Below are 72,089 nucleotides of genomic sequence, written 5' to 3'. Positions count from 1 at the left end.
GATAATTCATCCTATGAAAGGATTAATCACATTTCCGTCCTTCATATTTAACAAATTTAACAAAGAATTTGAATAGCATCTTTCTGTTTAGAGCATTAATGGTAATTTTAGGGAAAGCTACGAAAATTTTCAGATTTTATTAAATGTCAGAGATATTGGCTCTGCATATCAGTTCCTTCTTGAGACACCTGTTATTTTAAGGATAATAGATAGTGTATCTGTACTTACAAAAGGTTTTGTAATAGTGCAGTTTGTCTAGTTTGCTTCTATACGCATAAACTTGTGAAATTGATTTATCATAAAGACAGCAACAAGTTACAAACAGCAGTTAATATACAAGCATATATATATATATATAAGGGTAAAAACTATTAAAATAATAATTTATACCAGTGGTTAGCATGCGTAAGTCCGTAGACATAAATATTTTCATAACATATATACGTGTACAATCAAAGTACTCTAAATAAGAATGTTTTTCGTGGTTTGAAGATTTGACTATCTGTTTTATCATGTAAGAGGACCACCTAGTGGTCTTCTCTTCGTGTATAAATTTTTATGCACTCATAAGATATTCATGTCTACGGACTTTTTTTGCGCATGCTTATCATTGGTATAAATTTTACCCTTATATTATAATAATTTTTACCCTTATATTTATATATTTAAGTATTTAATTCTTGGGTCATATAATTCACTGTTGAATTTATTCACTGCTGTAATATTCTGGCTCCGCACGTTGATTGTGGACATTTTGATTTGAATTCTTAATCTGTTAAGATGAAGCTAAAAACGCACGTATTTTTTCATTTTTGTTTTCGGTACGTATTCTAGTTTCATGATTATTTATCTTCAGCGATTCTACTGAATATCCACGGATAGTTGATTAATCAATTAATTAATTAATTGATTGATTTAATCATTAACGGTGAAACTTCGGAGTATAGAATTAATTGATATTTTAATTTTCTCAATTTGTCCTCCTCGCTTACAATCTAAATGCTCTAAATAAGAATGCTTTTCGTGGTTTGGGGTTTTGACTGCCCATTTTTAGCATGTAAGAAGACCACTTGGCGGTCTTCTTTCCGTGCATAAATTTTTATACACACATGCATATATGTACATAGACAAATATACGTATACATACATATACGCCAACAGACTATCTTATACGCACACACTCATGTTAGCATTCTCATATCTATAACTAACATAACACTATTGAATGATATGGATACATTGAGAACAGCGGCAGGGAGGGAGAGGAAAATAAATCCGAAGGAGCTTCACGAAGCTGTTACTTCAAATGTATTATGCGTATGTGAATAGATAATTCAGATAAATTATAAATAGAATGAAATACAATAAAATTAAATTAAACTAAATTAAATAAACAAAGATTATGTGAAGGATAGGGATTAAAAGAAAAAGTATATTGTAAAATGATGCAAATAAAATATTGAAAAATACGAATTAAAATCAAATACGGAATTAGAATATAACTAGATTATAATATGAAGTCCAGATCAATGCATAAAAACTATTCGTAAAGTATCTATTGAATATATAGATACCTGACTATCTGTGAAAAAAAGTAGTACTACATAGTAGGAATATTCAGTGCGAGAGAACAATAGGTGGATAGCTGTATTTAGTGAAGGTATCCCCTATATGTCGAGAAAGTAAAAAGTTTTTCGTTTTCTTTTCAAAAATCTCTTGTGTACAAATAAATCCTTTTGTCAGTTGCAGTAATGAATTGTTTTCGAGATTATTCTTGATTCTTTAAAATTTAGATTGCTAAAAAGTTATCTTCCTGCTGACCGCTTATATTTACGGAGATGAATAGGTCACCCACCCGATCAATACCTTCGTTAATGAAGCTTATTGTTAATTAAGTCTAGAATAAATATTATTAGGTTTATAATTTCCGCATACGTTACTAAACAAATCCTACCGAGAGACAAGAAATTCATGAAAATACTTACGATATATGTATATATATATATATGTATATATATATATATATATATAACGTAACATCGATACTTTTCCATTCCATAAAGACAACATAGGAATGAAGTGCATAAAATAGATCTTCTTGATGTATAGGAGAAAGTGATTCTAGTAAGATACAATTTTTCTTATCTTTTAAGTTCGAATGTAAAAGATAAAACGAACAAAGCAAAAGGAAAAGAAAGATGGGGGAATATAGAAGGGAAGAGTAGAGAAAAAAGAAAGAAAGAAAGACAAAGAAAGAAGGAAAGAAAGAAAGAAAGAAGAGGCCGAAGGACTGTGCAAGTATATAGTGATTTATAACGCTTGGCAATCTAACTTACTGTGAAAAAACAAAAAAAAGCATGCATGCATATACAGAGAGAGAAAGAGAGAGAAATACAAGTATACATATATATGTATGTATATATAAACATGCATATATATATATATATTGTGCATATATATATATAAACTTGCATATGGATGTATATATTTATGTATTTATACATGTACGTATGTATATATGTATGCATGCTGGAGACCATGCATGAAAGGGAGAGAGGGGAAAAGAAGGGAAGGAGAGAGAAAAGTAAATAAATGAATGCCTAAGAAGCAAAGCGAAATAGATTCATATATTTATACGCAAGCGTCGAGGACAGGAAAAGAGAGAGAAGACAGAGTCACTGTGAGGTGTAGAAGATAGAGGAATGACGTAAATGGAAGCATAATTATTGACAGAGCAGAGAGAACAATTGATCTGTACTTAAATATAATACAATAAAATAATGTACCAAACTGAATAAAACAAAACAGATTCGTCTGGTGTTTTCATACAAAGTACTTTTGGATAATGCAAGTTAGGAAGATGAACTCTGAATATCCAAAGAGTATTTAAAGCACTTCAAGGAACTTCCAATCTTTTGAAGAATCTCACAGAAAGTCTTCTTCAGTGGGAATATTATATTCTGGTAAGGGCTCTTAAAGATGAATTGGTCGTAGAATTTAAAAAGTCGAAAGGAGACATCAATATAAAAATGCTTTTAGATGTACACAAGCGCACAATCTCAATCATTTGTAGTATTGATTGCAAGGATGGCCACTGTTTACCATAACGTACATGGTACCTTTATATTGCGGTCTCCAGATGGGCTGCGAGAGATGTGTTGCTTTCCACTAGGTGTTGAAATAATGTATCGTATATACATGTTTTTTAAAGTTACCTTCTGTAAAGTCTTAATAAAACTGTACACTAATGTCTAACAACTTCTTTTTAGCACAAAGTACAATCTCCTTGTTGAAAGAGAAGTTACCATGAGGTTACTATGAATCAAGAGTGGCACAGTTACATTGGAGTTAATTATGTAACAGAAGGCTGTTATAATTCATTCAGTTGGTACTTGAAATAAAACTTATGAGATTGTTTGTACCTTTAAATACTTATTGCTCAATATCTAGTGATACCTGTAGGAAAATATAGTTGTATAGTTCTTATCAAAATTCTTAATAAATTAGCTGCCACACACATGTTGAACAAGTATTATGCAATAAATTACTTCACTTGCACAGTTTTTGCGGTACTTTGAGGCGTTGTCTATAGGGACGTATTGCATTTTCTCACTCATGCCACTCTCTTTAAGTCATCCCGTGAAATGTTATATATGTGACAAATTTTATTATAGACTAATTTCTTAAAGATTACAGAAGGTTATCTTAAGAACATGTTACTATGCCAAACAATTTGATTTTGTTTCCTATAACGATAATACTTATTTACGGTTAAGCCTAACGTTATATATAAAGCGTAGTTACATTGATATTACTACTAATTGTAATTCTAAAAATAAAATCTTTTTAACAATATTAAATGATATTTCTTAAATCAAAATAAATGACATTTTAGCTGCCCTCCATTTTCCGTTAATTATACAACGTCAAAATGAATCTTACTTTGCCTGATTACTCGTAGTCAAGAGAACTCCGAATCTCAACGGAATGAATCATCTTTGGAAAGCAATGTTGTAGGAACACGTATTGTGAATGTACTAACCGATCACTGCACACACAGCAATGGTTGTGAATCAATCATAAAAATTAATGTAGTTAATATAATAGTGGATCATAAATGGAAGCTACTTTACAATCCAATGCTATGAAATATTATTATTTGTTCTGAGATAGCACTGAACACCCACAGGGAGCAGTATCGTGATATTTATTGGATTTATGATGGGATAACGGAAGGGTGACAACAAAAAAGGGCCAAGTGGATATACGTCTTGATTATTTTTCACCCTGCCCTTAAAAATATACGCTCTTTCCAGCATACCAGCTAACTTGTTACTCCGCCTTCTATTCCAAATTATTCACCTTTCTTCTCTGTTTCAGTTCACCTGTGTTCAGCAACCGGCTTATACAAGACTTGTTCTTTCTTATCCTCAGTACATTCCTCTTAAAGAAAACCGATTTACCTTCTCGACACTACGTTTTCATGGAGAAACTTTGTATATATATAAATTTGCTAAAGATTTATTAATTGAAATAAACTGAGTTCTATTCATACACAATCTGGTTATAAACTAATGGCAATTAAGTTTCGAATATAATAGTAAAAATAAGAGCAAAGACCCACTTCAGTCATGAATGACCATGGGATTGTACCTAGAAAGTTCCCCTCCGAGGCACAAATCTGAGCATAGTTATCTATGGAACACCAGCAGTCGCCCATGCACATCAGCCTTCCCTCTCCACGCCACCGATGTTGTCTAAGGGAGGGCAAAGGTCGATAAAGCTTGGTACCAGTGGCGCCGCAACACATATCTACAGCAGAGTGGACTGGAGCAACGTGAAATAAACATTTTGCACACGAACACAACACAGAGCCCGGTTCGGGAATCGAACTCACTACCTCATGATTGTGACCCCCGATGCTCTAACCACTGAGCACCTATATATAGTAGTATATATTCAGAGATAAATATTGTAATGTTAAAATATCCTAAAGTTTGTATGTTATCTTTTGAGTGTCACTTATCCAAGAATTGTAGGTTCAGTACGGTAGCACAGAAAAATGTGACAATTAACGCAATATGCAACATAACTTGTGTTGCCTCGCAAAATTTTGGTATTTTAGCCGGAAGGCATATTGCAGCTTTGTATCATAGCTTCAGTAGAAAACAATACTTTAAAGAGGCGTGAACTAGAATTCATAAAGATGTTGGATACTGGTTCTTCAGTGAGCAAAGTTTATAAAGGGTATGTTGCTAAATAGCAAACAGTTTCAGATATTCACGAGGCTACAGACAAGCCTATTGAATTTTTTGTTTGAAATAGAAAGGGTGATGTATCATCAGTTTTTGATGCCAAGTAGCGGATGAGAATTTCAAAAGATACAACGTTTATTCATTCATAATCTTATGATAATAACACTCGGACTATATTCTTCGTTATTATATTCTTCGTGCTGCCAAACAGGTTAGGTACAGAGGCATAGCGAATTTCAAAGTTAGTGATCGGTGGATATGGTTATTTAGATCTCTCCACAGAATGAGTAATGAAATTAACCAGGGAATAAAACTAAGTTGAGTCAATAGATACTAATAATTACTCAAACTTTTAAACTGAAACCGTCTCACCTGATCGTAAAGGAACATTTATCAGTGTTGTGTTGCCTGAACGTTGACGTTAAGCACCTTTTAAAGTTAATGAGAGATTGTGGCAGAATGGTCAGCTCATTCACAAGTTTCAAAATACATAATGCATTATTATACACTTGTGCATTATTATTAGTATTCCAAAAATGATGCATCATTAAGGTTATATTTGACATTTCATTCCTGCAGAAAATAAATAACAAGAAAATGCCATTATAATTTCTGCTAACACTAACTTCAGAAGACTCACCTTGTCGCGCAGTTGTTTACTTGTTTCTCAGTAATGATTGTTTAAATGCAATCCATGTTCTTGCCATTCCTTCAGGCTTAGTCAGTGGACTGAGACATCTGTGAATTCTGCAAGGTATTATACTAACGTAAATATTTGAGCGAAGTTCTAGTAATGATAGAAGAGGATGATCTTAGTGAAGACATGCAAATACAAAGGACTCTCAGTAACGCCGTCAAGTTTGCCATATTCAATTTCGCAGCATTCTGAAAGATATACTGAAAACTATACCACTTTAATCAAAAGTTGGAAGAGAAAAAGAAAACATTTACGTGATATGGAGATAGAATACGATTTTGAAGAATTCAAAGCAAAGGACTTCTCATCGAATACTTCAGTTGATGGGTGAAAACATGTCACGCAAAAGTCATAGTGGACAAAGGTTAGATCGTGACAGCAAAGATAACAAGGAAGATAAATATGAACAATTAACCCAAGAGGTCCAAACTGTGTTAAGCAGTTTCCCTTTGATAACTAATTTCGTATATTGACTTCTCAACAAATACTGACGAAAAAAAATAAATAAATCTCAATTCCTCCTTTAAATCAAGTCTTCTCAACTCTGCTACAGCCGTTAGATTTGATAATGATATTGATGCTTTACCCACTTTAGACACAATTCCTCCTAATACAAGTGAAGAGCAGTAACAGAGCAGTGCCTCGCTCTATTATCTCATACTGCAAAATTATGGTCTATTCTTTGAGAACTACTTCCGCCATATCAGTCTCACCCGTCATCTCTCACCGGTAAATGGAATATATATATAGTCTCAACTTTTGAATTTTTACAGACTGTAACGCTAAATAATATCAAATATGTTTTATATACTATTTTCTATTATTTGGTTACTCTTTAAAATGTGCTGTGTATATATTGTCAACATAGTATGCAACATATACTGTATTAACCCATATCATTGGTTAACTCGGACCCTCGGCTGCATCGAAGGTTCACTGTACGTATGAGTGTGTAAGTGTTTGTATGTATGCGTGTGTGATTCTATACACGTCACAACGATAGAAAAATATAATCAAGGTCCAGATGTATGTATTTAAACACACACACATACATACATGCATACATACATACATACACAAATATATAAGTAGATCAATAAATTATGTACAGATAAACATCGACACAAATATACATGTGTGTGTGCGTGCGTGCGCGCGTGTGTGTGTATACACACACACACATATATATATGTATATACATGTATGTATGCATATATGTATACATATGTGTGTGTGTGTTGAGTAACAGATAGTCAGACGGTTGTTCGATAAACAGAGGAGCATTCAAACTGATTGGCAAATATAGGCAGATATTTGCCAGCACAGCGCGTCATAAACGTTAATCATGACACCTAAGTTACTATAAGCCCCATTAAGTACATCTCATCCAATTTGGCACTTTTCCACATTTAATGACTTGTCCAGTAGGAAACTATTCCAGATAAATATGGGGAAATCTGTGTTCCAAAACTGTTCTTCTGATATATATATTCGTGATTTTGTTGGATTAAAACTGATTCACTCGACCATGTCTTATGCTTGAGCATTAAAATCGTATTGCAGCAACCACTCATAAACATGTTACGATTACGTATACAACATATATATATGTGTGTGTGTGGGTACATATGTATAAACCTGTAGTTACACTCCAGCTCTCTCTCTCTCTCACACACACACACACACACATACACACACACACACACATACTCTCTATCTCAATGTCTCTCTCATATACGCTTATGTACAAGTTCATTTACAGGATACTGAATCTTCTTTCGGTCGCTAAACTCCATAGTGTTACCCTTATTACAGAACCCAACACACACACACACACATACACACACACACACACACACACACATACACACACACATACAAACACACATACACACACACATACCCCCCACACGCATACACACACACACATACACGAACACATGCACACGTGTATAAATGTGTATATATATATATATATATATATATATATTATCTTTTATCTTTTTCTTGTTTCAGTCCTTAGACGGCGGCCAAGCTGGGGCACCGCCTTGAAGAATTTTTAGTCGAATATATCGACTCCAGTACTTAGTTTTCATAAGCCTGGTGCTCATTCTACCAGACTATTTTACCGAATTGCTATGTTACGGGGACGTTAACACACTAGCACCGGTTGTCAAGCGTTGGTGGAGGAACGAAAACAAGCACAAAGACACAGACACATAGTTATACATATACGTATATACGACGGGCTTCTTTCAGTTTCTATTTACCAAATCCACTCACAAGGCTTTGGTCGGCCCGAGGCTATTGTAGAAGACAGTTTCCCCAGGCGTCATGTGGTTGCGAAGCAAGCTTCTTACCACACAGCCACGCCTGCGCCTATATGCATGCTTGTGTGTAGCCTGTGTATGTGTGTGTGAAAGAGTTTGATTGAATGTGCTATGACTACGTCAGATTGAGAAAGTACTAAATATATTTGTACAGTAACAATTCTTGTGCGACTATCAAAAAGTTCAATGTCCCACACTAACTAAGGGTTTTATCCTGGGCTAGAATTCTCGGACTGTGCGGTTATTTTATGGAGAAAATTTCATTTATTTGTCTCAGAAATGCGAGGAACGTGTATTGTTTGATTGGTTTCTATGATGATTTTATGGTAGGGGTTTTGCATGGCTTATTCCGAGGATATTTTGAGTGTGTGTGTGTGTGTGTGTGTAAGATTAGGTGTTTTGGTGAGGTAGGCAAAAGTTAACTGTGCGTTTTTTGTCATTCGAAAAAGTTAATGAACATTGATAAGTTTAATGAGAGGAATTGTGAATGTCATACTGTGGCAATACAGTAGGTATGACCGTTTTTGAAAATGGATTCAAAAACTTACATTTTAAAGATCCAGATTAGAAATATTGATTCCTGGGAGTAGCTGAATAAATTTCGAATATATTGGGTTGGTGTATAATTATTGCGGCTTTTTTTCAACAAATTTCATTCAACAAAAACAATAACAGTATTTAACAAAAACATCTTTAAATGACTGTCTGACCGTCTGTTAAGCAAATGGGAAGCAGTAATTGAAGTAGATGGTGAATATGCTTCGGAATAATCATTTAAAGATGTTTTTGTTACATGTTGTTATTGATTTTGTTGAATAAAATTTATTGAAAAAAAGCCGCCATAATTAGGCACCAACCCAATTTATTAGCAATATCTATTAGCTGAGTAACGCGGCGACTAGCAGAATCGTTAGCACGCTGGGCAAAATGTGTAGCGGCATTTCATTCGTCCTTACGTTCTGATTTCAAATTCCACCGAGGTGGACTTGCCTTTCATTCTTTCGAGGGTATATACAGAGGTTTAAATATAAAAAAAAGTCATGCATATGCACAGCGACCGAAATACATATGCACAAGAATGCTGATATAGAAACGTACATTTATACATATATGAATGCCTATGTACATATATCTACGTATGTATAAAAAATACACATATAGAACTTTATATCTGTATACCCCTCCATGAAATATGTTATCTCAGTAACTGGCCTAGTGACAATGTTTGTATATTAAGAATGATACATAGCTGGCTATTTTAGTTAAATATAGCCTCATTTATGTCTAACGGATTTTAAATCACCCTGACGGCTTTCGCAACATTTATAAATGCTTTGTTCACTTTTTCCCATATCAGAGACGACGACTTCTCGTCCGAGCATGTAGCTCACTGCAAGTACGTGCCATTGAAAAGATCCCAAAAGGCTAAAAGATATCTAGTGCTCTCGCTGGAAGTTACTGAGACAAAATTTCGTATGTCTTTGTGTTTTTAATACAGGAAGTGCATAAGTGATGTTATCTCATGTCAAATACTTCAGTAACTGGCTTATCGACAGTGTGTATACATTAACCATGACACGTAGATGGATATATATATATATATATATATATATATATATATATATATATATATATACGCGCATAAACACACACAAACACACACACACATATAACTTATAGGTACGCTATGCAGTGATATTTAAAATAAATCTTTCTTCATTTAAAAGTTTGTATTACCAGAGTGAAGGTAAGACAATAGTGTTAAATATAAATGTACACCCAAATACCAAAACACATAAATAAAGGAAAATGCTACAAACGAAATTGAAGAAAAATCTTTAATTAGTTTAACAGACACTTTTTAGAAACCACCCCCAATAAATATATTCTTTCATAATCGAAACTATATACCAAACAAAGCAAAAGTCACTCAACGGGCAAATACCAGCTACATTATTAGAAATTTCATAAATATATATGTTCATAGTTAGTTCTAGTGCTAAAGCTACTCTCACACACACACACACACACACACACACACACACACACACACACACACACACAAACAAAAAAACAAGCTATTCAGATTCCATAATCTTGACCAAAATAACAATATTTGCAAACAAAATACGATACCAATCAACACAAACTTGACCAAAACTGTCTGAATTTGATTAAAAGGTACATTCATTTCGCAAACCTAAGTAAAAGCGCGATCTCTCGCCAACAAATATGAGAAAAATAATATTCACTTCACATAAGGTATCTGAATCAGAAAGGAACGACCAATCAGCAAATGCAAAATGCCAATCAATGGACTGAGAAAAGCAAGAGACTACACTCATGCCGATTAATATGAATATACCATGAAAACGAGAAGTAATAATTTCACCTGAAAATCGCTGTGGTGCGAAGCTCATGCCACGCGATAAACATTCAATATCAGCAATATCAGTAATATCATTCACAATTCAACGTTCGTACCTCTCTCCTCTCTTTTTCTTTCTCTCTCTGTCTTTCTCTCTCTGTCTTTCTCTCTCTTTATATCAATCCTATCTTGTTTTTTGTCCGCCACTACGTTCCTCCATGGCAAGATTTAATTTGTGTATACAAATTTAATTTGCGGTCCATGGGAAGAGCCGTTTTAACGATGCGTCCTGCCCAGCTCTTCGAAACGCCGGTGTTAAAACGGGGGTTGCTGATGCAGTAGAATGTTCTCTATGTGGCTTGTGTGTTTTCTCGACTACGTTTTGTTTGCAATGTCCTGTAACCAGATATGCACCTATGCATACAGGTGGATGTCGGTACGCACATACCTGTACGTATATATGCATATACTCATTTACTATTTATTTTTACATGACTGAACGCAGCGTCTCCAATTCGTAAGTAGTTTTCGTAAACTTATATTTTCCGACGCTACTCTATCCCTTTCTCTTCCTCTATCATTTTCCCCCTCTCGTTCTTCCGCTTTACTACTACGTATCTCGCTTTACCCCTCTCGTTCTTCCTCTGTTACTTCTACGTATCTCTTTTTTCCCCCTCGTACTTCCTCTCTTTCTCTTTTCCTCTCGTTGCTCACCTATTCTTCTACTTCCTCCCTTTGTTTCTCCCTCTACCACTCTCTCTCTTCCCCTTACACCGGCATGGTCACATGCTTCCGGTCAATAATCCTTTTCTTCCTTGGCTATCGCCGAGCAAACACGCGAACTACTTCGTCCCTTTCAAGTTCGTGCCTCACAGCGTTCATGCACACATAATTTTTCTCGTCTGGCCGTAAAGCCTTTTCTGTTTGTTTTCCTGTCTTGTTTTTTGTCCGCCACTACATTCCTCCATGGCAAGATTTAATTTGTGTATACAAATTTAATTTGCGGTCCATGGGAAGAGCCGTTTTAACGATGCGTCCTGCCCAGCTCTTCGAAACGCCGGTGTTAAAACGGTGGTTGCTGATGAAGTAGAATGTTCTCTATGTGGCTTGTGTGTTTTCTCGTCTACGTTTTGTTTGCAATGTCCTGTACCCAGATATGCACCTATACATACAGGTGGATGTCGGTACGCACATACCTGTACGTATATATGCATATACTCATTTACTATTTGTTTATATATATATATATATATATATATATATATATATATATATATATATACATGTATATATATATATATATATATATACATGTATATATATATATATATATATATATATATATACATGAATTTTCTACTAATGCAATGTCACTCTATTATATGCATTCACAAACACAAGCGCACTCATTACCAATTATGATGGACTGAAATGAATAGACACTTGCATATAGAGACGTTGTTATAAATATCTATATATACATATTGATCTTGACTGGATACAGCCTTGCTCCCAGCAATGCATCACTGGAAAAGAAAAAAAACGCTGTTGTAAAGGAACAACTAACTTCTTAAATATCACGTGTAGAAAAAAGTCAAAGAGTAACTTCTATGAACAAATTCCTGAGTCCCCATACAGCCTCTATTGTTGCAACCAAATTTATAAACGAGCTCAAAATACAGAAATTAAAATAAAACAAAAAATTAAAACAATTTACGGAAATTAGCATTGATAACTGGTTCAAATTTAGGCACAGGGCTAGTAGTTTTAGTGTTAGAAGATTTGATTACATAGATTTATCGATCTCGAAAAGAATGAAAAGCATAATTTGGTGGGATTTGAATTCAGAATTTAAAAAGCCGAAACAAATGCAGTTGCGAATTTTTCTGCCATTCTATCTTACCAATTCTCACAATATGTACTTGACTAGTACATATTGTACTAATTCTGAAAGAACGGATGGTAAGTTTAACCACAACAAAATTTAACCACAGTTCGTAAAGGGCGATGACTTAATGCCACAAGTATCTTATTACAACTCGACCAATACATTTAGAATTAACATCTCACGTATATGTTTGTGTGTGTGTAGCAAAACGCATTTCTTTGCGAAAATGATATTAGCAAAGATCCAAGTGATTATGGAAGCATTTTTAACTGTCACAATCTCGATCATCTGCTGAATCAAGGATGGGGCACCGTTAGATGGTCTTTTTCTGCTTATGATTACATGGGCATATATAATAATCAACGAAGGTACTGTGACATCTACTAAGATATCCTTCATTGCAAGTACCGGCCGTTACTTATATACATGCATGTGTGTGTGTGTGTGTGTATGAGTGGGTATTGTTTGCTGATATCATATTCATAATTTTATCTATGTGCTTCGAGGCATAGCTTTCCTAAAAAAGTATGTGTGTATATACTTATACATAAATACATATGTATGTATGTATTTTCAATTTACAACGACAGAAAGGAAACAAATTATAACGGCATAAACAGAGGTAGCTTTAAAGTTGTTTCTTGAAGCATAAATACACTTTCAAGAATGAAGAAAAGAGAAATAAAAGGCACTCGCTACAGAAAGGAAGTAAGGCAGTACCAAAATAGCACAGTAGCGAAATAGCTAATAATTACTCGCAAAAATGATAAAAAAAGACAAAACGGAAATAACATAAAATTGTCGTGAAACAAATTCTACAAGAGATGCTGCAAAAGCTAAATATAACTTGATTGATTAACCAAGTGTAAACGAATAGGACCAAACAAGTTTACAATGCATCAATTTTTCAATACTGAACGCCAACAATAATATCAACGGTATGTTAAAAAATCTCGTCTTTGACATGCCATCTGACGAATGTAGATGCAGCTCAAAAGTATATATATATATATATATATATATATATATATGCATTATATGGATGTTTGATCATCGGTTTCGACAATGAGGATTCAGTTGTTTAATCGTTTAACCGACCACATGCTGACTTCTCTTTTATGTGTCCCATCTACACCATTTGGGTGACTTAATTTCACATCAGAGTTCATTTATCTGTTGGCTGGCCTAGATTTCAATAACTGATTAGTTTTAACTGCATATGTCATATTCTTTATATTTTGCGAATTTATATTTATCTAATATCGTAATATGCTCCCCATAAAATAGTAAAATGTCCATCCTTTAGCTTGATGCCAATAGGTGTTCCTCGTCATATTTTATCTATAATGTTTCACTAATACTCTTTCTTTTGAAGGGAAACAATAAATTCAGCTTAGATTGCATGCATGTACTTCAATCATGGAATGATTTTTTGCCAAGGAAAAATGCAGATATAAAGCCACAGAGATATTTTCCGGCAACTGCTGGCAAAGCTGTCATTTATCATCAGAATGCTATGGACTTGAGACATCTCTATTATCACTTCACTGTCATTTAATAGATATTTATATACTAACTCTTACTCTTCTATAGTAAAGTATATAATTCAGTGTGTGAATGATATAGCCATCATTCTTCCCAGATTATCTCTGTTCCTATATTTATTGACATCGTTTTTCTTATAAAAGGATTAAATATCTGCATCTGCATATAGCTACGAATTGATTCCTATATAAAACTGTCTCTTTTCCCATTGTAGTTTCACATAAATGTTATCTGTATACTGTGGAGATATACGCTTTACTATCATCATAATATATTTCAAATTAAAGAGTAAATTATCCATTATTCACCTGATTCACATCAGTGCTCTCAATAGTGTTAATTTATGAGCATTAATTGAAAATATCACATCTTTTCAATTCAGATTTTAGGGTATGTTTTGTTATATATTTTAGTACGATAAGATAAGGTATTAAACTTATCTCATTTCAAAAACAAAGCCTGTTTTTTTTTTTTAATTCTTAAAGCAAATATCCACTGCTTATAATAGAGTGTGTAATATTTTTATTATTGATATTTTTATTCAATCATGAGTAAGAGATCATTCATGTTATGCATCTGCATTGACAATAACTGACTACAACATTGATTCCATTCCTGGCAGTCAGTGTGTATTGAGTTACTACTTTTTACTAGAATAAGAAGTCAGTACAAATGTGTTCCCCATTTCAACTGACCAAATGTTTGAGCCATATTTTACATGGTTCTTAATTGTTGTTATCTTTAACACTTTAGATTTCAATTGGTTTATGAAGTGTTGGAATACAATCACTATTTTATGTTGGGATTTAAATTACTGTCTGCTCTTTAGATTCTGATGTTTCATAAAGATGCTTGCTATTAAAACTAAATGAATAAAATATCAATTTATTTCAACACTTTATTGATTGAATTGTCAGATTTATCCTATTTAGTTTGAAAATTCCTATAAAATATTTGTTCATATATGTTTTAAGTGATGGCTCACTCTCTTACTGATCATTTTATCATTTAGATAACTGTAATAGATATTGATATTTTTGCCTTTGTGTTAAATACAGTGCCACATAAAAGGAGGTTGACATCTACTGTCTAAAGAAAATGGTCTGTTATAATACATAAGCATTAATTTTTGCTGTTTTGAGGGTTATCTATATTTAAGGCATTGCTAATGCAATGCCCCCTGGTAATGCATGCCCAGTGGAAACAATATTATATCTTTCATTCATGTATGCACCCATGAATACTACATTATAAACTGAATTTCATAGTATGTATATATTTAAATATCTTCATCATCATTTTTCAAGCCCTTTCCATGTTAGTATGAGTCTTGGGTTGGACAAGTCATTCTGACATGAGTAAGTTTTTATTTAGAGATATTACTCACCTAGGTGGATCGTTGGATCACAAATTGCTCATGAATTTCACTTTGTCTATGACTTAGTTTCTACAGCTTGATACACTTCCAAACACCAACCACTAAATAGAATGTTTTGGTTACATGTTACAATAGCATCAACACTGTAAAGGTTATCATCCCTTCAACAAGACTAAAGTGTCGACTTGGACTGATGCTAAACATAGTGTACTGAATGCACCTTACTGTGGCAGCAACACTACACATGTAGATAATCTGTTCTTTTAGAAAAAGATACATATAATAACAGAAAACTTTATTAATGAAAAAATTTGTACATAAAGACTTGATTATATCCTTTATAATCTTATCCAGTGTAAACACCTTCAGCTTTAATAACTGCTTCTGTGCAAGACCTGAATCTCCTACATGCTTGAATTAAATGGTCCTGGTTCATATCGGGCATTATTTTCAAAGAATCCTTGGTGATATGGGAATGTTAATTGACCTCTCTCTCAACAACACTTCAGACATAGTAGTCCAATAAATTAAGATCTGTTGAGTGTGGGGGCCAAATGTTAGGGTTATGAAGTTCTGAAAATTGTCAGTCATCCATTTTGGGATTGCTTGAGTCTTATATGGTGATGCAGAGACCCGCTGAAGCACACACAGCCTTCTATTGTGATCTCTGTCTGTACGGGACTTGGCAACTAATTTCAGGACCTCAATGTAGCCAGCAGAGTTGACTCTAAGGCTTTGTGGAAAGAATAGGAGAAGCATAAGTATTCTGATGGTACCGGAGCATTGGAAATGTTTTTCGCAATACTGGCAATACCTTTCCATCTGCAGCTCCTAACTCCCTGCAAACTTTGTTGATGAAATATCTGGCAGTTTTCAAAACTGAGCTACCTCTAAATGACTGCTCAGCCTTTCTGGCCACAATTACTGCATGCCTCTTCATTTCTTGAGTAAGCTGAGTGTCTGCCATTGTTATCTTCTAAATGACAAATTTAATTTGAAAACAGTAATAACTTTAAAATGTCATGTTCTCAAATAGCCTATGCACGCCTGCATCCATCCATTCATACATACATACATACATATATATATGTAAATCAGCATCATCATCAACATCATCATTTAACATCCGTTTTCCATGTTGACATGGGCTGGAAGATTTGACAGGACCTGAAAAGGCTGAGATCTACACCAGGCTCCATTGTCTGTCTTGACAAATGTTTGCATCCAGTGAAGAGTAGAAAAGTCTATGAAATAAATAAAAATTACACAGTGAGACAGGGAAACAGAAGATAGATAGATAGATAGATAGAGAGAGAGAGAGAGAGAGAGAGAGAGAGAGAGAGAGAGAGAGAGAGAGAGAGAGAACTCAAATGCGTCAAAAGACACTGAACTGCCTTACTGTACATTACTGAGACTTATATTATTTAGCCCTACTGGGATAAAAGACAAAGATATGCCTTGCAAAATTTAAAATTCTGAATGCAAACAAACAGAATCAGCTAGTGTATAAAACAATGTCTACCAATCTACAATGTCTGCCACATTGTTGCCCTTGGATAAACACTTTATGAATCACTATGAAAACACAAGTTTCAATAATCTACTCTCTTCTGTCTCTTGTTCAAGTTTCATTTAATATTGTTTTCTAGCATAGGCAAAAGGTTGTACAATTGGGAGATGGAGCAATCAATTATATCAACTTCAGTACTTGACTTGAACTGATTTTTTCACACTGGAAGGATGAATGATCAAATTCACTTTCAGAAAGATTTGAAATCAAAAGTTATTGGTACATAAGTAAATATCACATATTATTTTGTTTAAAAATTAATCAATTCTAGCAGTTCAATGCCCTGAGTTACATTTATATAAATGTTATTTAAATCAAACATTTGTTATGATTAATGCTGACTGACAATGTTATATTCACTCATATTGTTAGTAAAAGTATTATGTCACATAAAATAAAAACCTCAACAAAACATTTAATTACATGCATATGACCTGTTATTTCACCTATATTATAAACCTATTGCAAATATATATTTTCTGAAAACATATGCAATCACATCTATAAAAACGATGAATAAATGAAGTTGAATAAACATACAGAAATTTATAATCTTTTATGCAGAAATTAAGTATCAGACAATAATTTCTTCTTCATTTTGGAATTTGATCCTTGATTACTAATCTGAGGAAATTAATTTAAGCAAGAAATGGACAGAAAAATATATAAAATATAATACTGAATTTTTGCTATTATAAATTGTATTTTAGATATGTATTGAATTCTATCATTTTTGCTTTTTTATCTATTTTATCTAATTTGATCTGATTCGATTTATAATAATTTATATAATTTCTTTCTTTTCTATTATTTTAATTTTTCATTCTCAGAGTTTAAGTAGCTGATAAAGATGTAATTTACTATATATGTTTGATCTGATAAGATTAAAATGCAATATTAGCAATCATGAATCTTTATATATATCTTATAATTTATACATTAAGTGAAATTACACCCATCCATTTACCGAAACATATACACATACATACATCCCACACCACACATGCATACACAGAAGCATATTTCATTTGAATAAGTAAATATTTATATGCATGCATTTAATCACATACACATAGACACATGCATCATCCACCCCCACCCCCACCCACACACACATATATTCTGTTAATAGTAGAATAAATAATTTGTAATATAACTGCAATATATTCTTTCACACCAGACAAATTTTGAATTAGTAACAGCGCCTAATGATTATAAAACAGATCAAGTTAAGGATGATTAATTAGCTGAAGCAAAAAGACACCTAGACAAAGTCTAGAAATAAGATATCTGCCCTCGGTATTCAGTATTTGGAAAACACTGAAGCAGGGTGCAATGAAGACTTCATCAGTGGAATGATGTAACTAAGCTAGGCCATTTATAAACAGTGCCAAAATTTAATTCCATGCATTAGAACTGGAAATATCCAAAACAAGCTGTGTGAATCATTGAAGATTGTTAACTTTTATTCCATGAGCATCTATTTCAAAGTTCTTTGGAATTGGGGAGACTTGTTGCTAAATATCAAGGCATGAATTCATTGAATTCTTCAACATGAATCTTTGATATAATGAGAACAACAACAGCATCGTCATCAACATCAACAACAATAATAATGGTTTCAAATTTTGATCCAGATCAGTAGTTTCTGAGAGGAAGGGCAAATCAATTACATCAACCCCATATTTCATCAACCGCGAAAAGATGAAATTCAAAGTTTGATCTCAGCAGTTTTTGAACTCGGATTCAAGTTTACTTGATGAGTGAAGCAAAATTTTATTATCATGAAATATGAAATATTCCATAATGATAAAACAGAAGTGAAAATGCATTTTTAACCAAAGGAATTAGCAATTTATGTAAACTCAGTATCAATGGGTAATGAAAAAGTTACTGGGAATCTGTTTTTCTGAGTAATTCTTGTAATAAATAGTGTCCACTAAATAGTGTTACATAATGATTTCTGTGAGATTTTACCCAAAATGTATTAAATAAGAGCATACGTAAATGATTTGTTTAATACTGCAATATTCAAGTATGTGGAAAGCTTTCAAGACCCGAAAAGGGATCACAGTACTTTTCTGATTAATAATCTAAATAAAAACTTTGTGAAAGAAATTGACAATACAATTGCATTTCATATAAAATGTATATTTTAAAAAGTATCATGCTTCTAGATACACCTGAGTAAAATACATTCCCCTCTTTTTCTATTGCATGTCAAATAATTTTGAAACCTATAAATTTTTTGTCACCGTTTTGTCTCTCAAGTTGAATAGTCTCAAGATTTACTTAAATAAGTGAAACAGAACAGATTGTAATAATAACAGAACAGAATAACATATTTACAGCAGCATATCAGAAATGCCCCAGTTTATAAAAACCTTTATTCACATATCTTATTTCATTTGACGGAATTTGATTTATTTTTGCTATTGTTTTTTTTTTTTTCATACATGTGTTTTTCTACATTGTAAGTGAAGTCATCAACATTTTTTTTTTTTCCTTTATAACTATTACAACTAATTCCATACTAAATATGTTTATGAATGTATGTCATTTTAGATATATCAACATGATTTTGATGTTGAAAACAATTTTGCAAACTTTAGATCGATATAGAGAAATCTCCAATATAGAAGATTAATAAGAGTTGACATTTTGAACAGTAGTCAGCAGGCTTGACTCAGTTGTATATTAGGATTGACTATTCTAGTATTGGCTCACTTAGCAATTCACCACAAACTTTGAAGTTTTTTTCCCACTGACATTAGTAAAACTTTCTGTATGCTTACATCTACACTCTCACCACGCCAAGATGTATATTCTTAAACATTTTTTACTTGTGATTTATAAGAAAAAAAAATGAAAAAAATATGGTAAGAGGCTAATGGGCATTTTCTTTTAGAAATGTTGAAACTTTTGGATGTGTAAAGAATATGAGTTATGACAGAAGAGCAGTGGGGGAATGTATGTATGGATATGCATATTCATATTACAGGAACAAAGTACTAAATTGAAAAAAATTACATACTTACACACACATTTATACATATATATATATGTGTGTGTGTGTGTTTGTGGAAATATATAGACACATGGGCACACACACACACTCTCTCTCACACACACACATACGCAAATATAGATGCATATATTTATGTCTATGTATCCTTGTATATATACAAATGTAGTTACATATATGTGTATATATATATAACTGTATACATATATTAATATGCATAAATGCACACACATGTGCATATATATATATATATGTTATGTATTTATGCATAAATATGTTATATATGTATTTATACATCTATTTATGCACACATATTTGCATGTATGTATGTATATATGTATAAATTAAATCAATGAAGATGTCTGAAGAACTGTCTAAATAAAAGCCAAAATGTAGTTCAGGGTGAATGGGTGAGGGCCAGATGAAATTCTTTTTGTTCTTCAAATAAGTTGAGCAATTTTTTTTGCTTATTCAATATCTAGATTTACTTTGTTCTTAAAAAATGAATTGCAACTCTCATGAGTGCTACAGTGCTGACATCATCCAAAACTTAGCACCTATCAGTATATATTGTTATGAAGAAGAGATGAAAACAGGCAGAATGTTATGTAAAGAAAAAAAAAATACTAACACAAGAGGATAAACTATCTGGAAGTTTGATATATAATGATTTATTTATTAAAAGCTAAATCCCTATTTATGAAATGACTTGGTATATATTTTCTGTCTAGTATGTTGTTATATATTTTATTGATTGAAGGTGTCAATATTAAGTTTAGAAACATTTAAAATTTTGTTTATGGGAATATATAGGGAAATATATTGTGAAGTATATCAATTTATTCCCATGTGCACACACGTATACACACATGCGCATATGCTGTTATTGCCTATAAACACACTAACCAGTTGTTATTTGTCTATCTTTCTTTTCTTTTTGCTTGTCTTTATTCCCCACAATATTTTTTTCACTACATCATTCTCTTAGATATTCAATCTCTTGGTATATATTTTCAAATACTTAGTTTTTAACTGATTTTATTCATAGTACATCTCCATAGTAAGCATGTAAGTTGATGAAGTGTTTCTCTATTTTATTTACTTCCTTTTGTTGCTGCCAGCATTAAAAACATGTCAGTGCATATGTACCTTATTGCAGTGGTTGACCTTAGATGTTTTTAAAAATTTATTTAACCTTACTTTTGTCATGCTGTGATTGTGAGTGGTGATGGCATAGACAGGGCATTGTTGCACTACATGTTCTTTATAAGAATTGTGTGTGAGGGTCCATCTTCATGTAACTGTATAGCTTCTGAAATTTATGTGCTTCTGTGGTCTTTTGCAATCTGGAAAGAATTTGTCCTTCAACATTTTTATTGTGGCACGTAAAAGCACCCACTACACTCTCGGAGTGGCTGGCATTAGGAAGGGCATCCAGCTGTAGAAACTCTGCCGAATCAGATTGGAGCCTTGTGTAGCCATCTGGTTTCACCAGTCCTCAGTCAAATCGTCCAACCCATGCTAGCATGGAAAGTGGACGTTAAACGATGATGATGATGATGATGATGATGACAGTGATTCTGTATGGCATGTTGAGAGAGTACAGATGTTTGTGTCTTTTCATTGTGTCCCAGCTAGAATCCTGCAGATTTTGCACATAAACTTTGGATTGGTTGCTTCCCCTGTGTAAGTCGTGGTGATGTCCTTACATTCTCTCACCATATATCTCATATAGTGCACACCTTTTCTAGTTTGGTCTTATTTCTGGAGCTTGCTGCACACAAGCATAGGCATGGCTGTGTGGTAAGAAGTTTGCTTCCCAACTACATGGTTCTGGGTTCAGTTCCATTGCATGGTACCTTGGGCAAGTGTTTTCTACTATAGCCTTGTACCATATACATATAATTAATACACAAAGCAGTATAAAGAATTATATATATTTTATTTATAATTTATAGTCTATAATTTGTATTATGTAACAGTTTCTCATCTGAAACACAAGAAAGTAAATTGTGGATTTTGAATTATGAATTTAAAATGTATAATTCTCCATTCTTTTTTGTGTTTTATATTAACACTCTGAAATATTTGGAAATGAACTTTGGATTTACTAACCGGACTGGAGTAAAAAATGCAATTATGTGGCCTACATGGTTCATAATAATTATCACTCTATCACCACTTGTTGGATCTGGTGAGGCAAGTTGTGTTACCACAAAGTGCACTAAAAAGTATTTGCCTGAATTTTACTGTTATTCCTTTGTGTTATGCATAAATATTTTATATACAGAATGCATTAGATTTTTCAAGGTCATTTATATGAATTTAGCAAAAGATGCAGAGCTCTTCAAAGAAAAGCTGTATTTGAAAATAAATTGGTAAAAATAATTTTCAGAATTCTTTTATTACGCCACAGGGTATTATGATTTGGTGCATACATTTTGCATTTAGTTGATGTTAGATTCTCATCCACAGCTTCCAGCTCCTTTTGAACTTTGATGATGAAGGATCAGGCAACTTGCAGGAAGCGAGCTGCACTTTTAAGGCAACGATTCTTGCATGCTAGCTCCTTACCATCTCATCTCTTCCTATCCACCCCTCCCCAACCTATCAACCCCTCTACCATCCTCCCTTCACATTATCTTGACTACCAACTAACACTCCTTTTCTCACCTCTTTCACCCCTTTTTTCATTTTTTCTTTTCACGTTTTTCACCCTATCTATCCACAAATACTACCAATACATTCTCAAATTTTCATTCACACTACAAAACCCCTCTGAATGAGTGACACAGAATCCATGGCTCCATACTTAGAAATGACTAAACATGAACTACTATTGAAACTTACTTACCATGTACAGGAAATTTTTTTACCACTTCTCTACACCAATTTATTCGAATAATGTAACTGCAATTACAATGTTTTATTTTTAATTTCTACATTCATTCTCTTATTTCCCTCTATATTCCCTATCTCTTCTTTTTCCATTATAATTCCTTATTTTAAACTCAAACATTTACCTCTATTTAATCATCTCACATCGTCTCTGATGAAGGGATATCCATAATATCCCAGAAACAGCTGTAAGACTATACCTATATCTCTTTCCTTATAAATGTCCTGAAAACTCCTCACAGTCTTGGCTTCATTATCTTTTTTTGTCTAATATATATATATATATATATATATATATATATTTATATATATATCTATATATATATATATATATATATATATATATATATATGCAGAGAAAGAGAGAGAGAGAGAGAGAGAGAGAGAGAGAGAGAGAGAGAGATGGAGGTACAGAAAGAGAGGGCACTTGAACGATAGAGAAAAAAAGGAGTGAAAAACCAAATAAATTATGTTTTATCGATATGTTCCAATATTCTGTTTCATTTAGGAACTCGCAGAAAATTGATTTCAATCATTAAAAAAACTGTGAGTAACTGGTAAAGAATATAATAGACAGGATTGCTTCTGTAAATGAATTTGAAACTGGAATTTGTTAATTTGGTTAGCTGATAACAAAAGTTGTTAAAAAGCAATATTTTTCTTTGTTTATTATTATTATCATTATTATTAGCTTTTGTAGCTTTAGAAGCCACAAAACTTACGAAGATTAAACATAATAGGAAATAAAGAATATGATATGATATTCTAAGAAAACATTTTAGAATTCTATTTTAACATGAAATCATTTTTTATTCTATTGTAAACCGTCAGAGAGAGAAAAAACGTGTAAATGCATCAATCATGTTTCCATCTGTTTTGACATATGAAGAGTTGAAATTTCATCTCAGTAGTTTCATTTTCGTTTCACTTGCCATTTTGTTTTTGTGTATGCATACCAGTGTAAGTTTACGTGTGTGTGTCTGTATGTGCGAATGTGTTTTCTTTCCAGAAAGGTGGTACTTCAATTTAGTTTTCTAATTTCATTTTCAAATTTATTTCTGCATTGATTAAACAAAAGTATAAGTAAAGAAAAGAAGTGAAAATGAAATAAAAACTAATGAAGTTTGGAAATATAATAATAATTAAAACAACAGCGAAATCTCAGATTTGTTGTTAAATATAAAGTGAGATAAAAGAAATAATAACACAAATAAAGTAATCTGTGTCATAATATTCTCTCTATTTACTTTTTTATCCCCCCTCTCTCTCTCTCTTTGTATACATATACATATGCACGCACCCATTTTCACATACACGCACGCACACACGCGTACACACACAAACACACACACGTATATTGATCATGCTTAGTCTCATTCTCTGGATAGAATAAGCTTCACTGATAAAGTCTAATAAGACCGAAACACCGCTAGGATAATTTATCGTCGGTCAGTTCTTTGCCTGTCAATGCGTTGCAATGTCATCAGGTTATTTCATTCTTATTCCTATTTCAGTTTATAATGTTCATGTTGGTTTCAGTTTAAAGTGCATTGGTAAAATAGCAATTGTTTCTCAACACAAAGAGACGAATATCTGTAGAATTGCTGCGAGTGGTTCTCGGAATGTTTTGAGCTGGTTTTGTTTAATACATTACGTATATAAATTCATTTGTAAAGTAAAATATATACCAGCGATACAGATTAGATTTCAATGACAATAACTCATATATCAACAATTATTTAGTCCCGTTATGGCTTATATGTTGATCACAACCTACCCGCAATAATTTATCCAGGGAAAAAAGCACGTCAAAAGAAATACAATAAGCACAATAGAAATGTGACAGAAATTTGCGATTTTACACAGAAAAATTTCTTGAAAATAGTTTGCTCATAATCTGAAATTCAATATACCTCAATTTGTGTGTGCGATTTATTTTAGATTTCTATAGCTATTTTTTTGTGTTTTTGATTAATTTTAGAATAAGATGTTTGAAATAAAAAAAAAATAGTTTCAGTTTATTATATATATAACAATTTGTGTGTGTGTGTGTTCAGTAAAACAAAGGAAAGTAACCGGAAACAAAATTTACGAAATTAAGAATATGTTTAAGTGTGGGGCGGTGTTCGATATTACGTTCCAGTTTTCATTATTTACCACATCTTATTATCTACAAAACCAGAAAGTTTGTGTTTCTTAACGACAATTCAATATTTTGTTTTACTAACGATGAATAACCAGGCAGCATTTTGACTTGGATACTGGCTTTGAATTGACCATCAACCGATTGATCAGATGACACTGAAACACCAATTAGCTTAAAGACATGCATTCACATTCCTATATTTTCTTTATTTTCCTAAATTTTCTGTCTTATTAAAATTATCTCGCTTAACATGCTAGAAACAACAACCAAATTTCTTGAAGATACACCTTGTTGCATAATGTAAAGAAAAGCATATTGGACAATGAAAATATAGTCTTACTACCATTAAAAAACAGGCTCTCGGCTGGAGCACTTCTTATTACAGGTGTGCTCGGTCAGGTATGAGAAACACAGACCAACGTGGGAACGCTTCTCCATGCAGTCGTTTGAAATGCTAGAAACAGCAACCAATTATTCGTCGATTCCGACAGTACCATCTTAAAAGGGAAACTAGTCACGGCAAATGTTGTACTTAATAAAGTGTGGAATAGTAACGGCTGGAATGCCTTTGATAATAGATTTTGTCAATGAACACAGAACAGGGGCTTAACAGTAACAGCCAAATCTGTAATGAGGATTTTTTATTTTTGAAAACTTGGGTGAAAGTAATGTTTTACCTTTAACATCAGCAAATCTTTCGATTGTGTCTGACAGAAGAATCTCCCACTAAGTACGTCAGGTAAAAGTCTACACCTGTTTCTTATTTTTTGAATCAAAGGTTTCCTAACAGACTCTAGCCATATCTCTATTATGGAATAGTTTTTTTAATTCTGTCATGTCTTATAAACTCTTTCTCTTTATTTCGAGAGACTAACAATATCAAACTTATCTATCTTTGCAGATATAGGAGTAATACACACGCAAGCAAGTCATCTTACGTCATGCCCAAGACAAAAATACTCAGAATTTTTCATAAACATTAACACATATTAAGATGACTATAGCAATGAAGCAGTCCTGCACTAAACTCACCTATTAACAACATAGAATTAAATACCCTCAGATTCCTTACAAAGTTTCATATTGATTATTGTTTACTATTAACGGTAAACATCCTTAAAATAAAAGAGGAATGATGAGTGGATCAAGAACGCATATTAAATGGTCAGATATTGAACTGATTAAAATACACTTACAAACATACAAAGAAATTGTATTCATTTTCTTTTGTTTTTATTTTCTATCATGACTAAAACAGTTTCTTCTCGTCTGAAGTCGCATGACACTTTTACCCAAACCCACTTGATAATTCCTTTTCTTTTTCTCTCAGTTTTTCTTACTACGTGTCAGATGTTACAGCTCACGCAACCGGTGCTAAACACTTTGCTTAATTATTTTTCACCAGACATGCATCTGTATGGAAGTCTCTCCCTGACTATGTTTTATTTATATGTATTAGATTCCAGAAGTTCAAGCTGAACATTAATCAAATCGAATTGGCAAATCTAGGCGGTCTTTAAATAATTGTAAAGTACCGCCTCTCTTCGTTTGCGTAAATAATACTACGAACAACTATCGAATAAAATAACAAGTTATGCGCTTACCATGTATGGTTTTGTATACAAATTTAGTTCCCCCTCTTCGAAGTGAGTCAGTTTAAAAGTATCATTTTTCGGCAGGGAAGATTGGATGTGTCAAATTATGAAAGAAAAAAAAAACGTAAAATGTAACACTTAATGCATATCATTAACTCATACTATGGAGAATATCATGTGATGATTAAAAGAGGATGCACAGAGTTTCATTCAAGAACAAAAGAACACTAAGAATATGGTATTCAATTTCATTTTAGAAGATTTATCCTGATATGAGAGCCATAAGATATAAAGGAATGGATCCAAAGCACAGTAGTGATGAGTGAAAAGAATAATGTAAATAATAAAGATACTAATGTCGTTGCTGATGGAATTATATGGAAGATGTTGATATAATGCCTACATATCGAAATATAGGGTTGCAACTTTAACATTTCCAGTAGTGATAAATCATTTCTATACTATAAGTGCATTTGTGCTATCTATTCTAACGAACACTCACTGTAGTGTGATTAAGAGGTTTTCTTACTTTCCTGTTTCATATTTATAAATTTCTCATCATTTCGTTTCTCTATACCCAATTCTATGCTAGAATTTATTCTTTCAAGTTACCTAACAGTGAATCTATTGTTTGATATACATAATGTTACCATACCTCTGTACAGCTATAGAGATTGCTGGAGTCCTCGCGAATATTACATATAGCTAGAGTAGTAAAAATATACATTAAAAGAAATGTAGATTGTAACTAGAAAATTTTTCAATGCTGTCATGTATCTTGCATATTTAAATAAATCTTGCAAGATGTTTAGAGTTCTGGGATGATTCTAGTTTATATTCATAAAGCATACTAAATGGAATCTTGACAAATATTGAGCAATACTCATAAGGCGTTTCATTTTATCCACAAAATGCGGATCTGTGTTTGAGTTGTGTTGTGTCAAGGCTATACAGAGTCTCAAGATTTTGTAGGAGAACCGTCTACCCATATATTTTGCTGGACAGTTTTATGCATCTCACAAATATAATCTTATGTAAAATGGCCAGTTCTACTACTTCTCTACTATGACAATAAATCTTTACTTGCAAAACTATGTAAAGAAATAAACTTTTCACTGTTTCTTTTACAAAGACTGGGGAGACATTCCTACAAAGTTTGAAAGCACCAGAATCAATATCATGCCTTCTTAACAATATTTTAGTTGATTAATCTTCAGTTCAAATCCTAACACAAACAGTGTAACGTTTCATATTTGTAAAAACATTAAATTTACATACCATATCGAAGAAAATAAAGGGTTCATCTCCCCCCAAAATATGTTTGCTATGCCATTCAACTTGAACCCCCTCAAAAGCTCATTTTGAAATTGGCAATAAAACAAACGTAAATCATGTGCCTAGATTATTAACATCATATAAATTTTGAAAGCTGCATTTATAAAATTATATGAATGAAATATATAGGAAGTACATCAGATAACTTAAGGTTCAAGATTCTGGGCTCCCTGATCACAAGTAGTTCTAGATTTCCTTTTCGTATTGTCATGTAAAGATGAGCCAAGTTTATCGGTCGACTTTTCTAAAAAATAGTTATTAATTTTACACTATTCAAGAAATTGCTAAAGTGGGCGAAATGCTTATTTAAGACAACGCTAAACTTGATGTATTACTGTATATAGCTTGATAATTCTGTTTTAATTTCATACACAGCCATAGCAAAATATTTTTAATTCTTATAATGCTGGCAGTACAAAACATTAACAAGAATATTCAGCGTTTCATTTCAATTAAATGTTATTACTCGTTCACAAACAGACACACATGAAATGCTTACACACATTTCACTTCATATTTCTACTTTTACTTCACTTATCTGATTTCCTTTACAGTATTTGCAGCCCCCATTTTACACACTTCCGCTCTACCCATTTCCATGCCCCACTATCATTATTATAATTTTTCACTTACGGTTCTTTTCTTTTTCTACTCTAGGCACAAGGCCCGAAATTTGGGGAAGGGGACCAGTCGATTAGATCGACCCCACTACGCAACTGGTACTTAATTTATCGACCCCGAAAGAATGAAAGACAAAGTCGATCTCGGTGGACTTAGCGTTCTTTCCGAGGGAGGAAGGGGTTCTCCGCCAGCTGTATTTTCTTGACAAATAATGATTGTCCGAAACGCTGAAATTACTTCTCCGCTTTCTTCACTGCATGATTATATTGACTGTCCACTTTCGTTCATAGATTTTGTTTATATTTTTATTTTTCTCGTAATACTAACTTAATATCCCATTACCATTTTCAGCGCATACTTTTCGAATTATTACTAGATTTATATCATTATTTGATTAGCATTTAGTGATGAAAGTGTAAATTAATAAGGGAAAATATCTAGAAATATCATTATAGAGTATCTAAGCCTCCAAAAGCCAATTTTAGAGTATTAGAAATCCCTGACAAACATGTCTTTAATAGCGCACATTTCACTATGGCTCTCTGATAAAGTTACCTGGTACAACTGTTGACAACTATTTGAATTAAAAAAATATATAGAATAAAGATATAATGAGGTATATGCCAGTATGTTATGCATTTTCGCACTTGAAGATTGTGATGGTATAAAACTCAAATCACGAAACAAATAATTCAATTTGAATAAACAAATAATACAATTTACAAGTATAAAGTTCTCTGTTCCTTTTTATTGACCAACTAGAACATGTGAATAGAGAGATAGATTGATAGCGAGATAGATCAAAACAGTTTGATTCAGACTCCTTGGTACTCTGAGTTTCAAACGTGTGGTTAGTCTTCGGCAATTGTGTTGAGTGCCTTCTGTCGTTTGTCTACTCACTCGTGTGTGTATATATATATATATATATATATATATATATATATATATATATATATATATATATATATATATAATTAACATAATATGGTAAAAATTCGATATTAATTCATATCAATTTAATACCAGGAAACTAGCACATTAAAAGAATCAGAAGGTTCTTGAAAAAATTTTTTGGAGATCCTAAAAAGATTATAGTACTTGTGTATATAAGATTGACCAGTGACCGGTCTGTCAAAATGCTAGAAGAAGCTCACTTAAAAAAATTCTCAAATACGGATTCAGCGGAGCAAAAACAGGCGGGCTAGACCAGTGAAAATTGTACATACTTCGATTATCTGCAGACTATAGTTTCAAAATCAACACTTTCAAAATAAGAGAATTTTTTAAGTGAGCTTCTTCTAGCATTTTGACAGACCGGTCACTGGTCAATCTTATATATATATATATATATATATATATATGTGTGTGTGTGTGTGTGTGTGTGTGTGTGTGTGTATGCATAATACACATATACACACACATACATATGTATGTATTTATAGCAGTACTGGTGAATTTATGTACAATGTATATATGTGTGCGCATATATATGTATATCTATATCTGTATATGTGTGTGTGTGTGTGTGCGTGCGCGTAAGCATAAGAATATTAAAAATCAGTAGTTGTACAAAGATAAAGTAAATTCATAAACAAGGTTTAAAAATTGATGACAGAGCAAAATTTTGACTTCAAAGTTTCTCAGAAGCAATATACGATTGGTTGATATTTTCATTTTCATCTCACTGAATTTGAACTTCCAAAAGGCATTTGAAACTATCAATAATAAAACACGCAGTGCTATGTAACCTCAACACCGAAAAGTTTTAATTGGGTAAACACTAATACAGCTATAGATAGATCTCTGGTCAAAATAGTGTGAAAAATGTTTGGAGGAACCAACTGAGATTTCCTAAAGCTAGTAGCGGTCTTCCCAGTGTCTGCAAGTCTGACAGTTCAAATGGAGTCTTACAACAGTTCGCTTTTCTAATTGATTTCTTTTTGTTTCTTTTTTTTTAGATACATATATGTTTGCGTACTTCCATTTTGTTTTTGCTAAAAAGGAAAGCTGATTTTGAAAATTAAAAAGAAAAATGAAAATATTTATTTGCTACACATACAGTGTAGCAAATAATCAACAAGTGAGATTATCTGTGAAAAATTAATTTTTTTATCGATAAAAGAAATAGCTGCTTACAACTCATCATTTTCCACAAATTGCTAAACCGACATTACAAGTGTTACAAGACAAAATAATCAGTGTGTCAAAATTTACATGAAAATTACGAGGAAGCTCATCAGGGAATGATAATCTTATCTATCTTACATTGAAGATCGTGGAGGCGCAATGGCCCAGTGGTTAGGGCAGCGGACTCGCGGTCATAGGATCGCGGTTTCGATTCCCCGGCCGGGCGTTGTGAGTGTTTATTGAGCGAAAACACCTAAAGCTCCACGAGGCTGGGGGATGGTGGGGAACCCTGCTGTACTCTTCCACTACAACTTTCTCTCACTCTTACTTCCTGTTTTTGTTGTTCCTGTAATTCAAAGGGTCAGCTTTGTCACAATGTGTCACGCTGAATATCCCCGAAAACTACGTTAAGGGTACACGTGTGTGTGGAGTGTTCAGCCACTTGCACGTTAATTTCACGAGCAGGCTGTTCCGTTGAGCGGATCAACTTAACACATGGTTAAGGCGGAGTTTGTCGATTGAATTAACTCCAGTTGTTGCACGGTACTTAATTTTATCGACACTAAAATGATGAACAATGTCAACCTTTTAATAAAAAAATATTTTAAATTATAACATACAAAGATAAACTAAAGCCCATGTGGAGTTTTATTGCTTATTCTATAAGCTTGCCAATACAACACAATAATTTTAAACATAGGTACAATGCTAGAAATTTGATCGAAAGTGTTAATTAATTTAACCGAACCCTATACTTGACTCGTATTTTATTAGAAAGACGAAAGACACCGTTGACATCGGTGTGAGCTGAACTAAAGATTCGTAACTAAATATTGAAATCATTTGTCTAAAATCAACAAGGGGATCACTATCCATTGACCTGATAGAAATAATTATCAGACCTTTCTTAGAATTTGAATTATCCAGAAGGACACATTAAATAAGATAATCCTTGATATCCCTTAAAAGAGTTGTCATGGGTCTAAATCTTTTGAAGTCACACCTTGGTCGATCATGAACGACGTTTTGTTAAACAACATAAGAATAGACGATTATAATTTAACTGACTTTTACCATGTCTTTAGCAGTACCACTGTAAATATTAATTTTTTTTTCATTTCTGAAGATATTTAAATATTTAATCAACATAAAAATAATTATGAATTCTCTGTCAGAGGTTAGATCAAAATTTTGTCTGAGGATATACCGAGTTGAATTGCCATCTGCAAATTGCTGGACGGCCTTACCCTGTGCTCCTGGTCGCAAGGCAGATGCCTTGTCTAGGATGTCACAGTTAGCGACTCCTTTGCTTCTTCTCATATCCTGGATGCTGCGGTCAGGGCGAGATCCACAGCTTTTGCGGCCGAGCGGAACAAAATCCTGAAATACCACAATCTGTAGGCCAACTACATTTTCCATCCTGTGGCGTTCGAGATATTTGGTGGGATCGGACCACTAACTGTGAGATTTCTGTCTTCACTGGCAACTCCCCTTGCAGAGGTAATTGGCGAAGCTGGTGAGGGCGCTTGGATGTTCCAGCGCATCAGCCTCGCCATCACCCGCGGCAACGCTACAAGCGTGCTGGCATGTCTCAATAGCCGTGCTGAATTGTTTATTTTTCCTTTTTCCTCTTCATTTCTTTTTCTCTTTTTTTTTTCTTTTTTCCTTTTCTGTTTTGTCCAGTTTTCTCGTTTGATTTTGTAAAACGGTAAACACTGTGATGGCAATAAAATATGTCTTTCATCATTATCTACGCCATCTGAAAGTTGTTTGTAGAAAATTTCTTAGTAATATTAATTTATACCGGAAGCAATATATATAATGAATATAATAAAAGTCGACAATTTTTTTATCTCATATCCAATCGAGAATGTCTTACATTAATATACGGAGCTTTTGAACTGTTAAAGAAAAAGTAGGCCGAAAATCTTTTGATTTAAATTCATGTTTAACTGTACAATAATTATAATGATGATGATGATGATGGTAATGATGATGATGATAATACCCTACGGAAATGATGACCATCAAAATAAAGGGCCGGGTGTTATTCCCCATGTCCCGCAAATAAAATCAAAAAAGCATAAATGGACACGTGGGGAATATATTCAAATCCTATACGCTTATTTTACAGCAGTGTTCTACCCACAGACCGAAAACACAACATATATATAATCTGGAAAAAAAACCTAGATAAAGATTTGGATAAAACAATGAACCCTAATAAACTAGCTAACATAATGAGATATATTCTCAAAACAAAAAATATCAGAAATAGAAATTGAACACTTAAAAGGAAAAATACATTAGGAAAATGTAGATAGTATCCACACAACAGTGCCAAATAACATCATAAGCACTGGGACTGTAAAATACGAAGACAACCGTTACATGTCCAACAAAAACGAAGTAAACGACGAAAGACAACAAGCCTAGACCGTAGGAATGTATAATGATGAGTAAAATGCACCAAACCAGAACACCACAGATAAAAAAAATGAACGGAGGTAGGGGAGTGGGGGTGAATGCGAAACAATTATAAAACATGGAAACAGTGAAGATGAAACTAAAGATTATGATACTCTAAAAATTAGTATAATCAAAGAATTGAAAGCCACAGATCTCAGTATGGACCACCGATCGTATCTCCCAAAAATTAAAATTGATAATAAAACAATAATAAATAGCATGAACGTGGCCGTCATGGAAACTATTGTCAGGTGCTTTGGCCGGTGAACTGTAGAGATACTTGAAAAGAAGTGGGCCGCTACCCACTGGACAGAAAGTGTGCCGAAAAAGGAGCCGGGGATCGAAGGATCAGTTCTTACTTGATAATCTAATTATCAGGAACTGCAATAGAAGACATGCAAACCTGACAACACTGAGAATAAGCTATCAACAGGAATACGTGCTGACAACGTCGAAGTGTGTAAAATGCAGCTGCTGGAGAAAATTCTGGATGAAATACAAAACAGAATCCAGAGTACTACTCCTAATTTAAAACACATGGACAAAAAGGCAGCGAAAGAGAAGCCAAAGAAGTAGACGAAATAGTTTATGAAATACAAGTCGAAACACTGAAGTCATTAACAACCTAAGGAAAGTGATTGCCTACCTTGTAGACAGAAAACTAGTATTAAAAGCAGTTAAATGTATTGGTATGAAGAAACTTTGATGCAATCGAAGGATCAGGAGAAAATGATGACCCCTGGAAGAAAAGTGAGTGAATCTTACTTCTTGAGAGATAGTAAAGGACAAAATGACAAAAAACAAAAGCAGCTCAGTCATTTAGTCACTTATGAAAACTGTGACCACCAACCATTTATTCAAATATTATTTCTTTTTGTTGGATATGTCAGGCAAGAAATGAAGAAATTGAAGATGGCACACAAATCAATGTTGCAGTTTCTCTCATTCCATCTCTCCCTCTGTTTGTCTGTTTCTCTGTTTCTTTGTAGATTTATGAATTGCACACACAGACACACATATATATGTAAGTATATAGAATTGAATATATGAATTTTCTTTGACGCTCTATTTTTATATGTATATAAGTGTTATTAGTATTTGTAAACTTAAAACTAAAACTGCTATTAAAAGATAGTTATGCATTACAAAGCAATAACTATCAAAATTAGCATGTTTATAGGGTTAACAGATTTTTTTGGTGGGGAAGGAGAAATACAATTAAAATGTAGGAACAATTAATGTTTTAGCAGACATCTTGTTTATTTCTTCTTTTTGTTGCCTTTTAAAAAACTTTTTATGTTTATCAAATTGTTTGGAGCTATTTACTATTTTTTCTCTTTTTATTTTGACAGATTGAGTAAAAAATTATTTGGATAAATAAGAAAATAAATTAAAAAATCAAACAATCAAATCCATCTGCTCGCATACACGCACAAGCATAACATTCAGAGCATTGATGCATGCTTACACGTTGTAATTGCATATATATTTGTTCATACACGCACATATCTTAACAAATATACATGCATAAACACTCTCGTAAACATATTCGCACACATATACACACAATAATATAAAAGAGGATTATGTAGTTCTGCTGGAAACAAGATTATCTCTTGAGTGCTAGTTTCATTATAAAATGCACCCAGTATAACTTATAAAGTAGATGGTAGTATGAAGTTCACCCAGCCATAGAAACTATAAAAACAATGTTATGCATGAGCAAGAGATGGGCATAGCTTCTTGCAAACCAAGCTGCTTTTTAAAATGTTTGTTCGGAAAGCATCAAGTAGACGCGTAGACACTCAAATAGAGATGATAGATAGGGGATTATCTTCAAATACTACACCCATTGCATCGTCTACAAAACTGATATCCTCTGGAATATTCTTTTAATCCATATTTTCAGACAAATTTTCACCTACAGTTCTATATTTAAGAGATAAGGAATTATGTATATTATTTACATTATTTACATTTGATGGATATTTGTCCTCATCAGACGTCTTGGGAAAATTTCGAACCTACGTTCTCATTCCTAAGGATTTTTCGATGTTGTTGTTATTATTATTATTATTATTATTATTATTATTATTATTATTATTATTCAGGTCACTGCTTGGAACCAAACTCGGAATCTTGGGGTTAGTAGCCCGCGCTCTTATCCACTTAACCTGGTTAAGTGGTTAATAATAATAATAATAATAATAATAATAATAATAATAATAATAATAGTAATAATAATAATAATAATAATAATAATAATAATAATAATAATAACAACAACATCGAAAAATACCTTAGGAACGAGAACCCAGGTTCGAAATTTCCCCAAGACAACTAATGGAGGCTGGAGGGTATATCAGCCGAAACCTTGTGTTAGCAACAACCAAGATGAGGACATATATCCGTCAAATGTAAATTATGTAAATATTCGCTTATTAATCTTAAAACTATTCATCAGCTTCACTCATCAACGGTTTGTAACGCCAAGTCAAAACAATAGCCTTGAGCTCCATTAATTAATCTTGCCACAAGACCAGCACTCTTAAAGGGCGGAAGTATTTCGTTTACATAGACCCAAGTCTTGATTGGTACTTTATTTCATCAACCCTGAAATGATGTAAGGCAAAGTTAACCTCGGTGGGATTGGAAATCAGAATGTGAAGAGCCGGAAGAAATTCGGCTAAATATTTTGTCTGACGAGCTGATAATTCTAGTACCTTGCCAGCTTCCAATTGATAAATGATACTTTCTCCTGTAGGTACAATACCTGGAATTTGGGAGAAGGATCTAGTCAATTACATCGACCCCAGTACTCGACTGGTACTTACTCTATCGATCCCGAACGGATGAAAGACAAAGTCGACCTCGGCTGAGTTTGGACTCAGAACGTAAAAACGGAAGCGATATAGGCTAAGCGTTTTTTCTAATAGGCAACATATTCTGCCAGTTTGCCACCATCCAATTAATAAGTAATAACAGCTTTGAATAACTATTCCTACTTCTATTCTGCGTAACTTTGCACAGAGGGACTGGTCAAACCCGCAAGCATGCACACACACACACACACACACACACACACACACACACACACACACACACACACACACACACACACACACACACACACATACACACACACACACACACAGCTTATGTATGTTCACTGACTTATCACTATGAAACATACTTTTTCACTCTCTACTTCAATGTAAGCCCGCACTTATAAGATATTGCATACTAATACACACAGCAAAGAAAGGATATTGACGAACATTACACACACATTTTAACACATACTCAAATATACAGAGCGAGATGCCTGAGCGACAATGCTTTTGTTATTAGTAAATGCCAATTCTAAATTTACATGTGTTTCTGTTACTAACTAGATGATACCTTACAAATGCACGATTACTTCAATACAGATTTGTATTCCTTTGTCTATTCTTTGAAGAAATACAAGAATGTATGAAAGCAATCGTACAGTTGTAAGAAATTAACTGTTTAATAAAAGAAATATTTTTTTTAACTCTAGGCACGAGGCCCGAAATTTTGGCGGTGAAGCCAGTCGATTAGATCGACTCCAGTACGCAACTGGTACTTAATTTATTGACCCCGAAAGGATGAAAGGTAAAGTCGACCTCTGCAGAATTTGAACTCAGAACGTAAAAACAGACGAAATACCGCTAAGCATTTCGCCCGGGTGTGCCAACGTTTCTGCCAGCTCCGCCGCCTTTAATAAAAGAAATAATCACACTGTAACTGTAATGCATTTAGCACATTTTTGAGTTATGAACAACTCGATTTATGATCGAAATATATATTGTATCCATTATTATGATTGACCGTTGACTGAACACTATTCAATTTTTTTTCTCCGTGTTTTTCTCCTTGTCTCCGTATTCTTTCTGTTGAAGAGCGTAGCTCGAAACGTCAAAGACTTTCCGTATTCCCGAGCGTCATACTAATATATACTTTTGTTATTTACACCACCTGTCCTCGTCTGTTGTTATTATTTGTATATTCTCCCATATATATATATATATATATATATATATATATATATATATATACATATGCACACTAGCTTTCTTTCTCTCTCTCTCTCTCTCTTTTTTTTTTCTCTCTCTCTCTCTCTCTTTTTTTTTTCTCTCTCTTCCTTTCTCTCTTTCTCTCTCTCTCTCTCATGCATACACATGACACCCACAGACATATATAGTAGAAGTATACTCGTGTCCGAGTACGATTACTTTTTAGACACACACACACACAGCACTTCTTAAACTGAAGCAGTAATGAGGAATCTAGATATATGAGGATCAAGAAGGTTGGTAATTTTCCTGCATATATTACACCTAGTGTGTGCTCTCAGAAAGAAGCTCATAGATGTGGTGGTATTTCATCAACATAGATGCACGTGATACTCTACTGCTGAAATAGCAATGAACGATTTTGAAATGTCTCTTGTCTATCTATGATTGTAAGAACAGAATTGGTTAAAATAAATCAGTTTTATATAGAAGTGCATTCACTTTTCAAAACGTCTTTTCTTCTGGATTAGTTGGGACAACATAGAACAACATAAAGCCAATCGATCTTTAGGATTTACATTAGAGTCTCCTACTTCTAGACATATTCTGTAACAATTACTGCAGATCCACCACTCTCAAACGGGTTTTAGAATGTCCTTCTTCATTATGTATGTGCGCGTGTGTACGCATGTATGCGTATATGTGTGTATGTGTACATTTACATGTGAATCTATCAATCTATTTCTCTCTCTCTCTCTCTCTCTCTCTCTCTCTCTCTCTCCCTCTCTGTATGCATACACACATACACACACATATGTGGTATAAATACAATAAATGATAGTGAGGACCAATGAAGGAAAAGCATGTTTGAAAAATAACGTATTAGATTAATGCTTTAATGAAAAGAGGTAGTCTTAACGTTTTGGAAGTTAATCCTTCATCAGAAGACAGAGAGAAGCACAGCGTATAGTGAATGAAAAGAGAAATAGTCAGTAGAAAAGAAACAGTCGAAGGAAAGCTAAGTAGAAAGAAAGCTAAGAAGGGAGGAAGAGATGAGTATGGGGATTCAAGACTAAGAGTGCGCCTGGTTGGAAGCAGGAAGAAGAGGTGAGTGATTTGTGCATGTTAATGTGATGTATGTATAGGTATGGAGGTATGGAAGTGTGGAAGTATGGTGATGTTGGAAACTGAGCATTTTGGTGTATGTAATAAATAAGTGGGTAATGTAAAAGAGTGCGTGTGAGGGGATGAGAACGGGTATGATCAGCGTATTGACGAAGCACACGGGATGGCAAGAACAAGACGAGTTATTGCTGCGTGTGCAAGTGTATAACAAAAGTACTCAGGGGCGTGAAAACGTTTATTAACGAAGAGGAAGGATTCAGACTAAATTTTGAAAATGAGAGAAAAAGGCATGAATTCAATTTTGATCTCTACACTGGATTACTGCCCAGACTAATTTGGATACTTTTTCAAATACTGTCTATATGTATATTTATATGTTTGTGTGTGTGTGTGTGTTTGTGTGTGTGTGTGTGTGTGTGTGTGTGTGTGTGAATGTGTGTGTATCTGCAGCTATGCGTGTTTGCATGTATACTTAAGTACATATAGCTATTCTTAGAGAGGTAGATATTCATCGTACTACTACATATAGACATATACTAGCATGGTATACTATAACACACTAAATATGCACAATGTATCAAAACAAATAAACATATAGTAATAGATTTATGCATATGTGAATGTTTGCATATATATATATATATGTGTGTGTGTGTGTGTGTGTGTGTAAATATTCACATTTAAATGTGTGCATATTTATGTGTCGTAATATGTATGTTATGCATAGACAGAGATACTATCACTCATGCATATAAATATAAAACGTGTGTGACATGTGTGTAAAGCATAGATACTAACACTCAGATATACATATATGCATGTACAGCTGTTGAAGAATAACCTAAGACAGCAGTAGAAGCAACGAGTAAAAGTAATTAAGTATTAACACTTGAAGCTTCATACAGTTAATTGGCACCTGCTTCAAGCAAGTTCGCTTTGGTGTTGTAACAATTTTATATCCTTTTTTTCTCTGCTGTAATGATTAGATCTTTCTATTCAGCTGGCTTACACACATATATAGAATGTAATTTATACCAAATTGAAACCATTATACAATAAGAAAGATACTTTAATCAAGAAATTTTCCACGCTAATGAAAAGATAACTTGTGTGCGGATAGGTGCAACTGCGTAATGTGTCAGTATGAATGGATGTCTATATATATTTGTGTGTGTGTATATATAAATATATATATACATGCATATATATTTACATGTGGAAATGTATGTATATACACACTTACATATAATCGTATACACACATAGATGTGAATGGTGCACGTGTGTTTGTATTTAACTATCTACAACAAATATATTCCCACACCAGTCTTCTTAACTAAGCAATCTCTTCCTCAAAATCCAATCCCACTTTAGACCAGTGGGTCTTCAGAATATTCTTACTTCTCTCTTTCTTTCTCTCTCGCGCTCCTTTTCTCTCTCTCTCTCTCTCTCCCTCTCTCTCTCTCTCTCCCTCTCTCTCTCCCTCTCTCTCTCTCTCTCTCTCTCTCTCTCTCTCTCTCTCTCTCTATATATATATATATATATATATATATATATATATATATATATATCTTACTCTCCCCTTCTATTTCCACCCTATAGCAAAGTAACACAAAACCATTACAATTCCACAATTTCTTGTCAAACAAATTGCGTAAATGAGCAGGCTTTAACCTATTCTTTATTCGTTGGTTCCTTGAAATTGCTGAAGGAAATTGCAAGAAGCTATAAAGGAAAAGGAAGGAGTTTATCTTCCATCAGTTGACCTACTAGAAATAAATAAACGATTCTCCTTCAATACGATAAGACCAGACAATGATCTGAATATCTCTGAATTTATAAATTATTTCCTTATTTCTCGGTGAAAACCTTTCTAGTTTAATCTGATTTTGCAGAACACATGCTAATGAGCTCCATTTGAATGTAATCAAAAGAGGCATATTGCTGGTTCAAGGAGATTCTCATTACTTTGGATTGGCGTATTGGTGGCATTTTTCTATCTCATAGGACAGTGGGATTTTAACCGTTTTCATTGTCTTACCCTAGAGACTCCCTGGAGTATTACTGTGGCCCTATTATAAATTTTGTAATGGTGAACTTTACTTAAAGGTAAGATAAAACAAAACTGTATGAAGATCCTAATTTATTGAAATTGTTACAAATTAAAGACCTCGAAAATACTACAAGTACTAAAAAGAAACGCAGGGAAACTACTGAACATCCTACAAAACCTTTTTCACTCAGTAGGAGGGTTGATATTGTTTTGCAGCTATGCAATGCTTGACAGATACCACCTCATGTCGATGTCCATCACAAGCCTACTGCATGCTTTCATTTTTAGTGCCATCATTGCCGAGAATCCAGCCTCGCAGTGATAGATAGAGGGGGATTAGATCAGCATGGTCAGTGCACGCATTGAAAGAAGAGGATAGTCCAAAATAAGGATAGATCAAAATGTCGGAAGTTCTTGTTCAGAAAAATTGACTTTCAACTGAGTATCCTCACAAATTTGAAGAAATTCTACCGTCACAGCAACATCAGTATCACTGTCCTTTACTGAAAAGAGTCTGCTGATACATGCCTCAGTACAGTGGTAATCCAATCCCGGGAAGTAACTTTCGATGGCGTCATTCGTTGCCAGAAGATGAGCTGAAATCTCTTCACGGAAACTGTATTCAGCTTACCAACTCAACCTATGTTTAAGAAGAAAGGCTTCACGTATTTTGAAAACAGCGTCATGTGTTGTTGTGGCCACTGGCTCAGAGAATAAGTACTACTTCATAACTTTGTCAAGGTCGCGAACATAAAACAAGAAGTTGGGAACATGAGGCAACATCTGCTGACTCATTCAGTTACAATGAATACACAGGACCACTCTTCACAGCAGTCACCACTTGCAACAGAATAGCCTCACTCATGTCCGAGATCCGACTTTTGACTGCATCATTCGAAAGGGAAATTTTCCTCATCTGGTGTGCCTGCTGTTCTCCAAGAATCATCTTCGTTGCTTGCAGAATCAAGGCTTAATCAGATCTTCAACAATAGTATGAGGCTTCTTGGTCTGCGCGATTTTTAGAGCAATTTTGTATGTTCTGACGAGCAAAGTGACATACACTCGCATGTTTGCGCACCCTAGTTCGGCCATATTACTGTTATTATCTCCCTTCCCCTCAGCCTCTTTCTTCCAGCCATTTCATCATGTTGAACCGTTAATCCTGACACAATGTTTTCTCTGTCTGCTTTTCCCCCTCTCAATCCTTTCTGTCGCAGAGCATAGGCTCGAAACATCAAAGACTTTTCCATTCCTCCGAGCGTTAAACTAATACACCTGCTTGTTATTCCTTCTCTAGTCTTCGTCTTTTGCCTTCTGTATATATATATATATATATATATATATATATATATATATATATATATATATATATATATATATATATATATATATATATATATATAATACAAAGAATATATATACATGTATACACACATATATGTACATACTTACATCTACATGTGTATATACATGCATATCAGGGTACAGGACGTTAGAACAATAAACTACAGACAACGGAACGAACACATAGGAAAACGGAAAGCCACTTGGAATATCCCTTCATCAGCTGTCTCTATTCTATATATATATATATATATATATATATACATAGGAAAATGAAAAAAAGCCAGAATGCTGAACTGGAAGCATAATTTAATAAAGATTTTTTCTAACCGGTTTTCATTGCGAGGAAGCAAATTATCAAGAAGAAGAATGAAAATGTTTTTTTACAAAGAAGTACAAAATGAAGAAAATAATATATAAAACAATAATATATAAAAAAATAAATATACCCATACATTATATTGTCTTTGAGCTTTTGTAGTTCAATAGTAGTTCATGTATAAGTTGGTAGTAATAGTAATTAAAAAAAGTGAACAGATACAATATCCCTGGCGGGATTCGAACCCGCGGCCTCTGGATTAGAAGTCCAGCGCGCTATCCGCTGCGCTACAGGGACAATACACGAACTTTTGTATAAAATAACATATATAATACAATTATTTTACATTTTTTATTTAAATATTTTTTTATTGTGGAGGGAGTGGAAGAAATTATTTTCCACCGACTTTCTTCATGTGAAAATACAACGTTATTAAACGATTCTAGGCAAACAGTTGTTGTTGTTCAGGTGAGTTCTGATTAGGCAAAAATAAGATCAAAATTGTTCCAACTAACTGCCTCTTCTTTTTTTCACCGATTTTAGTGTACCTCAAACGATAACTTTATTTTCTATTTTTTTTTGTAGTATATGATTCGAAGGACTATAGGGTATGATTTGAGGGAGACTTATCTGCTCTTTCTAAACGCACCTTGGCTTTATATGGGTACGTGAGTAAAATGTTGCTGTTTGTTCCTTCTAGAGCCATACCTGGCTCATAAGGGCCGGTTTCATTGGCGTATAGGTTCCCCACCCGGACGGGACGCCAGTCCGTCGCAGTAAAGCTGCTAGATGCAGGAGGAAAGAGTGAGAGAAAGTTGTGGCGAAAGAGTCAGCAGAAGATCGCCAATATCTTCTGCCGGAGCCACGTGGAGCTTAGATGTTTCGCCGGAACTGAGATTCGAACCCGCGCTCTCTTGACTGCGAGTCCGCTGCTCTAACCACTAGGCCATGTGCCTCCACTGAGCAAAATGCTTAGCTGCATTTCGTCCGTCTTTGTGTTCTGAGTTCAAATTCCGCTGAGTTCGACTTGGCCTTTCATCCTTTCGGGGGACGATAAATTAAGTACCAGTTGTGTACTGGGGTTGGTATAATCGACTTATCCCTCCCCTAAATTTCAGGTCTTGTGCCTCTAGTAGAAAGGATTATTATTATTATTATTATTATTATTATTATTATTATTATTATTATTATTATTATTATTATCAGGCCTCTGTCCTGAATGTATTCAGACATTTTGCATACTATGTAACTCTGAGTTTCATCTAAATTCTCATCCCAATTATTTTCTTTCTTCATCCGATTCTATTCAAACTTCCTCATTTTTTTTAACCTGTGGTCGTAATGGATCTCTCCATTTGATACTCCTCTGCTAAAGAAAGAAATCCACTTCCTTATCGTCGTCATCGCCACCAAAACAACCGCAACTACCACTATTCAGCAGCAGCAACAGCAGTAGAAGCCTCAGCAACAGCAGCAGCAGCGCAGGATTTGTAGTAGTAGTAGTAGTAGTAGTAGTAGTAGTAGTAGTAGTAGTAGTAGTAGTAGTAGCAGCAGTAGTAGTAGTAGTAGTAGTAGTGGTAGTGGTGGCGGCAGCGGTGGCGGTGGTGGTGGTGGCGGTGATGGTTGTGGTGATGGTGGTGTTTGTGGTTGTTGTTGTTGTTGTGGTGGTGGTGGTGGTGGTGGAATGAATGTGTCTTTTCTTTCTATCTCACCCCCTTCTACAAGTCTTAATCACTGATTACAGTTACTAAAATATCTAAACTAAACACTGATTAATCCAGCAATTTATATTGTCTGAGTGCTTATCAAACACAAATTGATTCTTTTATGTTGCTATTGAAGTTTTGAAAGGTTTTCCAACTGTTTACATCTCGCTTGTTATTGTTAATTATTATTTTATTTCATCTCAGTCAATAAGTTAACATCCAGTCATTTTCTCATATATATCACTTAGTACTCAGTAATTTAATATTCCTATTTATTTTAAGATATTTTAAACTAAGCCATAATTAACATGTGCAGCTGGTAAGTGGTCATTTTGTGAACAGACACAGTAAAAGCATACATCTCATGTTCTCTAAAATGCAGTCCATTTTATTTTCTTAGCAAGAATTTGAAAGATCAATAAACCGTTTCACTCTCGAAAACACTTCAGCTCAACAACAAGAGCAACAACAACAATAAATACAATGACATCATCATCGTCATCTTACTTAAGATTGTCGTCAATGTCAGCGTCATTGTTGGCAGCCTTATTTTGCAGTCGTTTTGATCATTCACATATTCTTCAGTCGTCGTCATTGCCGTCCTCGTTGTCGTTGTTGTCTTCATTTCTGTATCCACGCTTCCATGCTGACACGTTGTTTTGGCTATCCTCTCAGTGTTGTAAATCACCACATATCTTGATTCTCAGTCACTTGGTCAGTAAGGCCCGACATCTCATAATCTAACTTTCATACCCCTTTTCATATCTTCTTTAATTTTCCTTTGTTATAAGTATTTCTTCGTCCAGCTCTTTTTCTCTTCTTATCATACATAGCTGCCATTTAAATGCATTTTCTCTTTGCATTATCTGATGCATTTAATGCCCCGCTGCTTTCTTAACTCACTTTTCCTTTGTTATTCATACAACTTAATGTTACATATCTAATGGGCAAATGAAAAGTTGAGTGGTTTCGTTTAGAATTTCTCTTGCAGTTGTTGCACAAGAAAAATCCCTTTGTTATTCTACCTGCTAATAAAAACCTAGACTACATCATATCCAGGGTAACGCTGAATTTTCAAAAATTTTCTATCAGCGAGAAGCCTCTGTAATTTCCTCTGTTCAGTGAATCTATTTACTTTCTTAGAAGTTTGCGATAATACAGCTATGTCAGTCATTAGGGATGATATCTTACTGCACTGCTTATTAAACTCAGCCAAAAAGGAACCTCAATGCAGTTGTTCAACCTACTAGGAGTAGTAACTAAATTTATTCAAATCACGTTCAACAATCTTCAAATCGGAAGGCCACATGTTTTATAATGTAGACCTTGATATAAAAAATAAAGCATAGGATAGTCGATCAAAGTAGACTGCTATATGCCCGATTTTAAGCTGTTGTTTCGTGTAGCAAATCTCGGTATAAGTTTTCGTGAAATATGTATGTATGTATGTATGTATGTATGTAAACTGATTATCTACATCAATAAAAATTATTCATTGGTTGAAATAAGCAAAATTTGTCTTAGTTTTCAAATTTCTTGGTTTTAGAAGGTGTGATCATACGATCAGTCAATAGGCAGCAGCATCACAGCTTCATAGTCTTTCACAAAGAAAATATGCATCAATAAGTCGTCGTCTCCTTAAACACAATCAAGCATAATAATAATAATAATAATAATAATAATAATAATAATAATAATAATAATAATAAACATTCACAAATGTTTGTTAAAAATGCAGTGCCATGTGGGGACTAATAAGAAACAACATGTAAGATTGGTTTTCATTGTATAAGTGCGAAGGCTGACATTCAAAACATAATATTTTATTGTCTTGGCCCAATAACTCGCATTCGCCACCGGACAAAGTAACGTGGTTAAGGCCCACAAGGCATCTCTCATGCACCACCTACAGTCTGTAATTAAAGAATAGTTGTTATAGACATAGTAGTTGCAAGAAGTATTCGGAGCCCTGATAGGATGATCGTGTTGCAACAGCTGCTTTTGTCCTCTGAATCTACAATCTTGAAGCACGCAATTCTTTTCTTTTTTTACGAAAAGTAAAGAAGTAAGCGAGACACACTTTTGTGGCAGATACTTATCATGACATAAACACAAAGTATGCAGAGTGAAGTCATTATGCTACCACAGGAACAGAAGTAATGGAAATCCAAAGAATCAAAGCAAATCAGAAGTAATCAACCTTATGTCGAAATTCTTCAGTGTAGGCATACTTCGCAGAAGTGCCCTTGATCATCTTTATCGATAGGTTTCGCAGTAACCTGTATTTGCAAACATTTATTTGACTGCATGCATATCTGCTTTAGTAACTAGTAATAATACAACAACAGCTGTATGAATGGGTTTTCTTTGAGTGGCAACTATGCTGGGTATCATTTGGTAAGCTCTCTTCTTGAAAGAACGTAATCAGTTTTTCCTTGATAATTAATTCCATCATTTTGTTGATATGTGAATTCAGAGATATGAGCCTGTCAACTTTTTTTTTTTCCCTTCTAGTCTCTTCCTCCGCTCAGGACATAGTTCCATTTTTAGGTCTGAGATTATTTTGACGCTTTTACGAAACTATGTTTAAAACAACTGAAATAGTTTACTGGGGTCTTTGTAATTTAAATGTGTAGCAGCAAGAAGGCGGGTACATAATTTTGAATTGCTCACTAAGTATTCCATTCACCTTGTGAGGGGCTGCAGTAAGTACTTTACTTCCTTGAAAACAAGGTCCTATTTTGTGCTACTCAGATGTTTCTTCTGTGACAATATACGACAACCTGGGTTAGCTTTTATGCTTTCTACAGCGCAACTTCCTTTTATTGGCTCTCATTTTCATAGGAGAACTTTAGTTCCTTTTCGTTGTCTATGAGTACCATATTTAACTGGTTTTCAGTTGTTTACTTAAACCCTTTGAGATGTTATTTTTCATCACATAATAATTTTCCTGTTTCTAAGAAAGATATTTCTGTGAAAAAACTGTAAACCTTCTTAATTGTGACACGTTTTATACCTTTAGTTTGTATTGCTGCTATAAATTGCTTCACTATCATGACATTGCTTTGCTTGCATATGATTTGAGACCAATTTATCGAACAGACTTCTTTTCTCAATTGATTTCAACAGAAAGTTTCGGAAATTCAACTTGGACATGGTCGATACACTTTTGGTGGGATGTTCGGCTACTTGTTCTCTTTGACCATACATTGTTAATTTTACTGTTTTGCTCTGAGAAGTTTGTAAAAATTACTTTTCCGTAATGATTTCCACATTGTGAAGTAGAGATCCAGTGTGGCGAAACTGTTGTTTAGTAGCAGATCAATAGTTCCATCAACTACATAAGAGAGAAAACGTTTTGAAATGTAAATTTCTGCACTTCATATGTTTACTCTTTACTGTGTTTCTCTTTGTGCTATGCATATTGCTTGATTACAAATGCCATAAGTTTCTTAATATAGGAAACTTTACTTTTGTCGTTCAGTTATAAAACATCTCTGGATATTTACAAGTATAGCTTATGATATATAAAATGTGACGTATGAGGTCATCCTGGGTTTATTAGTTGAGCTGCTCATGTATGCTGATCTGTGTAGCATTGTTTGTTGTATCTGGGTCAACTGATGTATTTGCCCTTTTAACCAAGTGTAAACTATTTCGTTATTGATGGTCTCCTGCTGTAATTTGCTATTGTTTTCTCACAATTTGTTTTATGCTGGTGGCATACTGTTGTTTGCTCTGTGCTCCATTTAAGTGGGTCTATTGACAACTATTTCTTAGGCAGTGTATATATAACTGATTTGATTACTCACGCATGTCTACCCACAAACTGAAACATTTTACACCATTACAAAATTTATTGAGATTAATGACCCTGTTTAAGAAATCTCTGGAAGGCTCTGGGATGTGCATAGTGACAGTACGTCCCATTTTCACCATAACAACAAATACCTCTTACGCCTTCCACACATGTTTTTAGAGCATTGACTATTGTCCATTCAATTTTAACCGTTTGACATTTTTATGGTAATACTTTGATTGCTTTTTCTGCTTTCATTTTATTGGGAGCAATGATACATTGTTCTTTGTGCTATTATCCTTAAAGATTTTATACCTAGCGATGGTGATCTTGACAGGAGTGGATAATAGTTTTCCGCATTGGCACTTTCCAATAGAACTCTACTTACTGGTTGCGAATGTAGTAGAGCTTGTGTCCATGTTATCTATATTTAATTTACAAACATCGAAACGCGTTTCAGTGTATCTTTTAGGAGTCATAAGCAAGTTATACAGTCGTATTTAAAGAGGAGAAAATCTATCACACACACACACACAGACACACTCACACACACATACACACACAAACAAGGACATATAATCGCCATCCATGTATCATACTAAATGTATATATACTGTCTAAAAATATGATACTGTGGTCTTCGGATGAGAGAAAACCTCTTCATAATATATGTTAAAAACAATAAGTATCGGAGCGAAGAGAATATCATCACACGAGAACGAGAATATCGACTCTTGAGAACGGCAGATGCCCTTCGTGCTACTTTGGAATCGCCAGAGCCATGTACTCATTTGTCACTTACTTAGACAATATTCGTATTTCCATTTATAGGAAACGAAAAGTAATACATTCGCCGATATTGCAGGAAGACTGCCAGGTTGGCATTGACGCGACCTAAGTGGGACGAAACGCGTCTATCGTTCTCGAGATTCACTGCTGTGACGATGTTCAACCTGCTGCAATATATATTGTATCTTTAGCATAGCATATCTATGAAGATATATTATCTCAGACGGAAACCTCAGTAACATGCCTTTCAATGATATCCATGCATTAAGTATGACACAGATGAAGATTTAATTTAATGTTATTTCAACCACGTTCATCGAGGGATACATATTTTCGTGTATGTGATATATATATATATATATATATATATATATATATATATATATATATATATATATATATATATATATATATGTATATATTTATGTATATATATGTATATATTTCTATTTCTATATATTAATATTTATATATATATTTCTATTTTTGAAAACCAGTAGATGTGTTCCATTGAATATATATAAACCTTCAAACAGACAGTGAACAGCCACACCTGCTGCGTTCGACTATTCCACATTGATAAAGGGAAAATACCCTGAAACTAGTCTGTGAATGTGTGAACCAGCCTGAGGAAGCTGATGACGTCCCCTTTTCGAAGGTTGTAATGGACACAGGTTTGTGTGTCACATAGCTAGCTAGAGGCAATGGCCTCTTGGATTTCTGGACCGCCATGTTAGCTTGGCGATAATTATTAATACACACACACACACACACACACACACACACACACACACACACACACACACACATATATATATATATATATATATATATATATATATTGGGTAAAAAGAAAAATATACTGAGCTGGCTACGAATAACCTCCACAACATGTTTCTGCCTCTTTGCGCTTTATCAGCAACAAACAGATAATCAGTCGTTCTTCGTTTAATAAGAACTAGAGTAAACAAATTTATTAGTGTGTGAAACGGTTTGTCACACTGGAATTATTTAACTAACGCTACGCTAAACAGAGCTGATTATAATAAAGTGCTAAGCAGTTCTGATTATAAAAAAACACGCTAATTATTCACAAAACTGTGAAAAATTCTTTGTGTATGAAGATACACTGAGCTAGGCTATGAATGACGACATCAGAATGTAGGAGACGTGTTTGTGGACGTTACACTTCATAAGGTACAGACACCAAATCCGAAGTTTATAGCCCACGAAGTACTACTGTTCTTATACGGAAATTGCTGAGGAAGCATAACAAAGCACAAAGGCGTCGGATGACGTCATCCATCGCCGAGATTGCTGTGTTTTCACATGCAGAGTTTATTAGTGGGATTTCTCTTCCGAAACAGTTACTACAGCGAAAGTTTTTCCACATTTGGATTACAGGAACGTGTTAAATATAAATGTAAAATTATATATTAATCATCACTTCTTAGAGTGCATTCAATTAATTAGTATACACATACACACATGCAAACACACACAGATGCATAATTACATCTACATCTGCTTATACATATGTATGTACGCATGCATGTATGTATGTATATAAATATATATATATATATACATACATATATATATATATATATATATATATATATATATATATATATATAGAGAGAGATGTGTATGTATCTATGTGTGTGTGTGTGTGTGTGTGTGCGTGTGTGTGTGTGTGCATACATGTAACACATGAGCACGCGTACATAAATATATAAATTTACATATGATTAAATCTTCCGGCATGCACACATGCACGCGCGCGCGCACACGCACGCATACATACACACAAACACACACGCTCACATATCTGTGTGTACACAATTTTCATTTATATATCTATGAATTTGAGAGAATGAGGTAAAGAGAGAGAGAGCGTGTGAGAGAGAAAGAAAGAATGCGAGAGAGAGAGGGGGGGAAGTGAGGGGGTATACTAGAGCAGAGGAAATAATAACATATCATCAAGGAAACATAGAGATGGATATTTCTGATTGTAATCTTTTGATTGTAGGTTACTCGCAATCATATTAACGCAATTAGTTTTAATTAGCTATTTGATAAGGTAAAGTTCTGTGAGGGGCAACAAAATATGAATTGCATTTCGTGCCAAAATTCTGTAAACTTTTAAATATGTCTGCCAGCAGTTGTTATCTGGAATTATATACTTGCTGCTTTGTCACAAATTGCTGTGTGGTTCCTACTTGCTACTACAGAAGAGCCAGAGGTTCTAATTTTTACTGGAAAGATAACTGCCAAATTTTAACGGAAATTGGTAGCAATTTCGAAACAAAAGTTCTAAAGAATGGACCAGAGAAAGGAAAGATATTTCACTGAGGCAATATATGTAAGCAATGATATATATTGAAATATTTATTTTCAGCAAGTAAATAAAGTAATAATGTTATTATAATGACGATTATGCGACGATATGTATATATGTGACCGGAAAAAACATCAATTCTCCCATCCTCCCTTCAGAGATTTTAGTTAGTAGTACTGACAAGAACAAAGTTCCATCCATTTGGCGAAATGCAGTACTGAAGGGGAGTACATTAAATCTTCAAACTCGTAATATCTCTATCCTTATTTCGAATATCTCTCCAATGTCATTCTTTTGTTCCCAAATTTGGCCCTCTATAAATCCTAAATTTTATTTTAGAATTTATGGAAGCAACTGTCTTCGAAAACTCATATTGTTGTTGAATGCTCGAAATGAGGAGTAGAAAGATCGCCAACAACTAATGAAGGGTCCTTTCCCTGTGTTAACTTGTACTGCTTTCCATTTTTTCCTTTTCTCGTTGTTTACGTATTTCATGTTATTTGTACAATTGGTGACGTCCTGGACCCATATATGTATGTATGCATGTATGTATATATATATATATATATATATATATATAATAATAATATTATGGACAAAATCCCAAATTACAGGTAAAAACTATACTCATTTATTGTGCTTTTAATTTTTAATTTTTCTATATGTGATAGTGGATTTTCATCGATGAGTTCTTGAAACTTGGTTCTTTTCCCTAAAACTATATATATATATATATATATATATATAAGCTATATTATTTATTATTTAATTGAACGCGACGCATCCATTTCCAAGTGAGTTTATAGACACACACGCACACACATAAATACATTGACGTCGCAAGAATATAAATCTCTGAGAGTATGTGAAATACATATCTTTTGTAATCAGGTGATAATTATAAGCGAGTGTCGCATTCATACATTTGTCTCCTGTCTTCCGTGAAAATATGTCTGGCCAAGTGGAAATATTACTTTACTTGGAAACAGGTGAGGGTTGGTGAAAAAAAGACATTAGGCCGTAGAAAATCTGCCTTAACTCTCTGTGATCCATGCAAGCATGGAAAATTGGTCGCTAAGGCGATAATATATAGCATCTCCACGAATAAACAATATAAGGTTTTGACTTTTGCCTCCTTCTCTAACTCTACTATTATCATCAGCTGCAGTAGAAAGAGGTGTACATGCATACACAAATACATGCATATAGATATATACACACACGTGCACATATGTGTGTGTCTGTGTGTGTGTGTGTTTAGTGTGTGTGTGAAAGGATATGATGGACGTACTGACGTAGTACAGCGGTTGCAATCACTCTTCTCAATACTTTTACCATCAGAGATAACAGGGGTTACGCACACATAGCAATCCCGTTTTTGCCCAACCTCTTAAAAATAGCGTCCAAAATTCTTACAAACGCTACCATTAGATTAAAACTTTATTGAATAATATAGTTTCTATCATTCAAATGAAGTGAATGACACGACCTTTTGCCATCGTTTTTCGACAATTGATGTACGCCAAAGTATAATCCAAACCAAGAAGGAAGAGCCTGCGTATGAATGCATATCCTGCTAGATACAGCAATCAGTCTATCCTAAAATCCCTTCTACTGCCATTATATATATGTGTATATATTTCTCTGTGTATTAGTGGGAAATACATAGCTCCATGAAGTTGCTAATGAATCAATACGCCCAAAATGTGGTCTAGTCTTTATTCTTACGGCGACGAGATGGCAGAATCGTTAGCACGCGGGACAGAATGCTTAATGGTATTTCTTCCAGCGTTACATTCTGCGCTCAGATGTAGTCGAGGTCAACTTTGCTTTTCATTTTTTCGGGATCGATGAAAAGAGTATCTGTTGACACCAGTATTTTAGACTTTGCGCCTATAGTATTAATTTATTCTATTCTTAATCTCATGTTTCTCCCTTTGGTTTTCCATTTCATCATATTCTATTTCTCCATTTTCAATAAAGTAGTTTCACTAGATGCTTATTTGCAAGCCTGTTACATTGTATTTTTAAGGTTATTTCCTATTCTATTAACTGTTTCGGTAGTTTCGCATTCTCTTCTTTTTCTTGTTGTTGAAATATTCCCTGTAAATATATTGTTCGTTTGCTTCAATGCGTTTTTGTGTATAAATACTTGCTCTTATATATACATACATGTATATATATATATATATATATATGTATATATATATATATATATATATATATATATATATATATATATATATATATATATATATATATATATATATATATATATATATATATATATATATATATATAGATAGATGGATAGATAGATATGCATATATATGTATGTATATTGTTGTGTCTGGGGAGAGACATTTTCTTTTAGTGCCTTATTATTTAGCACACTCACCAGTTCAGTTTCCATCCAGCCACATCTTTATTTTTTCTAAAAATTTCGGTGCGTCTTTCAACCTTTTCAATAGTCGTTGACTCTGTCCATTCTATGAGCTGCGTTTTTTTTTTTTTTGCTTGTTGTGCACATGTGTGCGCACGCACACACACGAGCGCGCACAAACAAACAAAAGGAACGCAGCTCAGAGAACGGACAGTCAACAACTATTGAAAATGTTGCAAGATGCAACGAAAATTTGAGAAAAAAATAAAGAAGTAAATGTGGAAACTGAACCGGTGAGTGTGTAAAATAATAAGGCACAAAAAGAGAATGACTCTCCCCTGACACAACAAAATATGCTTCATCATATGTGTGTGTGTGTGTGTGTGTGTGTGTGTGTGTGTGTTCGTGCGTGAGTCGTCTAAGAGACCAAAAGTCAGGGAGAAGATGCACGCGTACAACTGTCAGTAGAGTGGGTGTATTATCCGAATTTTATAGTATTAGGTATCCATCACAGCTAGTCTTTCCAATCGGTTTCATGTAAAGAATACAATGGTGTCTTAGGTAACAATCCAATACATATAACTTTACGCTCATCATAAAGAGCCGATATGAGAGGGAATACGGCCATATTCCATTCCATATCAGCTATCCCTCATGAGTGTAGAGTTATATATATGGATTACCTAACACTCCATTATATTCTTTTGGAAAAATGGCACTAATTCCAATTTTTCACCATTCATTTTCAAGTGTGTAAAATAAAGAAATCAATAATTGATGTTTCTATATTATATATGAAAATAAAGAATAAACAATTCAGCAGCTATTGGACAACAAGTTGTATCAAATTAAGGTTTTAACATGAAGATACATATTGCCAAAATTCATTAATAGAAATCCGAAAAAACTTTTGACTCAACCTAGCATGTGTTTACAGATGCCTGAAAGTATGTAGTATGTGTATTTATACATACATGCTTCTATGTATACTTGTATATGTGGTATAGAAAATATTGTTATACTCAGCTCTTTACTGTATTATATTTAAAAAATTATAGTTTGTTATTAGATCTGTATGCTGGTTTTAAAAAATACATTTCCAATATAATTCAGCATTTCAAAATCGTTCAAAATCGTTTTGTTTTTACTTCCTAGACGAAATAAGCTAAGCACAGTTGTTATAACAATTTTATTCTAAACAAGAATCATAGGAATGATGCATGTGTTTTGCATCGCTTTTTGTTCAAATATTTTGTCTATCGATATTGGATTCGTTTCAGCAGTCAGGAAGTTGATTGGTCATTGTATCAAGTGTTAGGTCTGAAGATTTAACAACATGCAGTAATGCTAAACAGCTATGTATATACGCATGTATGAATGTATGTATGTATGTAGGTACGTAGGTAGGTAGGTAGGTAGGTAGGTAGGTAGGTAGGTAGGTAGGTAGGTAGGTAGGTAGGTAGGTAGGTATGCACACGTGCATATTTTCATGTATGTACGTATGTATTTATGGATGGATAGACAGATGAATGGATGAATTGTGTAGAAAACCTTACTATCCTTGAGTTTTAACAGATCGAGAAAACCTATAATCAAAATTATTCTAGCTAAGACCAGCCTGTCAATTTGGGATAGTTCTCCTATATTATTAGCGGTTCTTTGTCCTTGAGAAATTTTGTGAAAATATTACTATTGTTCACATCAATAAGGTTTTTAACCATGTTTAACATGCAAATCTCAGATAAAATTGCCTGCCAACATTCCCAATCATCTCTCACCTTTTAAATCACTCGCCTCCTCTCAGAACATCCCATTACATTGCAATATGTGTTGATGAAATTCTATCAGAAACACGCTTTATCAACTGTCATACACCTAAAGTTTCAATGTTGCCCCTCACACTCTACTTTCAATGACCTACTTTCCATCATTCCTAACAGTGTCCACTACAACACAACTAATACCAGCCGTTATTCCTCCCGAATTCTCCACTTTCAAGCATCGTCAATATGTAGCTTAGACGTTTCACATCAAATCTACAATGACTTCATGAGTAGAGAACTCAAGAAGGTCATGACTCATCTATTTGCTTCATCAGTTCAGAAACACGATGACTACAAATATATGACTTTGTGTGTGTGTGGGTGTGCGCGCATATATATGTGCATATATATAAATACATATATATACATATATATCATCAACATCATCATCATTATCCTTTAACGTCCGCTTTCAATGCTGGCATGGGTTGGACGATTTGACTGAGGACTGGCGAGCCAGATGGCTGCACCAGGCTCCAGTCTGATCTGGCAGAGTTTCTACTGCTGGATACCCTTCCCAATGCCAACCAATCCGAGAGTGTAGTGGATGCTTTTACGTGCCACCGGTACTAGGGCCAGTCATGTGGTACTGGCGACGGCCACAATCAAATGGTGTCTTTTGTGTACCACCTGCACATGAGCCAATCCAGCGGCACTGGCAACGACCTCGCACGAGTGTTGTTTTTCACGTGCCACCGGCACAAGTACCAGTAAGGTGATGCTGGTAACGCATACGCTCGAGTGGTGCTTTTTATGTGCCGCCGGCACGGGAGCCAGTGAGCAGCCCTGGCAACGATCACGCTCGGCTGGTGCTTTTAATGTTCCACTGGCACGGGTGCCAGTCAGGCGGTGATGTCATCGGCCACGTCAGTGAATTTGATTTTGATTGTGATTGCACTTGCCTCAACAGGTCTTCGCAAGTAACGCATTAGTAAGCTGATTACACCGCTGGCATAGACCACGGGTTATGTTCTCACTTGTCTTGCTGGTCTTCTCAAGCACAGCATATTTCCAAAGGTCTCGGTCACTAGTCATTGCCTTGGTGAGGCCCACTGTTTGAAGGGCATGATTCACCACCTCATTCCAGGTCTTCCTGGGTCTACCTTTTCCACAGATTCCCTCAACTGCTAGGGTGCGACACTTTTTCACACAGCTGTCCTCATCTATTCGCACCACATGTCCATACCAGCGCAGTCGTCTCTCTTGCACGCCACATCTGATGCTTCTTATGTCCAACTTTTCTCTCAAGGCGCTCTCACTCTGTTATGTATGCACACTGACATTACACATTCAGCGGAGCATACTCGCTTCATTCCTTGCAAGCTTACACATGTCCTCAGCAGTCACGGCCCATGTTTCACTGCCATGTAGCATGGCTGTTCGTACACATGCATCCTACAGTCTACCTTGTACTCTGAACGAGAAGCCCTTTGTCATCAGTAGAGGTAGGAGCTCTCTGAACTTTGCCCAGGCTATTCTTATTCTAGCAGCTACACTTTCAGAGCATCCACCCCAACTAATGACTTGGTCACCTAGGTAACGGAAGCTGTCAACTACTTCTAGCTTTTCTCCCTGGAATGTGACAGAAGTTGTTCTCTGCACATTTCCAGTGTTTATTGCCCCTGAGCATCTGCCACATACAAAAACTATCTTGCTAGTTAGCCTTCCTTTGATATAGCTGCACCTCTTATGTGTCCATAGCTTACAGTGGGCATACACACACACACACACACACAAACACACACACACACATATATATATTTGTATATATATGTATGTATATATATATGTCTGTGTATATGTGCATATATATACATACATACACACACACACACACACATATATATATATATATATATATATATATATATATATATATGCACATAGGTACAATAAACACTACTATGTAAAGATAAAGAAAATAGACTCCATCAAGAAGTAATTGGTAACTTTTGTTATCTAGGTGACCAAGTCAGCAGTGGAAGGAATGGTCCGAGAGTGTAGCTATTAGAATAAGAATAGGCTGGACAAAGTTCAGAGACCTTCTACCTCTGTTGGTACAAAGGGCCTCTCCCTCAGAATGAAAGGCAGATTGTTGCCTTTGTGCAAACAGCCATGCTCCACGGCAGTGAAAAGTGGACTGTAACCGCAGATATGCAAAGGCTTCGAAGAAATGAAGCTAGTATGCTTCGCTGGATGTGCAATGTCAGTGTGCATGAGCGACAGAGTGTAAGTGTTTTAAAAGAAAAATTGGGTTTAAGAAGCATCAGATGTGGCGTGCAAGAGAAACGAATGTGTTGGTATAGTCATGTGATGCATATGGACGAGAAAAGCTGTATAAAGAAGTGCCGATCTCTAACTGTAGTGAGAACCTATGGAAGAAGTAGACCCAGGAAGATATAGGATGAGGTGATGACGTATGATCTTCGAATGTTAGGCCTCACGGAGGTGATGACTAGTAACAGACTTTTGGCGATATGCTGTGCTTCAGAAGATCCGTCAAACCAAGTGAAGTCGTAGTCGTGGCTGTTACTAGTGTCATGTAAATGGAATCTGTGCCGGTGGCACGTAAAAGGCACCCACTACACTCTCGGAGTGGTTGGCGTTAGGAAGGTATCCAGCCAAAGACGCCATGCCAAAGCAGACTGGAACCTGGTGCAGCCCTCTGGCTTACCAGTTCCAATCAAACCGTCTAACCCAACATGGAAAGCGGACGTTAAATGATGATGATGATGATGATGATGACGATGATGATGAGGAGGACGAGGGGGGGGGGGGGGGCGATACACACACATGTATATATCAAGGAAATATTCCCTTAAATACAAACAGCACACTACTAGAACCATCACAGTCACTCTAAAGCTAAACATCACTACCGCTGGAGATCTCTATTGTCGCTATACATTTTCAGCATAACCAAAGCTGCATCACAAAGACTGGTATTGCGGTCCAAAACCAGAAAATACATCAGCTACTAACCTTCTATAAAGCTCTAGTGAGTCCCACAATGGAATACTGTTCCCGCACATGGCTGGGTACTGCTGTTACACACAGTGAATATCATAGTGCATCCCCCATAATGTCATCCAACTGATTTGGTTACTAGTGCACTCCTGCCTCTGACCCACAGATGTGTTGTCTTATTTCTATGCCTTCTTTTTATACCACTTCTACAGTGTCTTTGATGTAGGCTACTCTTCTCATACTACATTCACTTAGACATCACCAGTACTCTCATCTCTTATTGAATATACTGAATGTGCACTCCCAACACTTTTATTAATCATTTTGCACAAACGTTTTTCCTCCACAATATCATACCCTGACATTCACTCTCAGTACATGTCTTTCTAGCGGCTGTCATCTTGTAAATATTGAAGAAGAACATTAACCACATTGATCCAGTGCTGATTTAGGCTTGATGACTACCTAAGTTATAAAAATCTTGAAGGCTCTTTGTTTAAAAATTACTCGACAAGTTTTTACATAAACTGAAAGCATACATTTTAATTATTTTGCAACCTCTGCAGATTTCAAAGCTTAAAATCATGATTATTCTTCCCTAATACCTAAATCTGGCATTGTTCACAACTCTTTCCTCTGGATCAAGTCAATAAAATATAGGATTACTTTATCCAGTCTGTTTGTTTCTTTCCTAAGATGATGGGGGTATGATTTGAGTGAGATTTAGCCACTTTTGTGCGCAGATCAAGTTCCACATAGCAACTCACTCACCGGTTCATATCAAGCATCAGTCTGTAGTGACAGTGTACTATTAATCACTTGATTTTTGCATTATTATTTTGTGATTAATATACATTTTTATTATTAATATTTGTGCTTTTGGAAGACAAATATCAACCAATTTTCTACCCAATTTTATTTTGTATCTTACAATATCAGCTCTTAAAATGACTTCTTGGTCAGTCAACAAGAAAGTGTGATATTTGTGTATCTAATCTAAGAGCTGAGCTACTAATTTCATATTTACATCTGAATTTGTAAATTACATTAGTCATCTAAAATTTATTGTGTAGCTTTAAAACTTATTGTTTCTCAGTGATAAGAAGATTTTTAATTTTCGAGCTTTTTTGCAATATATTATTAATGCTAGTTTATGATTGGATGTAATGTATGTAATTTTTTGTTTCAATGAGTATTTTTTTTTTATAACAAGATTATCTATTCTAGAGCTAGAGCCAATTTGGTTCATGTAATATACTTTTATATGGTTTGTTTTTACTGGTATTATAGACATGGTACTTAATGTGTTAAATTTCTTTCTCTGCAGTATTATATAATTTGGTTGATTATATTAGCCAGATATTTTATTTTGACAAACATTTGTTTTATTCTATTAATTTCTGTTTGAAGTACTTATAGTGTAGAAGAGAATGTCAATATACTTCTAGCAGGAAACTGTCACTGCTGTTTTATACTTATATGTACAGTCACTATTTCCATAAATTTATAATTTTTTGGTAGTATTTTAATATATATTGCTGCAAAACATATCTGTGAGATTTAGAAGTCTGCTTTCCAACCATGTAGCAATAGGTTCAATCCCACTACGAGGCACCTTATACAATTCACATCTATCATACCCTTCATTTAGTGAAATTTGGTAGATGTAAACTGTATGGAATCCACTTTCTCATACACGGTAGCCCTAATTTGGTACCCAGTTTAGAATTAGCACCTGACCCTTTGGTGCCTATTGTGTAATGTATGTTGTTTTCTGTTTTAATGAGTATATTTATTTGTAAAATTATCAGTTCTAGAGCTAAAGTGATTCTAGCTCATGTAAAATACATTTGTGTTGTTTACTTGTTTTTACTGAATATCATCACATTGTCATTATTGTATTCAAAATATTAAATTTTTTTCTCTGCATTGTTATATTATAATATTGTGTAACTTGGTTCCAGGCTGAAAACAACTTCTTATCCTCTGACCATTAGTATTGGAGGCCATATAAAATGGAGCAGGTTAGATCATTGTTTTCAGTAAAAAATAATTTGGGGAATAACCAAAAATGGATGACTAAGGAGACCCTTACTCCAAATCTTGATAGTAAGTGTGAAGTTTCCTACTATCTTATGTACTGTTTTTGTCATCACTCTTCTAATCTTTCTTCATAAAGTGTATCACTAATCATAAAGTGTATTACTAATCACAAAGTGTATTTACTGATCATAAAGTGATATCAGATCTTATTCGCTCCTTCATAATGATGGGTCTTGTCAAAAATCATCATTCAATAGATATTCTGAAACTTTAATTTATGATCCAGCAGTAATTTTTACATACTAACTTCCTAAACTGTGTTTCTTAGATTCAGTACCAAATTTGGGTTATCAATATTTTATTGTGGGTTCCAAAAAAGTTTTGTAAGTAAATTTTTGTTTTGAAAGTACAAAAGTTTTCAAGCAGTGTTACTGCTGTGTATCACTACTTTTGTTTTGAATGATCTACATATATGATTAAGCACTAAATATATATATTTACAATTCTTTTTTTCCCCAAAATAATGAACAGAAAATTGCAGCCAAATAGTCACCAAACTGTGAACAATGAGAATAGTTATAGAAAAGTTTGACATTTCTTATCTTTATTTCTATTTTTCAATGTTTAAACTATATACTACTATTACTACTACTACTACTACTACTACTACTACTACTACTACTACTATTACTACTACTACTACTACTACTACTACTACTACTACTACTACTACCACTACTACTACTACTTTATTTATTTATTCCTTTATGCTTTACAGGCCTAAGTGATTGCTTTCTGTAATTATATATATTTAAAAGAAATATATCATGAAATGATGAAAAACAACTTCAGTAGGAAGAAAGTGGAAAGTACAGAAGTTTTTTTACTGTAATGCAGGCATCGATGGCGTCTGTGGCTCTAATATATATATGAATATATATATACATATATATATATATATATATATATATATATATATATATATATATATATATATATATATATATATATATATATATATATATATGGCTAGCTTTATCTGGTAGTTTCTGTTTCTGACAAGGATTTTGGCTTATTTATGTGATATTAATGTGGCAACCTTGCATCAGCCTTCTTTCTGATATTAAAGATGAAACTGAATTAGCAAGAAAAGGGCATCTACAGAGCCTGCATAGAACATTGCAACAAAAGTCTACTAAGTTATGAACCCAGTCATTTTCTAATTAATTTTACTAAATCATGGCATAAAATAATCTTTATATAATATTAAAGAATTCTATAGTGCCATTTTATGATAGTAAATGCAATTTTATTGCAGCAAGTGAAGCTATTAAATGGTAAGTAATAGGCTATGGTACAGATATATTTACAACATTTAAATCGTTTCCATGAGGCTTATCAAGATCTATCTTCATAAAATAAATGACCTCAAAAAATAAATGAATTAAATCACAATAATTATAAAATTAATTGGCTGTTTTCACTTGCATATTCAGTTTTCAAGCAATAAAATCTATTTTCAATATTTAGTAGAGTTATGAATGAAACCAGGTTAATTCAGTCACCATTTCCCCATTCTTTAGGTACTAAATCAGTGTTTCTTCTTTAATTAAAGATCAAATCACTTTTCACTATATTTACTCGTATATTAAATAGTCTACATTTTTTTAATCTGTAGAAAAGAGAATAAATATCTTTTATTACTTTTTGTCCAATTTCTGGGTTTCTATCCTGAATTCATAACCTAATTTGGGGCACCATTCTGAAATATTAAGAACCACTGATCACAAGTGTTTTAATAAAATAGAAGTCAGTTTCACTAATTATCTATAAAAATTTATAGAATAGTTTTTTACTAATGAAAACCTTAAAACAGGGTATATTAGATAATTTTATACATCTATATATTATGATGTTATATATATAATTTATATAGAAATGTGGTTGTCAGAGAATACATTGGTGGTAAAGCAGTGAATTATTCTAATAATAACACCTGTTTTTAAGTGTTTCTTTTTCTATAGAATGAAATGATAAAAGGAAACATTAAAAATCTAAATAAATATCAATATAAATAAATTGACCAACTGAGAAATTAGAAATTATGGCTTCTAATTGACTGACAATAATGATCACAGAATAAAAAATGAAATGAAACATATTAACATCATATTTGATCACTCCGTATTATTTTGTTGACAATTTATCACATTTTCACAAACATACAAACATACATACACTCACAAACACATTAACACACATATAAGCATATATGCACATACCCAAACCACACATAAGCATATATATACATATCCATACCACCAAACACAAATGCACATACACCCACTAACTCATAAACACACACACAAAATGAAATTAAACAAAAGGAAGAGATAGGATGAAATGAAAAGAAAAGAGAATCAAGAAATATATAAATATTTAATTGTGAAATTAAAATAATTTTAGCTTTCTTTCTCTTTCACTTTTACTAAACAAATTATTGTAGGAACTCTCTTGTGAGAGACAATGATCTTATTTCGAAATATGTCTCTATCTTTTGAAACTATTCTTGTTATTAAATACATTTTATAGCTCTTGGATATGGATCTCAAGAGAAGTTCTTCAGATATGACTTAATAGCCTCATTAGAAAATAAGAAATAAAAAATGGGTACATATTTAAACCAAATGTAAATGTAGGTACAAAGAACGCATAGAAAAGAATAAAAAATAAAGGCCCAGGTTCAATTCTTGATTAACTATCCAAAAATAATTTTTAAAACACCAGAACGAAAACAGGATCATTCTTCCAGCATTTGAAAATTTGAAACGATTTCCAGGAAATAGAAAATTTCATACAAATAAATATTTAAATTTTTCATTTGTATTCAACTTTCCAAATTTTCAATATTTTCATCACTGCAAACCCTTTTATACATATGAATGCGTAGATTCAAGTATATACATGCATGCATACATGCATACATACATAAGCTGCAACTTCAAGCAACAAGTCACATACTTGGCATTGGAGACTATTTATCAAAAATACAATGAATACTGTCTCCAACCTTAAAGCCACAACTGTCAACCTTGTTAAGTAACTGATTAATCTTCAGATGAATTAACTGAAGGAGGCTTTTATACAAGACTGTAGTGATTTTTGACTGAAACTTGAATTTACCATGCAGAGAGTTACTACAAACAACATGGCTGGACACAACATCAACAACACAACTGAAGAACAACAGCTCAACAGGTAAACAGATTCTTTCAAGCTGTAGTTATAGAAGGCACCATAACTACAAGACTCATCTACCATTTAGGTACATATGAGCATGTCTAAACATGCAACTATATGCTTGAGTATACATACATATAACAAAACACACAAATCTGCACATATACATACATACATACATACATACATACAGACAAAAATACCCTGTTGATATTGTTGAAATTCCAATGAAAGAGCCTTGGATCTAGGTTAGAAAACAGCAGCTCTTTCTCTATTGGCCAGAAATTTTGAAATAAAACTGAATAATGACATACATACATACATCACGTTCGAATGGTGCTTTTTACGTGCCACCGGCATGGAAGCTAGTCAGCTGCTCTGGCAGTGACCATGCTCGGATGATGCTCTTAGCGCTCCAACGGCACGGGTACCAGTCATTGAATTTGTGAATTTGATTTGATTTTGATTTCACTTGCAACAACAGGTCTTTGCAAGCAGAGTTTAGTGTCCAATGAAGGAAAGGTACGCTTAAGTGGGCCACAGGTTATAGTTTCACTTGGCTTTCCGGGTCTTCTGAGGCACTGCATATTTCCAAAGGTCTCAGTCACTAGTCATTGCCTCAATGAGGCTTAATGTTTGAAGGTCGTGCAACAATCTTTAGTGCTACAGCCTAATGAAAATTTAGCAATTGTATTGTATTCTTATTGCTTACATGAAAATATTACCTGTTTGTAGCTTCATTTGCTGTGACTATTTAGATATACAAATCTTTGCTAAGGATATCGTAGAGAGCTAGCTTCTGGATATGAACTATTTACCCTTTGGTTAGTAAATCAACTCCATCAATTGTGACTTTATGAAAACATCTAATAATCTTAAACTATCAACATTTATCATTGTGTTTTAAGATCTCTCGAGTAGTTTCCTAAAAAGATAAGAATAAAGATTGCTGTCAACCAATTCAGTCAACCCAGAATAAGTATAATTATCTTGTAAATAAATGCCTGGGGATGATAAATTATAATGTTGGGAAACTTGATGTGCAGGCAATCAGAATGTATGGTTCATGACAGAAAGTGAATAACGTTGAATGGTATGGATTCAATAGCAATTGGAAATTCCCTTCTCAAAGCTTTCTGAAAAGATACTTGAGATTAGAATCAATAAATAAATAAAGAAATATCTAAATTGTTATTTCCAAGAATACTGGAAGAAACGTGTTTAGAAACAAAACTTGGTAATGCAACAGAAGCATAGGAAGGCATAATAAAGAATATATGAATATATATTCTTGCTGTTTTTGTTTAGTTTTTAAGTCTAAAGATACAGAAAATACAGAAATGTGATAAAAAGAATTTCTTATGTGCCAAATAGAAGCAGGCATAACTGTAGGATGAAAAATTTCGTCTTCTAACCAGATTCCATTCTATTGCATGATTCCTCAGAAAGTGTCTTTTACACTAGTCCAAGGTTCACCTAGTATCATTGAAGTAAGATTTAGCACATGCAATTGGAGGAAGACCATCTCATATATATGTGTGCATAAGTGTGCATGTATGTGTATGTGTGTGTGCATGTGTGTGTGTGAGTGTGTGTGTGAGTGTGTGTTTATAGATGACAGACAGATATTCTCCATGTAGAATACACTTCGCCATGCTCAAGAGATTTAAACTTGAGCAAGTAGTGGAGTAAATGTAATGACAAGCATGTTAGGCAAGTCAATATACAAAAAAAAATCAAATACATTTAATACAAAACATGTACACATGTTTACATATGAAAAGGGCCAACTCAGACAAAATAGAAATGATATCAGGAATTAAAGAGGTTGAATAAGATTTATACTGAGTATATATAGCTGGTGCATTAGCTATTTGAGAACAAAACTTTTAAGAACCACGTTGTCCAATCTTTAACTAAGTATCCATACTTTTTTTCAGCCCCAACACTGAAGCTTCAAATCTAATACAGACAATGAAAAGGCATGCAATTCTTGTCACTTTACCCACCAACTAATGATTCTGTGATTGCAGTTTTCTTAAAGGTTGTCAACTCCTTCGTGTTTAAGATCAGAAAAGAGCTCCTGGCCTTTGGCAGGAATGTGTCTTCTGTGCCCAAAAGTTAAAAAAACATTCTTGATGGTCAGACAATGTTAGAAACGTTGAGCTTATTCAGCAAGTCCAGGGCATCATCAATGAGAATCTCAGCAAGTCAATCAGGGTCATAACCAATCATCGTAATGTGTTGGAACCAATGATTAGATGTGTGATGCATGAAGGCATCTGGTACAAATCCTAAATTAATTGTTTACTATGAAGATTTTTAACTCATTCTCAAAAGAGCATAACAATCTTTCTGTAATTTGATTCAAATAACAAGACCCAAGAGAACTGTGTGATCCTGTTGAAACACTAGCTGAACAAATTCAAGCCCTGTGAAGAGCCAAACAGTCTCTGGTTCTTTTCAGAGGAGAGCTTTATCCAAAATCAAAATGTGAACAGGACAAATGTAAGATGGCTCTGTGCCAGCCATTGAAATTCCCACTCTTATGCATACCAGGTTCCCATTGTTTGTAATGAGATTGAGATGGGATTCATAAGTTCTTAGGATCAATGTCAAAGCCTACATCAGAATAATGGAGATGGTTGTCAGACCCTGGATTGAGAGAATTGCTTGGGGGAAGTCATATGTGTTCCAGCAAGACTCTGCCCCCTCTATCACAGCCTGCATGATCTAAGAGTGGATAACCAAAATTCTTCATGATTATGTTACCCCTAACATTTTGCCCTTCCCTTAACTTTCCTGATTTAACTGCTTGGAGAACTATATCCAGACCATTGTTGAGGGGTGACCAACAAGCAAGCCCACAATACTGTGGATTTTTCGAGGTCTGCTATTGGGGACATTATGGTTAACATGAATAAAGATTATCTGATCAACACATTTAAGTGTTTCAGAAGCTGTACTGAGACAACAGCTGATGTGGATAGTAGTTTAATTGAATAGCCTTTTGCTATGTGTATGTAAAATTATGTTCATCAAATATTTTAAAATATATTGGTTTTTAAAATTTTGTTCTCAAGTTCACTTCCCAACCTCTTGGTTCTGGGTTCAGTCCTATTGCATGGTACCTTGGGCAAGTGTCTTCAACTATAGCCTCAGGCCAACCAAAACCTTGTGAGTGGATTTGGTAGATGGAAACTGAAAGAAGCCTGTCATGTGTGTGTGTGTGTGTGTATGTGTGTGTGTGCATGTGTGTGTGTATCTGTGTGTGTGTCTTTGTGAATGTGAATATCCTTCCACCACTGATTGATAACAGGTGTTGGTGTGTTTACCTCCCTATAACTTAGCAGTTTGATAAAAGAGATTAATAGAATAAGTAACAGGCTTAAAAAGAAAAATTACTGGGGTCGATTCATTTTACCAAAACTTCTTCAAGGTGGTGCCCCAGCATGGCCACAGTCTAATGACTGAAACGAGTGAAAGATAAAAGATGATGTACAGGTGATGCATCATATATATATATATATATATATATATATATATATATATATATATATATATATATATAAGTTTATTACAAAATATATTTTGCTAGACAGTATTTGCTTCTAAACATTTCATGAAATTAACTCTTGACAAAATCTACATCAGCTGGAAAAGTGACCACTGTGCAGTTTGAAATCTTTCCATACAATTCACAATTTTGCAGCTAAATTAATTGTTTGCTATAAAGTTTTTTAACTCATTCTCAAAAGAGTATAAACATTTCTTTTGTAATTTAATATGAGTCTGTTGAGAACATCTAATGAGAACACACAATTCTGTTTACAGCAGCATCACTTTTATGCATTGTATTACTAAACATATTATGAGCCAATGACAAAGTCACTATATGTATGGGTGGCCCACGGTATTTAGTACTGATATGAGGCTAAACACGTCAACTCTATACATTATTGTTATTGGTTACTTGTATCTTTTCTTTCCCTTTCTTTAAGCAGCCACTCTGAAGTTTAATCAAATGTTATCATTAAATTTTCTTTGATACCATCTTTCAGGCTTTTGTTTATACTTTGAAAATAAAAATAAATGAATAAATAAAGAAAAAATACCAACTGATGTCATCTGATCTCTAGTTTAAAAAAAAAATGTTGAAATATGACTTTTCATTTTTATAATAACACTATCCTATTTTCTGCTCTATTGCTCTAATTCTCATACAGATCACTAAATATTAAAACATACTTTAGCTCTGGTATTTTTCTTTTCAGATATTTATTCAGTATTTCTGCATAAATAAGTTGCCTCCAGGAGAGAAAATTTCATTTTCTTAGGTATTTTGTGATTCTTATATATTAAATAAAACTAGAATATACACTTAGCAGACCAGATCATCTGTTTTATTTTTATTTATTTATTTTTTTTTCTGTCATATCTTTAACTAGAACATTGAACTATGAAGAAACTTCTGCTAAGAAAATAAAAAAATACAATTTCTAACCTGAATGAACCTCATTTGTAATAAGAAATCATTTTTTGCCCAAAATACAACAAAAAGCAAGTTTCTAGCCTTATTATACATCAAAACAACAAACATATTTAACTGAAATAAATTGAAGCTTTCAAAATCTTGACAAGAAAAATCCGATTCTATATGATTTGCAAGAATATCAAGAAATGTTTGCTGAAAAGGCTTTTATTCTGCTCTTTAAATCATCTCATTTTCTCTATTTTGAAATAATGTCCATAGCTTTTTAGTCTGAAGAACAGACTATGCCTCCTTCATATTTCACTGTCTCTTCACACATGCACGAATTAACTTTCACTATTTCTTCGTAGGACATACATCCTGCCATTGGAACCAATAAACTTCGATTCATCACTAAAATGAACCTGCGACCACTGATCTTCTGTCCAACTGACATGTTTGAGAGCAAAACAAAGACAGGCTCTTTGATTCTTCTTGGAGATCAGAGATTTCTTTACTGGTGCCTGAGCAAGCAACCCAGAACCTCTTAACCTCCCAAAAACTGTTTTTGCATGATATGTTGATATCGGAAGTGGAGCTAAACTCTTAAACCTATCCTTCAGTGACATTCTAACCATAATGCGATCCAGTCTTGGAGTTTTTCGAGGTTTGCCGGTTTTAGGTTTAGCATCTGTTGATCCTGATGACTTAAAACGAGTTACAATTCATTGTACAACACTTCTAGACCTTCCTACAGTAGTTGCTTATATTATGGCTGCTACTGTATGTATGTTTGAATATATATATATATATATTTAAACAAAGAGAAATTACCTATTAACAGGCAGTTTCTACACACTAAGAGACAGTCAAAATGACTGAAAACCACAAAAGTTAAGCATTTTCAAAAGGAATGAAAACATAAAAAATAAAAAATAAAAACTTTTACCTTGTTTTTACGATTATACCTATAGGTTTCGAATTTTATAGGTTTCATGACAACAAGGTAAAAGTTTTTAATTTTTCATTCCCTTTGAAATTTCTTAAATTTTGTAGTTTTCAGTCAGTTTGACTGTCTCCTAGCATGTAGAAATTGCCTGCTATAGGTAATTTCTCTTTGTTTAAATGTACACTATTTTATATTGAATAATATGTCGTCTTTTGACTTTTTATACATGCTAAGCCACTGGTAGTGAAATTTTTAAAAATTTGCTACCCTATATATATCTAAGTATATATATATATATATATATATATATATATATATATATATATATATATATATATATATATATATATAAGTATATATATATATATATATATATATATATATATATATATATATATATATATATATATATATATATATATATATATATATATATGCATATATATATATATATATATATATATATATATATATATATATATGTGTGTGTGTAAACATATATATATAAATGTAAGCATATATATGCATATTTATATATATATGCTAATTTATATATGTATATATGCATATCTATCTATCTATCTATACATACATACCTACATACATACATACATACATACGTACATACTCATTTACAGCCCTGCTTTGTAATGGGATGTTCACTTGCCAAATGTGATTTTGGGTTCAGTCCTAAAGCATGTTACTCTGGGCATCTATTATTGTCAAGTCAAGCCAATCCTTGTGAGTGAAATTAGTCGTCATTAATAGAAACAAGCCCATCATATCTCTCTGCTTATCTGTTAGTCAATCTCTCTATCTATTTATCTATCTATGTATGTGTGAGTATATATGTCTTTGCGTGTGCATGGGTATGTCAATGCGCATGTGAGTGTGTCGTCTCCTTGTCATGATATTGCATGATGGTTGTAAATGAACTTCACCTTTCCCAAGATTATGTCAGACTATAGGAGAGTATTATCTAGGAAAAGGATGCTGGGAAGGAACAGGAAAGGTACTTGGAAATTTATCTAACCTCGGAATATTTTCCACAGTAGACTTCATAACTCAGAATCCTATTGAATACTCTACAAACAGTTACTCAAATCTCTGAAGTTATATTATGGCTGTGTTTTCTTTCCATTAATCTACATCAGTTCAAAACAGTTCAAAACATTAATCTACATCAGTTCAAAACAAATGCTAAATGCCTAATGTCAACAAGTTATTGCTGTTCTGTCAACCAAATCTCACTTGTCAGTTTTTGCTCACCTCAAGCTGTTGTCAAGATGCTGAACAGTTGTAAAACCCATAACCACTTAGTGGTAAACCTAACCTCTCAACCATATAGTAGTGTTTGCTGTATGGTTAAGTGGTTAAATGTTTCTTGAACACTACAGTATCACTGCATTATAACTTGGAAAATGTAGAAACTCACCTCTCTTTAAAGACCAGGGTTAATGACAAAACTAATTTCACTTAATTATGAATTGCAGATCATTGTGGTGCAATAAATTAGCAAATTGTTAAGAAATTTGGTGGCTTATCCATTTTCCTTCCCTTATTTCTAATGAAACATTTCTTGGTGTTTGAAGCACAACATAAAAATTTCCTAAGTAAAATTTAAATATGAGCAAGCTAGCATTAGGAATTTTATATTTTGGGACTTGATATTAGTAGGGTTAAAATAGCTGAGAGTGGTAAAAGAATAAAACCGTGCTCTTAAACAAGAAGAAATTAATAAATATCTCTGAGCTTCTTAGTGTTAATGTGAACACTGCTGATTCATTAGCAGCATATATGCAAATATATAAATGAAATTCGTTTCTGTATTTGTGTACTTAAATGCCTGTCAAGGTTTATAGTGCTATAAATTGCTTCCTTGTTATTCTTTGTATATGATCATAATCATAATATTCATGATAGCATTGATGATGATAAAGAGTAATAGGACAATGGCAATGATTGAATACCAGCATAATTATTTCCACCACCACCACCACAGTTCACCACCCCTTTCCTCCTCCTCCTCCTCCTCATTCCAGTCTTCTTACTGTCATGTCGGAAGATTTAGAGGCAATTTCATATTTCATGAAATAATGGCGATGGTTTTAGTGTTGAAGAAAATTATATTAACAAAGAAAATTAAGAATAAAGTCAGCCTCCTTCAAGACTAAAGACTGGTAAATCTACTGACATAATGCTGAAAGTCAAAATAATTATCCTATTCTTCATCAAAATAACTGCAAAGAAAAAACAGGAAAATCATTTCAGTAAAAGCTGATCAAGTTGTGTATAAGATGAAGTGTAATGTAATATCATGGATAGAATAATTTCTTTTAGAAAAAATTAATATCACTAATCATATAAAAGTGTCTAATGTGAAAATGCATGGCACTCAAATTTTTAAAAATAATAATGGAAAATTCAAAATAGATTTTGTAGTGGCTTACTTGATATTCAAATGTAGTAATGAATACTTACTAGCAGTCACATGCTTTAAAGAATATTACAACCATTGTATTATTAAATTATTGACATGCTTTTACCAATTAAATAATACATATGGGTCATAAATATCATTAATAATTGTAGTGGCATTGTCATGCTTTGTGTGCATAAGAAGTTTACTAAACAATCAGTCATGTGGTTTGGGCTTCAATCTCCTCCTTTTGAGCATCTGTCTTTCCATACTTCCGTGTATCACATGAAATATATGCGGAGTTAGATTTTCTATCGGTGTATCTCCTATCTGTTATCAAGCCTCATCTTTTTCCATGCACAGTAACAATTCCCTATGGCCAAACATGTTTTCAGGGAAAATATTAAAGGAGACACACCATTTTATATGACAGAGACATCCTTTATATCTATTGCATGTTGTCAAGACAAGGAAGCACAAACTACCAAACATACACATACACTGAAACTCTCACGCACACATATACATATATTCATAATCACACACACATACATGCAGAGTAATATCGAGTATAACCAGCTGAAATTGCAAAGATAATCTGGAACTCGACTGATGAAAGAAAACTCCAAATGACCTGTCCTTGTTTTCTTTGTATCGTCTATCTGGATGTTTTGCTTTCTTGTCCCATTTTGTATTATTTATATATATATATATATATATATATATATATATATATATATATATATGTGTGTGTATATATATATCAAGCTTCTTTCAGTTTCATTCTACCAAAGAAGTCCTGACTCAGGAGGATGCATATATATATTCTAGCCATGTTCAACCAGTTTTTTATCAGTTTTAAAATTTAGGACTATATCCAATGTATTTTTTTAAAGGCTATGTGGTATTATTTGAGAGGCGTTTGTTTGCTATTTCCAGCAAGTGAGCAACCACATAGAGGTTTCTTTACTGACTGGATCATTACTTAAAGGAAAATGAACACCTCACATCTGAGATGACTTTAAATACAAGAAG

General features: G+C 33.7%; 2 long non-coding RNA genes and 1 other non-coding gene across 4 annotated transcripts; 2 read left to right on the top strand and 1 right to left on the bottom strand.

Moving 5' to 3' along the window:
• Positions 1-716: 716 nt before the first annotated feature.
• On the top strand, positions 717-4,988 carry LOC106870307 (uncharacterized). Its single transcript, XR_001409511.3, has 2 exons — positions 717-821; positions 4,381-4,988. It is a non-coding gene; the product is annotated as an uncharacterized LOC106870307 (long non-coding RNA).
• A 37,360-nt stretch (positions 4,989-42,348) lies between these two features.
• Trnar-ucu (transfer RNA arginine (anticodon UCU)) lies at positions 42,349-42,421 on the bottom strand. Its single transcript has one exon. It is a non-coding gene; the product is annotated as a tRNA-Arg (tRNA).
• Positions 42,422-53,279: 10,858 nt separating this feature from the next.
• Positions 53,280-68,414, top strand: LOC106870309 (uncharacterized). 2 transcript variants are annotated; one of them, XR_016241311.1, is made up of 4 exons: positions 53,280-53,435; positions 59,897-60,041; positions 67,490-67,552; positions 68,058-68,414. It is a non-coding gene; the product is annotated as an uncharacterized LOC106870309 (long non-coding RNA). The 2 variants fall into 2 exon arrangements; XR_016241312.1 differs by lacking the exon at positions 67,490-67,552.
• The last annotated feature ends 3,675 nt before the right edge of the window (positions 68,415-72,089 follow it).

This window comes from Octopus bimaculoides, chromosome 4 (assembly GCF_046866305.1).
Source record: "Octopus bimaculoides isolate indiv1 chromosome 4, ASM4686630v1, whole genome shotgun sequence".
Taxonomy (NCBI): domain Eukaryota; kingdom Metazoa; phylum Mollusca; class Cephalopoda; order Octopoda; family Octopodidae; genus Octopus; species Octopus bimaculoides.
The sequence above is the reverse complement of the archived record's forward strand: the minus strand, read 5'-3'. Positions and strand labels throughout refer to the sequence as shown.